Source organism: Molossus molossus, unplaced genomic scaffold, assembly GCF_014108415.1.
Source record: "Molossus molossus isolate mMolMol1 unplaced genomic scaffold, mMolMol1.p scaffold_m16_p_12, whole genome shotgun sequence".
NCBI lineage: Eukaryota > Metazoa > Chordata > Mammalia > Chiroptera > Molossidae > Molossus > Molossus molossus.
In genome coordinates this window covers 91,771,202-91,842,150 of record NW_023425347.1, presented here as the reverse complement: position 1 = coordinate 91,842,150, position 70,949 = coordinate 91,771,202, and the positions used below count along the sequence as shown (strand labels likewise).

The following is a 70,949-nucleotide window of genomic DNA, read 5'->3' as shown; positions in this document are numbered from 1 at the left end:
TTTCTCTCACAATGTCTAGTCCTGGCCTTTGCAGAGTCCCCCTGGGCACAAGACACTTGACTAGAAATAGTGGGGGGTCCTGGGCGCCTGGGCTTTGAATAGGTGGTGGGAAGGCTGTGTTTGAGTGGACTGACTGGTCCAACAGACCTGTGTTCACATCTTAGCTGTGTGTCCTTGAGCAACCGACTTCGCGTCTCTGATTCTTAGTTTCCTCATCTGCCTAATGGAGATCAAAAGAGGTCTGTGCCAGGAATCTCTGGGTCTTAAGAGTCAGACAGCTCAATTCAAGCTTGCACAGTTCACAGATAAAGGGTGTTTCCTGGCTCATGTCACTGAGAAGTCCAGAGGTAGTCTGGTTTTAGGTAAGCCTCGCTCATGTGGCTCTCGCGAGAGTTAGCATTTGTCGAATGCTTTCATGTGCTAGTCATTTAGTCCCCCCAATACACCTGGGAGATAGATATCACTGTGCTTTGTGATGAGAAAAATAGGTCAGAGAGGTTAAGTGGCATTACATGGCAAGTAAGTGGTAGCCAGGACACCACCCGAGGGTGTCTGGCTCCTGAGCCAGCACTCTGACCACTGCACCACACTGAATGACAGCCCTCCTTTGCCAGCCAAACAATTGTCCTCAGGCGCGAAGAGGGAATCCCGAACCCCCAGCCCTTCCCACTCCCAACACTGTGCCTCATCTTGAGTCTCAGGCCTCATCTCAGAAGGCCCTTTATCTCAGTGTTGCCAGTAACCACCAGGACTCCAGATCCCAGGTCACCCCTTACCTTGGGCTTGCTGATCTCCAGTCGGTTATCAGCAAACATCCCCATATCTTGACTTCTTCCCTGGAAGTTCCCTTCACCCAAGTGCTCTAGCAGGAACCCGTCCCTCGCCCTTGGGACACAGTTGCCCCCACTGCCTCTCAAGTGGTGGCCATGTTTCCTCCCATAGCCCTTGTACTGCCGGCCTGGAGGTGGGGCAGGTGTACTCCTTGCTGTACAAACCCTTCTCTCTTCCCTCATCCAAACCCCCTTAACTTTGAACCTCATGGCATCAGATTCTACATCCTACTGTCCCTGTTTTCCGCTGACTTCGGAATCATTCCTTCCCATTTCCAAGTGATCTGGACTCCTGGCTCATTGTTGCATTGTTTCCGGACTCCAGTTGGAATTTGTGATGACTGCAGTGTACATGTAGATGTTCCTTCCAAGCTTCACGCCTCAGTTCCTTGACCGTTCCTCTTCCATGATCTCGATCTGCACCCAACCTCAGCCTCTTACTCTCCTGACAACATTTTTTAAAAATATGTTTTTATTGATTTTAGAAAGAGAGGAAGGAGAAAGAGAGAGAGAGAGAGAGAGAGAGAGAGAGAGAGAGAGAAACATGGATGAGAGAGAAACATCATCAATAGGCTGCCTCCTACATGCCCCCTACTGGGGATCGAGCTTGCAACCCAGGATGTGCCCTGACCAGGAATCTAACTGGTGACCTCTTGGTGCATTGGACAACGCTAAACCAACTGAGCCACATCGGCTGAGCCTGATCATGTTTTGTTTTTATCAATAAGCCACAATTGCAATTTCATGCATTCAAGTCTCTACCTACTATCCCTGTCATTCTAGCTCACTTCCTCTAGTATCCAAATTCTGACCATCCCTGGACCTTGGAACCTCCAGTGCTCCTATCAGCATTTCATGGTCCCTCATCCCTTAATGTCCCCTACTACAGTTCCACGGTTAATTATTACAATCACTTGACTCCTTGATAAAATCCAATTACCTGCCTGTGCCAGTAAAGCTAAACAAGGCTGGAGAAAAACACACAACAATGTTGAGCATGATCTTTCATGTTGCCAGGCAAGGACCTGCTTTGTCCTTACTCTATTTATTCTCTCCTCTCCAAGATGGTTAGTTCATACGTTCTGCTCTCTCCTCCAACCCTCACCTCCTCCCCATACTTACTGTCAAATGTTGACCTTGCTGCCCATTTATTGGGATATTAAAACAATCAATGAAAATGTCCCTAATCTTCCCATCCCCATTTGCCCACCCACCAGCTTCGGCCTGCACCTTCTCTGCCTCCACTCCTGTTTCCATAGGAGAATTTCTGTGCTTCCAGAGAAAGCCCACCCTTCCACTTGTGAACCATCCCCTTGGGTCTGCTCAAGGACACTGCACAAGCAATCCTCTCCTCTCGCTCCTACAACAGCACTGTTTTGCTCTCTTCTGGGTCATTCCCAGTAGCATAAAACAATCTATGTTTTTTTCATTTTTTAAAAAAATCTCATTTGTTTGGTCTTTTTTGAACAAAATTCTTGAAAAAGTCATCTATAGTCTTTCCTCCCTTGTTCTTTTCCTCTTATTCTCTGTACAGTTGACATAAGTTTATAGTGAACACCTGTATATTCGTCACCTAGGTTCCGCCTTCAATATTCCACTATGCTTGTGCTGTCACATATCTAACCACCTATCCATTGCTCTATTCATCCATCAATCCACTAATGTTTCATGCGCTTCAAAGTTAATTGCAGCTATCAGTACAGTTCCCTCTAAATACTTTAGCATGCACATTATTACTTAATATATAATAATGGGTTACAATTTTTTCTTTTGTAGCAAAATTTACATACAATGAAATGCACATATTTTAGGCATATACTCCTCTTTAAACCTGTTTAAATCAGGCTCTCATTCCTACCCTTGCACCAATGACCTCCATGCTAAATCCAACGGGCAATCCTTAGTTTTCAATTTACTTATTTGACACAAGCAGCATGAGACCTGGGTGATCACGCCCTCCTTCATTTGACTGCTAGACATTATCATTTTCTCTTACCTCACCTCACCAGCCACTTCTCAGTCTTCTTTGTTGATCTTCCTCATCTCCCTGATCCAGTCTTGTTGGAGGGTCCCAGGGCTCATGCCTTGATCTTCTTCCCTTGTCCATCTACACTCGCTTCCTCGGGAGTCTCATCATCTCATGGTTTACATATCACCCAGATGCTCACAACTCCCTAATTTGTCTCCAGCCCTGAAGCTCACTTCTGAACTCCAAATGTGCATATCCAACTGCCTACCCCACTGGTTGGATGTCTGACTGACACCTCAAACTTGGCATGCCTAAACCCGAACTCCTGTTTCCCCCTACCCCCAAAATACCTAATCTACCTGCAGCCCTCCCCCCCTTTTTTTCCAGTGGATGAGGACTCCAACTGTCAAGTTGCTCAGATCAAAAACTTAGAATTGTCCTTGACTCTCTTTTCTTTCATACTTCATAACCAATTGGCCAGAATCCAATTGGCTCCATCTTCAAAATATATACCGAACCTAATCCCTTCTCTCCACTGCCACCTTATCTGAGCCATTATTGTCTCTTACCTGGGTTCTTGGCAATAGCCTCCTGATAGGCTCTCCTGCCCCCACTCTTATCCTACATATTTTCAATACACCAGCCACAATTACCTTTTTATTATTATCATTATTATATTATTATTATTTTTCTTTTTTTTATCCTCACCTGAGGACATTTTTTCATTTTTTGTTCAGACAGAGTGGGAGGGAGAGAGAGGTAGAGAGAGAGAGAGAAACATTGATGTGAAAGGGACACACCGAGTGGCTGCCACCCGCACGACCCAACCAGGGCTGGGGACAAACTGCAACTGAGGTACATGCCCTTAGCGGGAACCAAACTCGGGTCTCTCTGGACCGCAGGCCAATGCTCTAACCGCTGAGCCAAACCGGCCAGGACTATTATTATATTATTATTATTACTTTTAAAATAACCCGAGGATATTTTTCCATTTATCTTCAGATAGAGTGGGAGAGAGAGAGAGAGAAACATTGATGTGAGAGAGACACATCGATTGGTTGCCTCCTGCACAACCCTGACCAGGGCAAGGGACTGAACCACAACTAAGGTGCATGCCCTTGACTGGAATCAAACCCGCGATTCTTTGGTCCACGGGCTGATGCTCCAACCACTGAGCCAAACTGGCCAGGGCCAAAATTACCTTTTACAAATGGAAGTCATCTCATGTGATTTTTTTACTCAGAACTCTGAAGTGACTCTCAGCTCACTCTGGGAAAAAAAAGCAAAAGTCCTTATGAAGGCCCACAAGCCTCTCCATGAGCTGACCCTGATGCTTCTCTGAACATCTACTGCTCTCTTCCTTCTCACCAAACGTTGGCACATTGCCTTTCATTCAAATCCAGGGTCTTTGTTCTAGCCGTTCCCCCTGCCTGGACTTCTCTACTTCCACATACCTACTTGCCCTTTAAGTTTTTACTGAAATGTCATCTACTCAATGGAGCCTATCCTAACTATTCTATTTATTACAACAAACCTCTCCTCCCTCTTATCCTACCATGGGTATAAAAATAATTTTAAAAAATTAACAAAAAAACAAAAGATGATTCTTTGGAAAGATCAATAAAATTAACAAAACTTTAGCTAGACTAACCAAGAAAATAAGACAAAGATTTAAATGACAAAATTAATAAATGAGAAAAGTGACATTACTACTGACCTCACAGAAATAAAAAGGGTATAAAGTGATACTATGAACAACTGCATGCTAGCAAATTGGATGATCTGGATGAAACGAACAAATTCCTAGAAAGACACACATTACCCAAATTCATTTGAGAAGAAATAGAAAACCTGAATAAGCTTTTAACAAGTGTCAAGATTGAATTAATAATCCAAAACGTCTCACAGAGAAAAGTACAGAACCAGAAGGCGTCACTGTTGGATTCTATCAAATGTTTAAAGAAGAATGAACACCAACCCTTCACTATCTTTTCCAAAAAAATAGAAGGGGAGGAAATACTCTCCAACTCACTCATTCCTTGAGGACAGTATTGCCTGAATACCAAAACCAGACAAAAAACATCACAAGGGAAAAAAACGCAAAAAACTATAGACCAGTATTCTTTATAGATACAGAAGTAAAAGTTCTCAGTAACAACAACAACAACCAAAAAACCTGGCAGTGTATAAAAATAACTATACACCACAACTAGTTGGGATTTACCCCAGTAAAGTAAAATTGGTAATATATAAAAATCAATTAATGTAATATACTGTTTTAATATAATAAAGGACAAAAACCACATGATCATCTTAATTTTTGCAGAAAAGGCATTTGGCAAAATTCAACATACTTTCATGATAAAACCATTCAAGAAACTAGGAATAGAAGGGCACTTTCTTAGTCTGATTAATAACATCTATGAAAAACCCTATCAAAATCTAGCAGGCTTTTTTTTCCTTTGGCAGAAATTGACAATCTGATCTTAAAATTCATATGGTAATGCAATAGACCCAGAATAGCCAAAACAATTTTGAAAAATAGTAATGAAGTTATAGGACTCACTTACCGAGTTCTTAAAAAAAATTTTTTTTCTTTATCGATTTTAAAGAGAGAGGAAGGGAGAGAGAGATAGAAACATCATGAGAGAGAACATTGATTGGCTGCCTCCTGCATGCCCCACACTGGGAATTGGGCCCACAACCTGGGCATGTGCCCTGACTGGGAATTGTACCAGCGACCTCTCAGTACATGGGTCGACGCTCCACCACTGAGCCAGACTGGCTAGGCATCACTTCCCGATTTCAAACTTACCACAAAGCTACAGTAATTAAGAGTATGTTGTATTAGCACAAACACAGACATATAGATCAATTGGATAAAATTGAAAGTCCGGAAGTAAAGTAATACATTTATGGTCAACTAATTTTCAACAAGGATCTAAAACAATTCAACAGGGGAAAGAACAGTCTTTTCAACAAATGATGCTGGGTCAACTGGATGTCCACATTCAAAAGAATAAAGTTGAATATCATATATAAAAATGAACTCAAAACTGATTTTAAAAAAGTTGAATGTAAGAGCTAAAGCTATAATACTCTTAAAAGAACACATAGATGTAAGTCTTCATGACCTTGGATTAGCTATAGCTGATAAGCTCCTAGTATTTAGAACGTATAACAAACTCTAACCATGCAATAGTAAAATGACAAATAACTCAGTTAAAACATGGGCAAAGGATTTGAATAAACGTTTCTCCAAAGGAGATATATACATGATCAACAAGCACATGAAAAGATGCACAATATCAATCATCATTAGCAAAATATAAACCAACACCACAATGTGATATTATTTTGTACCCACTAGAATGACTATAATAAAAAAGACATAATAACTGGTATTGGGGAAGATGTGGAGAAATCTAAACCCTGGTACATTGCTGATGGAAAAGTAAAATTATGCAGACACATTGGAAGCCATTTTGGCATTCTATGTTCTTCTAAAAGTAGAAAATAGAATTGCCATACGACAGCAATTTTAGTTTTAAATGTATACTCAAGAGAATTGAAAACATGTTCACATAACACCTTGTAAATGAATGCTGATAACAGTATTATTCATAATAACCAAAGAAAGTGAAACAACCTAAATGTCTATTAACTGATGGACAGATAGACAAAGTGTGGTACATTCATACAATGGCGTATTATTCCGCTATAAAAGTGAATGAAATAACGACACATGCTGCGACATGGATAAACCTTAGAAACATTGTGTTACACGAAAGAAGTCAGACAGGAAAGGCCACGTGCTGTTTGATCCCATCTATATCATCTGAAATAAGCAAATATGTAGTCAGCAAGTAGATTAGTGGTTGGCAGAGGAAAGAGGAAGGAGGGATCTGGAGGGTGACTGCTACTGACTTTGGAGTTTCTTTCTGGAGTGATGAATGTATTCTGGAATTAGATAATGGTGAGGGTTGCACAACCTTGTGAATATCCTAACAAACAATGAATTGCATATTAAACTGGTGAATTTTACAGTATGCAAGTTATGGCTCTGTTAAAAAATAGTACCTACTTTTTTCATTGTTGGAGAAGGAAGATACAAGTACGGAAAGGGAGAAAACTAGAATAAATTCTGAGGTTTTGATTTGAAATTTGAAGCCAGGTATGAACTCATGGCTTTCAGTAGATAGATAGATAGATAGATAGATAGATAGATAGATAGATAGATAGATGATAGATAGCTTTAAGTGTGTGTGTGTGTGTGTGTGCGTGTGTGTACATTCCTTATCCTTGTCCACTCAAAGTACCTGGGAGAAGTAACATCCTCATGCAATGAACACAGCCAGCCAACCAGATCTTGTTTTCTAAATACCATTCTCCACTGTGGACTCCCTAAGGAGTCCAAGGAAGCAGGACACCTTGGGTGAATGGCTGATTCCGAGGTGGGAGTGGAGACAGTACAAGGTGAGTCTGGAACATCATGTTGTGCTAGGATGTAAGGAAGTGCTCAAAGAACACCGTCCAAATCAGGGATTATTTGGTATCAAAATAAGTAATGATAATAATTGATTCCAACTCATTAAATAAAATTGGAATCCATGAGTCCATATAGATGTAAATCAACAATAGAGTAAACAAAAAAAAATGTCATAAATAGGATATTTACATAGAGTACCTCCTCACTCAATACTTACTAATTACACCCTGGCCAGTTTGGCTCAGCGGTAGAGCGTCGGCCTAAGGTCCAGAGAGACCCAGGTTCGGTTCCTGCTAAGGGCACATACCTCGGTTGCAGTTTGTCCCTGGCCCTGGTTGGGTCGTGCGGGTGGCAGCCATTCGATGTGTCCCTTTCACGTCGATGTTTCTCTCTCTCTCTCTCCCCCTCCCCACTCTATCTGAACAAAAAATGGAAAAATGTCCTCAGGTGAGGATAAAAACAAAACAAACAAACAACGACTAATTACAAAAGAAAAAAGAATAACTTCTTAGTGGAAAAGCCTGGCAGACACCACCTTAATGAGAGATAAAAAACGAACATAGTCGGTAATGGGATAGATATAAACGAGGTTCTGCCTGATCGGATGCTGTGAGGATTCAGCCCTGCTTCTCTGACAGTCCTGCCAATGATGCAAAACCTAAATAGGATCCCGAGGAAACAGTTGAACCCATATCAAGGGACAGTCTGCAAAATAACTGGTCTGTAGTCCTCAGTAATGTCAAGGTCATGAACGTCAAGGGACAACTGAGGAACTGTTCCAGATTTCAGGGATCTAAGGAGGCTTGACAACCAAATACAACATGTGATTCTGAGCTGGATGTTTTTGATACCCGGGGCATTTTGGGACAACTGGGAAACTTGCGTGGGGTCTCGGAATCAGATGGTACTGATTGCCTGATTTAAGAAACATAGTTTGAATGTAGTTGTCTGGGGGGAATGTCTGTGTTTGTGGGAAACACACGCTATAGTATTGGGGGATGATGCATAAGATTGGCAACTCGTTCTCAAGTGACTCAGGGAAAAAGTTCTTTGTCAGTGGTGTGCAGGAGCCTCCCATGCCTATATCTTCCCAACTCTGTAGGCAGTAACATTATGTTGGCAGATGGAAATATGCTGTGGTGGGAGTATTTACACCATGGAAATTGGCAAATGTTAGGACTCGGGCCTCTTTTTTTTTTTTCTCCTCTGGAGAGCTGATTGTTAAATATTTACTAACGCCCCATTCTTTGTATCATATTTCCAACTTTTTTTTGAAATTTTTGATTGTTTCAAAAGTTATTAAATTTAAAAAGGAGAAAAATGTAATAACCATTACTGTTCCAAACTCTCCTTTGAACAAGGCTGCAGTAAAAATGTGAAGAGCATTGGTATGGTGTTTTATAGATAACAAAATTATACTCCTTTACTTTCATCTAATATTCTTTTTAAAAATGCTTTTATTGATTTAACATCAATTGGCTGCCTCCTGCACGCCCCCTACTGGGGATCGAGCCCACAGCCGAGGCATGCACCCTGACCAATCGAACAAGGATCTCTCAGTCCATGGACTACGCTCAATCTACTAAGCCACACCAGCCGGCTCATTTAATATTCCTGACAACCCTGTGAAGTAGAAATGATCATACCCACTGTAGAGACAAGTAAATTGAAGCTCACATAATTTATTATCTTAAATTTTAGGACAGTGGCTCTTTTTTTTTTTCTTTCTTTATTTTAGAGAGAGAAGAAGTAAAAGGGAGAGAGAGATAGAATCATTGATGAGAGAGAACATCAATTGGCTGCCTCCTGCATGCCCCGCCCCCCCACACTGGGAATCGGGCCCACAACCTGGGCATGTGCCCTGACCCGGAATCCAACCGGCGACCTCTTGGTCCATGGGTCTATGCTCAACCACTGAGCCACACTGGCCAGACGACAGTGGCTCTTTTTATCCATCTTTGTACCCTTGTTGCCGGACATCTTTGGCATATCATAGTTGCTTTATAAATGATGGCCGAATGTGTCCAAATAGAAAATGAAAGTCTTGAAAGAATATATGCACCCCTATGTTCATAGCAGTGTCATTTACTATAGCTAAGATCTGGAAACAGCCCAAATGTTCATCAGTAGATGAATGGATAAGAAAGCTGTGGTACAGTTGCTGGTGGGAATGCAGACAGGTGCAGCCACTATGGAAAACAATATGGAGTTTCCTCAAAAAATTAAAAATTGAACTGCCATTTGACCCAGTGATCCCACTTCTAGGAATATATCCTAAGAAGCTTGAAACACCAATCAGAAAGAACATATGCACCCCTATGTTCACAGCAGCACTATTTACAATTGCTAAGCTCTGGAAACAGCCCAAGTGTCCATCAATAGCTGAGTGGATAAAAAAGCTGTGGTACATATACAAAATGGAATACTATGCAACTGTAAGAGAGAAAGATCTCTTACCCTTTGAGATGACATGGAGAAACCGAGAGTATTACGCTGAGCAAAATAAGCCAATCAGAGAAAGACAAATATCACATGATCTCACTTATTTGTGGAATATAATGAACAAAATAAGTTGATGAACAAAATAGATCCAGAGACATGGAAGTAGGGGACAGTCTGACAAACCTCAGAGGGAGAGGGGGTGGGAGGGTGGGAAGGGATAAACCAAAGAACTTATATGCATATATGCAGAACCAATGGATGCAGACAATAATACTGTGAAGGTGGGGGGCAGATGGGAGTGGGGAGGAGAGTGTCAATGGGGGAAAAAGGAGAAACAAAAATGAACAAATTAATTTAAAAAAGAAAAAAATCTGTGGTACATTTACAAAATGGAATACTACACGGCTGTAAAAAAAAAAAAAGGAACTCTTACACTTTGAGACAACATGGAACCTGGAGAGTATTATGCTAAGTGAAATAAGCCAGTTAGAGAAAGACAAATATCACATGATCTCACTTATAAGTGGAATCTAAGGAAAAAATAAACTGACAAGCAAAATAGGTCCTGAGGTATGGATGCATGAAATAGAATTACAGATCTGTGTGTGTGTGTGTGTGTGTGTGTGGGGGGGGGTTGTTGGGAGGAGGGGACAGGAAGAGATTAACCAAAGAACAAATAGACATATATGCATAACCCATGGACACAGACAATAGAACGGGGAAGGCCCCGGGTGGGTGGGGATTGGGTGGAGGGGAGCAAAAATGGAGGAAATAGAGACATATGTAATTCTGTCAACAATAAAATAAAAATTAAAAAAAAAAAGTCAAGTTTCAAATCCAGAATGTATGACTTCAAGTCTCATGTATTTTCTCTATTAAATTAAACTTTTAAACATTAATTTTAATTACACAAGTATTGCATGTGTGTATCCATCCTAAAATTTAATGCACTACAGGTAAGTCTAACTTCTTTGTGACCGCTTTTATCACCACCTCCATGGCCCAAATTCCATCCCTTCTACAGTGGTAGCCTTTCTCATCACTTTGGGGTTCTCCTTCAGACCTGTTGCTATGCATTTGTGTTTTCCTCTGAATCACACTGGACAGCAAGTTCATGCCCACCTTTGACAATCCTGGAGCATTAATGTTTTTTTCTGGAAAAGAGCTCCACCTGTAACCAAAACCCAGGTTTGATTGCTTGCTGCAACAAAAGCCTAACTCGTGAGACAGGTGCTGGTGAGAAAGGAGAGAGATTTATTCAAGTGTGAGCCACATGACAAGATGGGGGACTCTTGTCCCAAAGCCTATCTCCCCTCTTCAGTGTAGGCAGAACTTTTTCAAGGGGAGGGGGTTGAAAATTCTCTACATGCAGGCCAGCACAGTTTATCCTGATAAAGACCTTGAAACTGGTTAAGCGATGATCTGGTGTGCATGCTCCTGGTTTTTGTTTGAAGGTCAGAAAATCTGCTGGACCTGGAGTTATATCTTCTGAAGTTAGTCCCTAGGATTCTTATATAAACATGCTGTTTATCTATAACCTACATAGTAGTCAGAGTCAGCATTTATAGAAACAGTGTCAAAAGAATGCTGGGGTGGGTTACAATACCCCACTGCTACACACCTGCTTTTCCCTCTTTTTTCTCTGTTGACCTCGATTTTCCTTCTCTTTTTTGTAAAAATAGTATAAAGTCATCTCACCAGCAATTGAGCCACCCTCCTCTGCACAGAGGCCTCAATAAAATTTATTTCCATCTCAGAGTGAAGCCCTGGTTTGTAGCCTTGCCCCAGCCTTGTCCCTACATCGCAGAAAAAATCACCAGGGTGGTTTGGCTCTTCCCTGACAGTGACCTTGTCCTCTAAACTAGACAGCTATTTCTCCACCTCCTCCCCTTTTCTCTGCCCCCTTCCCCTGCTTCTCCTTCCCATCTCCTTCTTCCCCCTGTTCATCCTGCCCTTCTCCCAAAACTTAACCCCTTTCTCCCCTCCCCTCCTCCCTGCCCTGAGCTCTCCACCCCTCTGCCTCTGCTCTCTCCTCTCCTCTCCTCCGACTCCTCCCTTTCCTCCTCCTCTCTCCTCCCCTCTCCTTCCCTACTCCCTCTACCTTGTCCCACCACCCACCTTTCCGATGCTCCTATGCCCTTCCCCTCCTGTCCCTACCCCTCCCTCTTTTCCTTGTCCCCCATGGCCCTTCCCTCTCCTGCCCCTCTCCTTGGCACCCACCCAAAAAGAAAAACCAAACCAAACCACTAAACAGCTATGACTTGAAAAAAAGAAGGAGAGACAGAATATTTTCCAAATGTAAGAGTGTGAGGGTGAGGTCATGCAGGGGTGAAGGGTGAGCTTGGGATATTTTTCTTCCTTTGTTCACCTTCTGTGGGGACTTTCTTTACTCAGCAGTGTCCATTTATCTTCAAGAAAACAACTCCTAAAACAACTAAGCCAGCAACTAGGGAGACCTTTCTCCAGTTGGTGTTGGGACTGAGGTCAGAGCACGTGGTTGGCGGTGTAAATTTGCTGGCAAAACATACGGATCTCTCATTAAAAAGAAGTGGAACTCAATCCAAGCAATTCATCTTAAATCTGACGTTGTTTAAGGAGTGTGAAGAATGTACTATTTGTGTATATGTGATCATTTATTGTGATAAATCTGTATTTTTGTTCTCACAATGGGTAGTTTATCTTCCTTCATCCCCAGGAGGTAGTCAGAAGCAGAAGTTTCCAGGCCCCCTTACAGCATATTTTCCCCCACACCCAAGACTTGAATTCCGCTAGATGACAGGAGTGGGATTATCTAAGAGAGGATGGGGATTCAAGGGTTGGGAGAGGCAACCCGTAGGAAGGGGACAGAGGAGAAATTTGAAACAGCTTCTCCAGAGAATAAGAACATAAGGAGAGAGAAATGTTATGAGTTTCAGAAAAGTTGAGCAAGCAGGACCCCTGATGGGAATAACTGTGGTCTGAGCGGAGGGAGCTCTGACCCAGGCGCAGAGACTCCTGGCCTGGGCAAGGACCTCCTGTGTTCATGCTTGGCTCGAAGGCAGCAAAGACGCCACCTTCAAGGTAGGCTGGGATGGTGGACCTAGCAAGTCCAGTGTGGGCTGACAATTGGTGGGTCTCTCCTAGAATGTTCTGGACTGTGCAAGTCCCAAGGACTTTTGCACAATCCTAGAGAGAGGAGGACCTTGGAAAGTGTGACTGAGATGGAATTTTCCTGCAGCCAGGCAGGTATACGATTTAGAGAATGAGCATTTTCTTACGCCAGATTGTTAGGGAGTTCAATGGACATGCGACTTTGACCCAATAACAATTTTATACTTCTTTTACTTTCAATTTTTATCTATATGGTTATATCCCATTAAACACTTTACAAGATTCCAATAAAGCGCTGTCATATACAAAAATCTCATTTTATCCTCATATTATACTTTGATGGTGAACAAGGCAGGTATTGTCTAAGTTGCTGAAGCCAGAGAGAAATCTGATCCATGAATGAGTCTTTCATGACTTTTTCCTGTGTCCTGGGTGGCCTAGATTGGGCTCCATGCTGTTCCACTTAACCTTGAGACTGACTACCTGCACTTCTAGTCTCCTGGCCTTAAAATCTACCAACATTTTGCTTCTCTAATTGTCCTTCCTTTGATCTGACTTGACCTATGCATATGAGGCCTGTTTCTGTCCTCCATCAAAACTTCGTACTTGGCTGTCACCCCCATCAATTCTGATCTTGTTAACATGGGGACACTTCTGTTTCTTTGCTTCAACCACTGGTTCAGATCTATAGACATAAAATGAGTACTTCCTATGCATCAGGTATCGTGTGAGGCATTTTCACGCGTTACTTCATTTACTCTTCATGTGGGAGGTATAACCGGGCGTGAGTTTCAAATGCACATCTAAGTTCAGAAACATTAAGGAGCATGCCCAAGGTCACCCAGCTAGGGAGTGGTACAACAAGGATTCACATCTTCCTTTTCTGGGTCTGAGTCTCTGACCTGTGTTTAACCCCACTCCCAAGCTCTCCATCCATTTCCAAATAGAAGGTAAGATAAATGTTAAAAGGAGATTGATGCTGTATTTCTCTGAACCCTGATTAAATGTTAGTACCTGCTCTGATTTAAAGTCACCCCAGGAGTAGGGACTCAGTTTTGACTATTACCTTAGACACACCACTAGAATGGCAGCCCTGGTTCTTATAGCTCGGCGTCCCAAAGTGGGTCCCATGGAGAAACTATTGGATGGGATGTTTTGCAAGCAAGGGATTCCACTGGCAAACAAGCTGGGGAAATGGGGCGTTAAGTAAAGCGAAGCAGGGTTTGATTCTGCTTGTGTTCTTACACAAACACGTGCATTCGAATTGCCAAGAGATGATGGGGTAGATATATATCACAGTGTTTCCCAAATGCATTTGATCATGGAACCTCTTCTTCCCTTGCCAGATAGAGTATCTTCCCGGACCGGGAGTCAGCAGAGCAGGGGTTCAGGAACTTGGATGCCGCTTCATCCAGCTGAATGAAGACATCTCAGCTTGTCCCCGTGTGGGCCTCCACAGCCACCCAAGTGATCCTGGTCTCTGAAAACAGCCAATGGGAAAACTGAGCGGATGTGGCTTCCCTCACAGGAAAAGTCCCTTTCTTCATATGTAAAGGTGATGGAGGTGACAGGCCACCACTGAACACTGCTGCTTTGGTCCTGAATGATGACCAGAGCAACCCCGCATCCTCCAGAAGGGGAACAGCACACAGAGAGGAACCAGCTTATCCTCGATGACCCAGACAAGACCACAGTCCCAATGCCCAACACCACGGGGTTCAACCTCAGTTAGTGCCAGACACTTTACATACTTGACCTTCTTTAACCTTTTTCTTAATCCTCACCCAAGGACATTTTTGCATTTACCTTCAGATAGAGAGGGAGGAAGAGAGAGAGGAAACATCGATGTGAGAGAGACACATTGATTGGTTGTCATCTGCATGATCCCAACCGGGGCCAGGGACGAACCACAACCGAGGTACGTGCCCTTAGTGGGAATCAAACCTGGGACTGACTCTCTGGTCCCCAGGCTGACGCTCTAACCGCTGAGCCAAACCGTCGAGGGCTTGTTTAACTTTTAAGAATGATATGTGTACAAAATTTATATGCTCTTCATAGTAACTGTCTATAAAGGTATGGTTGTCAGATAAAATTTAGGACAGACAGTTGAGTTTGAACTTCAAATAAACAACAATTAATACTTATGCTGAAAAACTATTTATTACTTACAGGTATTTTTATTTGCTAAGTCTTACAATCTTGCATGAGTCCAAAGCCCTTAGGGAACTTTTAGCCATAGAACACGGAAAAATTTTGATATTCGGTTCATATCCTAATTTGGCCACTTACAGACTCTATGGCCTTGGATAAGTTACTTGACCTGTCTGAGCTGCAAAGAGTTGTAGGAAGAATTAATTACAGAAAACACAGGTGAAAACTCCTAGTACAGTGCCCAGCATGTAGTTGGCACTCAAAAAATGACAGCTTTTATAATTATTATTTGCTTCAAATAACACTCTTTCTCAGGCCCTTGTCCTGGTCAAAATAGCACACATGTGGATCTTGGAAGAATACACTGGAAATGTGTACTTGACTTGGGCAAGCTAAGGACACACTTCACCCTATTCCCACGACAACCAGAAAAATTCAGGGCAATAAGCAGAACGTAGGCTGATACCTGCCCTTTACCGCCTCGAAGAAGAGAACTAGACGCAGGACCAAAGGCAGTTTCCTGAGATGCCAGCGATGTGCCCTCTTCAAGGGACAGTCCTGTCTTGAGAAAGGCTGTGAACAGTGACTTGCAGCTGCTGGACAGGACAGCGGTCATGGTCAGATTCCAGGTTTCTGTAACCGTGAGGAGTTTGCATTCTCGCTCAGTGACCACGTGGGTTCAGCTTCGACAGTCAAAGGCAGTTCCCTGCCAAACCAGCTTGCTAATCGAAGTTGCTCGCATTTATGGAGTGTGCACCAGGCAGTAAACCAGGCAGTTTGGCCTGTCAACTTGCAAGGTGGGCATTGGTATGTCTAGTTTGCTGATAATGAGACAAATGGAATAAGGTGAGCTACCTCGTCCAGGATCACACACTCAGGAAGTGGCAGAGTCAAGGATCTAACTCGGTTCTAGAGCCCTAAACTCTTTCCAGTTCGCCTCATTGCTACTGCGGCTGATTTTTCTCCCTGTGTTTTGCAGTTCAGTTTACAGGTACACTTTAAACTCCTCAGGGTTGGGAAGATTTTGGCTACTAAAGCAATTGTTCTTTGGATGTCTGTGTCTTGAGCCATCAGCAATACCATTTTCTGCCATTTATAAGTTTTAATTGTCTGAACAACTTGGAGATAAATATAATGAAAGAATCCTGCCCTGGCTGGTTAGGCTCAGCGGTTAGAGCGTCGGCCTGCAGTCCAGATTCCCGGGTTTGGTTCCCGCTAAGGGCATGTACCTCGGTCGCAGTTTGCCCTGGTCCCGGTGGGGGTCGTGTGGGTTGCAACCACTTGATGTGTCTCTCTCATCAATGTTTCTCTCTCTCTCTTCCCACCTCTCTCCCTCCCGCTCTATCTGAGGGTGAGGATAAAAAAAATTTTAAAAAAAGCCCTGGCCGGTTTGGCTCAGTGGTTAGAGTGTCGGCCTGCGGTCCCGAGAGACCCGGGTTCGGTTCCCGCTAAGGGCGCGTACCTCAGTTGCAGTTTGTCCCCGGCCCTGGTTGGGTTGTGTGGGTGGCAGCTACTCAATGTGTCCCTTTCACGTTGATGTTTCTCTCTCTCTCTCTCTCCCTCCCACTCTATCTGAACAAAATATCAAAAAATGTCCTCGGGTGAGGATAAAAAAAAAAGAATCCCAGGAACATGTCAATGCATGTACCTGAAAAGGTGGGCTTTTGGTGGCCACTGCGAAAGGGATTGGCTCATCGTTCAGGAATGGCCTTAGGACAATCTAGAAGCTTTCCCCATGCTCTTGTCCCTCCTCAACAAGTCTGAATGGGATGCCCTAGTCCTCTAAGCTGGCACCAGAGAGGCGACATCATCATGCAGTGTCCAGCTTTGATAGCTGCTTCTCCCGGACATGAGAACACTCGGCCTCAGCGCTGTCTGCCGTGGGTACCAGCGAAGGAGCCTGGGCACGGTTTCCTAGCACGGTGGGTCTCCGCTTCCACTCCCTGCATTAGTCCGCTCCACTCGACGCCCATTGCTGGAGCCCCAAGCCGCAGGTAACTAAGGCAGCCGGCAGCACGAAGGAGCCGAGGCCAGGGGAGAAAGGCAGAGAGCAAATCGGAATTTTTAAATTATTTCTCACCCGAGGATACTTTTCTATTTATCATCAGGTAGAGTGGGAGGGAGGGAGCGAGAGAGAGACAGAGAGAAACATCAATGTGATAGAGCCGCATTTACTGGTTGCCTCCCACATGACCCGACTAGGGCCTGGGACAAACCGCAACCAAGGTACGTGCCCTTGACTGGAATCGAACCCGAGACTCATTGGTCCACGGGCCGACGCTCTAACCACTGAGCCAAACAGACTAGGGCACAAATTGGAATATTTGATAACAAAGAATTGAAAACGAATACTAGACAAAAGCTACATGTATCAATGCGAATAAATATTTTAAAATATAATGTTTCATAAGCAATACAAGTCATGGAATGATATATTCAGTTTGGTGTCACCTGCGTGAAGTTAAGAATGCTAAATAATCCTGCACATTGTGTAGTGGCACAAACCTATAGATGATAAACACCAAATGTGTGAGGCTGGTTACTCAAGGAGAAAGGGAGGGGGTGGCCGTTGATGAAGGGTGTCCATGGGGCTTCAGTTGTATGTGTGACATTTTATTTCCCAAGGAAACTGCTACACATACTAGTGTACATTACATTCTCTCTATATTTGTAATCATTCACATTTTATTTTAAAAGGCAGGTTTGAAAGATAACACACATATACACCTATCTCAATTTTCTATTTAAAATTCATTTATGGCCAGCCAGTGTGGCTCAGTGGTTGAGCATCGACCCATGCACCAAGAGGTCACCAGTTTGATTCCCGGTCAGGGCACATGCCCAGGCTGTGTGCCCGATCCTCAGTGTGAGGCATGCAGGAGGCGGCCAATCAGTGTTCTCTCTCATTGATGTTTCTCTCTCTCTCTCTCCCTCTCCTTTCCTAGCTCTCTCAAAATCAATAAAAAAAAAAATTGAAATGTATTTATGTTCCTTGTAGCGAAAAGGTGTGGGGGGGGCATATTAGGTTAAATGACATGAAATTGTCACTTTTGCAGGTTAAACATAGTCCAATAGCAGCAATATTATAAGATTTGATCTACTACACCAAAATGACAACAGACACTGTCTCTGAGAGTGGGGTTATAGATACTTTTTTCCCTTTTTTATTCTTTAATGCCTTAAAAATTTTTTTTACCATGAACACACTATGTAGTGTTTGAGACAAAAGAGAGAAAGTTGTCTTTCTGCTGCCCCCTTGTGTGCCCTACAGCACAAGGCTCCCCTTCCTGTCACCTGCCACGTTGGTTAATCTGCGCCACAGGGCAGGGTCCTGGCACCGGTGCTGATGGTGCAGTACCAGGTACTTGGAGTGTCTAGTTCAGGAATAGGAGCCCCCGTGCCCACACCCCATGCCCCTTTCCCCCATCAAGGGCCATGGAGGAAATGGAGAAATTAGGGGAGAGTCACATGAAAACAAAAACTGATGTCTTTCATCCCCCTCCAGAGCAGTTCAAAATGTTCTCCTTAGTTGCCAGAAAAAGTAACATTGGAGGATATGAAACTATCTATTTTACATAGATAGTTAGTATATGTAATATATTTCAGTTTTATATCCTTTAAAGGCAAGTGGAGAGAATGGGCGTGGTGAGGCAGAAACAGACAAGTGGGGACAGAGGAGGAAGGAAGGAATATTCACTGGGTCAAGGACTTCGTTAGGGTCACGCTATCAACGCCTCAGAACAACTCCTAGTAGAAGCCATGGCTGCTTTCATTTTCCAGATGAGAAAACAGGGGCTCGGAAAGAGCATGGAAATATTCCTGGTCACGTGGGTTGTGAGCAACAGAAATGGGATCTGGATTCAGATCAATCTGACCATGCCGGAACTCTCTTCTTGTCGGTCCACCATGGGCGAAGTGGGTGAGACAAAAGGGGTGCTGGACGTCCAGGAGGGAAAGCAGGACAGAGGCACACAGTAGGTGCAGCCACCACCAACAGCATAAATGGAAAGAGTGACAAAGGGTGACAAAGCTCCGTGTTTGTGCGTGCATGTGCAAACACACAGGCACACCTAACAACAACACCAACAGACATGGAAACACAGAATGACGGAGAGAGAGAGACAGAGAGAATATTACTGTTGAATAACATTCTTCCCTGTGGCCTACTAGGAGACTGTCACAAAAGATAATCAAACCATGTTGCATTTTTACAACATTAGGTACACATGATGACGTTCAAGATTTGGCCTTGGTACTAGACGCTCCCGCCCTGATCTTGTCCTTCTCAGAGACTCTGCTGGTCAATCATCTGCACAGAACACCCACTTTGTCCAAAGGACCTTGCAGAGGGGGGCTGGGTGGTGGGGTGAGGTGGCGACCTTTGTCTTGAGTATTTGATGTCTTCGTATGTCCTCTGTGCCCGTCAAATAGAGTGACATCATTAATTCAAATTCCAGTACTATATGATCTGTGACAGTTTGGACACACCTGAGTTGATATTTAATTTTGTTTAGAAAGCCCGGTTGTCACAGGAAGAGCAAGCTGACAACAGAACAAGACTCCCCTAGGCAGATGCCGAGGACGTAGCTTCACGACTACGACCACTTACATTTTATCACAAAGCAATAATCAAGCAAAAGTGTTTATTTGGGACCAAAGAATTGCAATTTGGCTTACACAGATATGGGTAGCAACCCAAACAGTGCTCACGAGGGAGCAAAAATCAGGGTTTCTAGAAGGAAAAGGAAAAAACAAAAGTTCGCATACATTGTTTATAGAGAGTTTTGGTTGGTGTTGGCAGCAGAAAGCTAATCTTGGCTAAACGTAAGTGGTTTCTCAGGCTATCAATAAGCAAAAGTTCATTACTGTACCAAGTCAGGTGTTCTTTGTAGAGACGTTGGGATATCTGGGCTTTGGCCCAGTTTAAAAGTTCACGGTTTCACCCTGGCTGGTTTGGCTCAGTGGCTGGAGTGTCGGCCTGCGGACCAAAGAGTCGCAGGTTTGATTCCAGTCAAGGGAGTGTACTTTGGTTGCAGTCCAGTCCCTGGCCCTGGCTGGGGTCGTGTGGGACGCAGCCAGTTGATGTGTCTCTCTTACATCAATGTTTCTCTCTCTCTCTCTCTCTCTCCTCCTCCTCCTCCTCCTCCCACTCTATCTGAAGATTAAAAAAAAAGTTCATGGTTTCACCCAATGAGGACATGCATAAGGTCCACCTTCTGAATGGCCTTTCAACTTTATTTTAAAACCCTTTACTTAAGAGCCTCCATTTTATTTTACATTTGCCTCTTTCGGTCAAGATCTTTTTCTGAAAGCACCACTGATCAGCCATAGATTTGCTTAGTCGTATGTCGCTGGAATTGACCTGTCCAGAAATCATGACCCATGTCAGGGGGAACTTTGGATCTCCGTTGGTTATTTCAAGGAGTCATTGTCATTGGAGTTAATGGCCACACATGAGCAACAAAAAGGCAGTCAGGAAATGCCTCTTAGGCAGTTTTCTTGTCTGGGAACTTTATCGAGCCACCCAAAGGTCCAGGTAAATAAGTCTAGTTTGTCATTTTGACCCACTGAGTGGTCATGATCGTGGTGGCTGCAGTGTTTCTGGAGCAGATCTGAGTGAACAGTAGCAAAATTCCAATAACAATTAATGGTAACATTTGAAGTTCTGATCTTGACCAAGTGCCTGCCTTTACCTGGAGGAAGCCAACTAAAAATATCTACAGGGAACCAGAGGGTGTCATTAAAAGACATTGAACTGGAGATGTCCTGTGTGTGCTACATTTCTCCTTTTCTCAAGTTCAAATGCAATTTCATCAGAAGTATTGATCCAGGTATAGTAGGAAGGGGCATAAATGTTGCCTTATTCTTCAAGAAGACAATCAAGCGTTACTCGATGATCTAACACAACCCTTGCTAGGAAACCCAAGGATCTTTGTTGTTGAGCCAAGGCTTAAGCAGTGGAGTTTGCTAATGCAGTTACGGTTAGGGATACATTCTTTGTCAATAGCTCATTATGAATTGCACCAACCCAAGGAACAAATCTTTTGGCAATGGTAATGAATGGAGATGAAGTGTAAAGAGAGGGTTGTCAATCAAGTCTTGTTTAGACCTATGAGACCGTAGGTTTTTTTTTGTTTTAAACAAAGAATTGAAATGGAATGCTATAGTAACCCAAAAGACATTGTGCTGCCATCCACCAGTGTCTAGTCATCTATAAGCCAGTGGTTCCCCTTTGTAATCACCTTTGTAACCAGAAGGGGCATGTGGTACAAGGCCAAGAGTATGTCAGGATATAGACTTAGGAATACATTCTAGCCAAGGACCAGTGCGGTCATTGCAATTCCTTAAATGACCAGTTGATAACCATCTGGACCCTGTGTGACAAAAAGCTTGACAAACACAGTTGAGATGGTATCTCTTACAGTTTTGGGCCAGCCATTCATCTGGTGCTGGAGGCTAAAGAAAGAATGAGAGGCATACAGGTGGTTGGAATGTTCAATGAGTGGATCTTTTGAGAAAGGTTCTTTTCTGGGGGTGTGGGGGAGACCTAATCAAATAGCATTACTCTGTAGGCAGTTTTAAGGGCTAGACTTGAAATCTACTGTAGCATGGGGGCCAGGGAGAAATTGGTGATGGGTATAACTTGGGGAGAATCTTTAGATCTGGATGATCATGGTCTTTGGAGACACAACCAGCATTTGAAAAGATTTTCCCAGTTGCTGTATTTTGAAAATAGTTCACTAGAACACGATTTTTCCAATTGCCAACAGAAGTGCCCTCAGAGGAGAAAAAGATTCCAGCTAAAATGAAACAGATTTTAACCAAGCACTGTCTAGTCACCATTTTGGACATAATACAGGAAGTCACTAAGGGATATTCCCAAACCACTAGCTAATTAACGGAAACTTCCTTAGCAAGGCAATCAGCATAAAAAGAGCAATTAACCATAATATTCCAAAAACCTCATGGACATGAGGCATATCAATCTTGGTAATTAGGAAACTGTGAAGAGTGTTGAATTATTAGGTAGCTAAGAGGCTCAAAAAATATATCAGCGTGATAGAGCATGTCTGTCACGAGGAGGAACAGTAATAAGGTCAGAGTAGGGGAGATGGTCCTGAATCTTGGGAAAGCTGTCAACATCAGTCATCTGCTTGACTTCCTAGTTAGTTTTAATTTTAATTCTCCAGTCAGTTCCGAGGTCCAGTTGGGCACTGGAGCCTTCTTTAAATGAGAAACATGAATCCAAGAATCAAAACCTTTAAGTTTTTCGACACGAGGATTAGTTAAGAGTACCTGATGTGTCCAGCCGGTGTGGCTCAATGGTTGAGCATAGACCCATGCACCAAGAAGTCGCAGGTTCGATTCCTGGTCAGGATACATGCCCAGGTTGTGGGCCCAATCCCCAGTGGGGGGCATGTGGGAGGCAGCCAATTGATGTTCTCTCTCATTGATGTTTCTGTCTCTCTCTCCCTCTCCCTTCCTCTGTCTCTAAAATCAATAAAGGAAAAAAAAAAGAGTACCTTATGTGGTCCTTTCCATCGAGGTTGCAAGGACTCTTTTTGAAGATGTCTTTTCCAGTGGACAAAAATCAGCTGGTGTAGACTGGGATGTTTGCTGCCTTCATCTTCCAGAAGCACATTGTGGAAAGATTGTTCTATCAGCATATGGTTTTGATCTAAGGCCCTGATTATTCCTTTACAATACTGAAGCATGTCTCCTTTAATTAGTTGAATACAAAAAACAGGGAGGGCCAAATGCATGGGTCAGCTGGCTAAGTAGTGACAGTTTGTGCTTCCCAAAGGGAACAGCTCTCAGGTTCAAAAGGACCCGAGGAAGTGCTTTGGGCCAAGCAAATTTTAAGGTCTCCACAAATCCTGCCAACTGAGTTTTAATAATGCCATTTGTTCTGTGGGTCCAGAGGACTGAGCGTGATAAGCACAGTGAACATGCTGTAGAATAGGCCAAACCTCACAGACTTGTTTCATGACATGGCCAGTAAAATACAGGGGTGGGCAAAAGGAGGTTAATAATAATAATATACAAAACAATAATAAATAAATAAATAATACAAGAATAAACTCTGTGTTCCATGTACTCACAACTGTAAACCTACTTTTGCCCACCCCTGTACATTCCTTGCTCTCTGTGTAGTTCTGAGGGTAGGCCCCGGTGGGTATAATCTTTCCTAATAATATGTTCCCAACTGCCAAAACGATGGCTTGTGGGCAAGGGACTGCTTCAGTCCAATGAGAAAACATGCAAACCATAACAAGAACAAATTTACAACCTTGGGAAGGAGGCAGTGGATAAAATCTATTTGGCATGCATTGAAAGGTCCTTGAGGCAAGTCAGAATGATCAGGGGCTACAAGGATAGTCTGTTTTGGATTGTACTTAGGACATCCAGTACAAGTCAGTTGGGCCTCTTTGGTGGCCCTTGAGCTATCTCCCCATCAGTATTGGTCCATGAAACTTTTAGGTTTACCAGATGCCCGGTGGGTCATCTGATGAGTCATTTCTATCATGGGTTGTTTCATGGACTCTGGCAGGATAGGTTTCTTCTTTGGGTCATACCATAATTGATCAGTAAACTGAAACTACAACCACTGTCAGCTCAGTAAAGTTTTTTCTTATAGGGTACCCTTGATTGAGCATCCTTAATAATGAATTTTAGATTTTCCTTTGGGAAGTAAGTAATGTTGTCTACAAGGGCCTTGGTTTTGATAGATTTTAAGGCAGTAGTCCTGGCTGCTTGATCAGCCAAATTGTTGTCCTTAGCTTCTTCTGAGTCTAATTTTGAATGTCCAGGAACTTTGATAGTGGCCAAGGAATACAGAAGTTGGATTGAAACTAGTAATTTACTAACAAAGAATCCATTCTTAATTTAAGATCCTCCAGAGGTTAGAAATCTTCTCTGTTTCCAGATCATACCAAAATCATAAATGGCACCAAAGGTGTAAGGACTTTCTGGGTAAATGTTTGCAGTGTTACCGTTTGCTAAAGTGTGAGTTCGCCAATGTATCAAGTTTAGCCCATTGAGCTGAAGTGGCTGTTTGGCCCAAAGCTGCTTTGACCACCTTCACCTTAAATAGAAACCATCTGCCCCTGGCCGGTTTGGCTCAGCTGTTAGAGCGTCAGCCCACAGACCTAAGGGTCTTGGGTTCGATTCCCGGTCAAGGGCATGTACCTGTGTTGCAGGTTTGATCCCCAGTATGGGTGGGGGTTGTGCGGGAGGCAACCAATCGATGTGTTTCTCTCACATCGATGTTTCTTCTCTCTCTCTCCCCCTTCCAGTGTATCTAAAGAATCCTCTGGTGAGGATTAACAACAACAGCAACAACAAATAGAAACCATCCGTGAACCAGAGTTAGCTCTAGGTGTCAGTAGTTGGTCAAAGTCAAAGTCAGTCATGAGCAGTTTCCTCCAAAGGCAGAGGAAGGCGAGTTGCAGGGTTGAGCTTATTGCTGTGAGAGTGTGACTCGGGGAAAAGTTAGTAACAGGATTTCATAAGAGGTAAGACAGCTTGCAGAAAGATGTTGAGTGTGATGGGAATTTAATAAAGCTTCTACTGCCTGAGGAACAGAAATAGTGAGCGAAGAGCCCATGACGATTTTTTCTGTTGATGTGGCAGGAGCTGCTGTGGCTGAAATGACTCTCATGCAGGACTTCCTTTGGCTACTGAGTCTAATGAGGGCTGTAACAGCCACTTCTCAGGAAAACAACATGCTTATTCCACATTCAAGCAAGCTGATAAAGCAGATCCCCAAAAGAACTCTATAGGGCTTCAATGTGAAGGGAAGAATAGATTTTGTTAGTCCACTAAAATAACTTTATTGATTATATACATAATACACAATTACCTTGCCCTTATTAAAAAGAAATACATATAAAGATCAGGTCTCATTCACTCTTCCCTCCCTCCTCACTCTTATGAGTTTGGGCTTCATCTTTCCAGACCTTTTTCTACATATTTAAGTGCACATATATACCTGTAGAAAACATATAGTTCCGCTGTTTTGTTTCATGTTGTTGTTCCCTTTTATGTAAAGGCTATCTGGAATGGCTCGCTCTGCCATGCACTTTACCATTCAACCAAATGTCTAGGGGAGCTATCCAAGAGTTCATGTAGACCTACCTCATTTCCCCTCCACCTCATCCTTTTAAACCATTGTAGACTAGCCCGGCCGGTGTGGCTCAGTGGTTGAGCGTTGACCCATGCACCAAGAGGTCGCCGGTTTGATTCCTGGTCATGGCACATGCCCAGGTCGTGGGCTCAATCCCCAGTGAGGGGCATGCAGGAGGTGGCCAATCGATGTTCTCTCTCATCGATGTTTCTATCTCTCTCTCCCTCTCCCTTCTCTCTCTCTAAAGTCAATAAAGAAAAAGAAATCAATTAAAAAAAACTGTTGTAGACTATTTAGTAAATGGCTGATAATTTAAGAAGCCATTTTCTTATTGATGGATATTTACATTGTTTTTAATTCTTTACTTTTACGCACCATTATGCCTTTAACATCCTGGGACACATCTCTGAGTGTGTGCAAGATTTTAGCATAGATAATGAGCTGTGGTATTTCTGGGTCATCGGGCTTCTAGAATGTTACCCGAGACTGCCCAAATTGCTCTCCAAAGTGGCCAGACTAGTTTACCTCCCCAAAGCAGTTTGTGAGAGTCCTCATCTCCCCACACCCTTTACGGGGTATTCTTGCAATTAAAGTTGCATTTTTTCACTAAAATTCTTCTAGTCACAATTTTTTACTGCTTTGTACTAAATGTTATCCAATGAGGTTTGATGGTTCTTTCAATGAACTCTGGTGAAGTTGGTAGAGCATCCAGTTAATCCACAAGGACTCCCTGGCTTTGGCCTTGAGATATCACTTGTAAACAGTATTGATTTGCACTCAAAGGGAGACATTGTCTAACACACACCTCTGCTGAGAGAAGACCAACTAGCTCATTCAACATTCTAGGTATGGGCAACAGGCCACGGGGTTGTGCAGAAAAGATGTTTACAAGAAGGGCAAGTGTTTGCAAGTCTGTCCACATTCCACATGGTCTGCATTTCCATGTTCTGTGGTGCCAAACCCTTCTTCCCTGGTTTCTGAAGTTTGCATGGTCAGTGTCTACCCCTGAGCTCCTGAACCTTCCACAATCAGAGGAATGATTCAAAGAACTTCACTAGGCTGTTATGATTGGGGGCCTGGGGCTTTGCATGTTTAATCTTTGTAACTCTCCTGCCCATTCTTATGTTATCGTAGTCATTTTGCAGAATAGAAAACCGAGGTTTAGAAGTTAAGTAACTCACCTAAAGTGAAATCAGGATGGAAACCTAGGCCAATCAGGCTCTAAATCTTTATGATCTGCTTTAACACAGAGAAAGTTAAATAGACAATCAGACAATAGTGATATGGGACAATAGAGGTGGCAGAAAGACTGTATCAGTGTGGGAAGCATACAAGAGTTAATAACGAAACAAATTCATGTGTTATGTAGAGTTCTTTGAAGTTTATAACAAATTACATGTGTAGTATAATATAGTGATCAAGAACATACACCCAAGAGCCAGATGATCTGGCTTCAAATCCTGGTCCTGCCACTTGCTAGCCATGTGACTTTGGGGAAGTTACTAAACCCCTCTGTGCCTCAGTTTTCTCATCTATAAAGTAGGAATTAAAAATAATTCATTGGGTTGTTGCGAGTGTTTGTGAAGCAATTAGAATAGTGCCTGGTACATAGTCAACACATTAAAAATTTGTCATTATTATGTTTACTATTATATTTGGTCTTCATTGTTTTAGTCCCATTTTAAAGGTGAGGAACAGGAACCTAGGGAGGTTAAGCAACTCACCCAAGATCATGAAGTCAGTCAGTGGTAGACCTGGACCAGAAGCTGGGTCTCTGCCATCCTGTGCAGGGGTTTTCCACTACCTCCCATCTGTGCTAAATACAAGCAGAGGGGTCATTCAGGCCTTGGAATGTCTGTGCAAGAAAAGGTAGAGCCAGGCACAATTCATGCTCCTCTTTCTTCCTGAGAATCAAAGAAGGATCTGTTAAGAAACAATTTCAGGAACTTCAGCGCAGCATGTAAGACATTCCTCAACTATTCAGTTCAATTTTGTTTCATGAATTTTTACTAACATGTGAATCTATCTTTCTAATCTACTTCTCTTCCTCTTCACCCCAGATCCAGCTATCACCATCACTATCACCATCACCTGTCTTTGGACATCTAGAGGGGCCTCCTACCTGGTATCCCACCTTTAACCCATTCTCCCCACTACAGCCAAAGACATATTTCTAAACATAAACCTGATCATGTCAGTTCCCTGATTAAAACCATTCAATGGCTCCCCATGGCTCTAAGGACTTCGCATAAAACCCTTTCATATGCTCTACGAGAAGGTCCAGAGCTGAGCCTTCCTTCTCCTTCCTGCCTCATGGCTTAAGCCCTGTGCTCCCGTTAGATTGTACTTCCTTCATTTCCTCTGAACTGAGCTCTGGTGATGGATACACAATCCCTTTTGCATTGAACTTTCTCATTCTGGCCAAGTCCTACCCATTCTTCAAGCTTCTGCTTAGAACTCAGCTCTTCTGGGAAGCCTTTTTGCATTTTCCACTCCACTCCTTACAACACCCTGACCTCCTCCCTGATAGCACGTGTCAAGGCCCATTATTGCAATTACCGTATCCTTGCCTATGTGTCCCACTAGAATCTGGGCTTCCTGAGGCCAACTGCCACGTCTCTTTGGTCCAGTCGTACACCTGGCACCTAGTACAGGGCCTGAAATGAATTATTTACACATCAAAGATAAATACAGATGCCAATGGGAACCGAGGAAGTGGAGGCTCTCACCAAAGAGGAACTTAAAAATGGAGTGAGAAAATAAGATTATTAAGGGCAGACACATCAGGACATTTCCAGGGATGGTGACAGAGATTTCGTAGATGGCCAAGAGGAGGAGACAGTGGCAGCAGGGTGGGAAGAGACAGTTAAGAAAGAGGAGCCGGGATGAGGAAGAAGAGGGCATAACTGATGGAGTTAGCGTCCAGAGTAGGTGGGTGTGGAATAGGGTGACCAACTATCCTGGTATGCTGGGCACTGTCCTGGTTTTAAAACGGAAACTCCTGTGTCCTAGGAAGACCCTTCCTTAGTCCAGGCAAACATTGGTTGGAGATCACCAGAGGCCCAACAGCTCTGGACAAGGGCTACCTCTCCCTTAGTTAAGAGGGAAGGTAGAGAGGCAGAGAAGGACAGGCTAAATCAACAAAGTGCATGGCCTTTGGAACCAGGGGAAAGCTCTGCATTTGAGCTGTGTGATCTCAAATGATCACACGGAGAGAGGTTAACTGACTCTGTGGATTCAATTCCCTGCAACTTGGGACAATTAAACAAGAATGAGCCATGTGAAAACGCCTGTCCCAACTGTAGGCTCACAGCTAGAGTTAACATTTTTAGTTTCCAGTCTTGCCTCACTTTCGCAGCTGCTCTCATCTCTCACTCTTCCTTCCTCCTCTGTTTCTCTGGACTTTTTCCTGTTTGTTCCCTGGACTCACCGGCTCCTCACTCGGAAGACCTCCCACCGCTAGGGGGAAGAGCGGAACAAACAAAGATGGGTGGCTCTCTAGCCCCCAGGCGAGCTCTCTATGGCGCCTGACCGGCGAGCTGCGCGGAGGGGGCGGGGTTCTGCCACGTGACCGGGCGGTCGCCAGGCCCCCGTCGTCCGCGCTGCTTCCTGTCCTGTGCACCTGAGCCTCTCGCCCTGCGGTGCTGCGGCGTTCGCTCCTGCCGCTGCGGGCCGCGGGGCCAAGGCCATGTCCCGCAAGCAGGCGGCGAAGAGCCGGCCGGGCAGCGGCAGCCGGAAAGCCGAGGCCGAGCGCAAGCGGGACGAGCGGGCGGCGCGCCGGGCCCTGGCCAAGGAGCGGCGGAACCAGCCGGAGTCCGGCGGCGGCGAGGAGGAGTTCGTGAGCTTCGCCAACCAGCTGCAGGCCCTGGGGCTGAAGCTGCGGGAGGTGCCGGGGGACGGGTGAGGCGGGCCCGGGAGCGCGGGAGGCGGCGCCGGGGGACGCGCCGGGCTTGGCGACCGCCGTCCGCTGTCGTCCGGCCACTCGTTCGGGCGGCCGCGAGCCCCAGCCGCCCCCCGGTGCAGGGGCCCCCCTGGAGACGCTCGGGTCATCTCAGACTCCCCGAACCGTGGCAGAGGCAGAGAGAGAATCCCGGAGCGGGTCTCCTTCAGATCGGTGTCCCGGAAGGCCGCTTGGAAAGGTGACATTAGAGCTGAGACCTGCAGGGATGCGAGGGATCCAGCCCCGTGGAGAGCGGGACAGCGGCCGAGCAGGCATGGCCGTCACCCAGGCAGAGCTGTAGGCCTCCCTGGATAACAACACTTCGCCTCCTTTGAGTCCTTACTTTTGGGTACCCGCCTCCCCCCTTCCTCCTTTGGGAAATTAGGTCTCTGAGGGCCTGTTGTTGACTGAAGGCAACTTCTCTCCTTGCTCCCTTGGGCCTCAGTTTCTTTGTAAGCAAGGGCGCCTACCCAAGCTTCCTTGGGGTTTGGACTGGAATCTAGGTCCAGCCTCTTCAGGGAACACGGGATGAATAAATGGGTGGGAGGGAGAGGAGGGGGAAGATGGCCTCAGGAAAGGGGATGTGGAAACAGGCGCATAGATGGAAGAAGGATTCAGGTAGGGGAGAAGGGAGGAGGACAGTTAGAATGCATGCTGTTCATTAACTGGCCCGGATGAATTTTTCCTGTCTTTCCTACACCTGCTCAGTGCTGTAGGCTAATTGGATTCAGTGTGATTACATTTTATTCAGCACCACCTAGCACAGTGCCTAGTACATAGAGCATTCAGTGCATTTTTGTTGAATGAATGAATGATAGAAATAGAGAGGGAGGGACAGTTAGACTCTTAGTAGGGCCTCTCAAAGGGGCATTTCCTTAGTGGAGTCACTACTGTTACAGACTTGTTTTGCTGCCCTGGCCAGTTTGACTCAGTGGTTGGAGCATCAGCCTGTGGACAGAAAAGTCTTGGGTTTGATTCTCAGTTAAGGGCATGTACCTGGGTTGCAGGTTTGATCCCCAGCCCTGATAGCAGTTGTGCAGGAGGCAACCAATCGATGTCTCTCTCTCTCTCTCTCTTTCCAATCTATCTGAAAAAGCAGTAGAAAAATATCTTCCAGTGAGGATTAAAAAAAAAAAAAAAAAAAGACTTGCTTTGCTGGGTCTTGCTTTTCAACTAGTACCTTGATTTTGTCAAATATAAAGTTTATTAACAATTCAGGGCTTTATTTTAATCAAACATCATAAGCATAAGACACTGCTGTATAAACCAAACTACCAATAGAATACAGTGGGATTGGCATGGGGCTCTTCCTTGCAAATGATTGGATTGCTTGTGTCTGCTATACTGGGCATGCTATTCTCAATGTAGGGTGTCCAGGAAACTGAAGTACTCAACAGAGGGTTGCTTATGAGCAGAAATCACACTACAGAAAGTTGTAAAATCTTGAGGGAGTTTTCCTAATGATATGGGAAACTTTGGGGTGCTATCTCTCTACCCCCCCCCCCAAAGAGCATACTTCTTTAATTCAGCAGACATTGTTGAAGCAAGGAGCTGGGAATACATTGAAGACTAGGATACTATGGAGTTTGTAGCCTTACGGAGTTTGTAGCCTAGTAAGAGAGAAACAAAACAGCAGGTCTCAAACATTTTGGTCTTAGGGCCCCTTTTAGACTCTTAAAAAGTTCTGAGGGACTCCAAAAAGCTTTTGTTTATATGGGTTGTAGCTACAAGTATTTACTATATTTGAAAGTAGAAGAGAAAAAATTAAAACAAGAATATACAAACATATTCCATTAGTTATCAGATAGCCTCTGGAAAACTCCACTGTACACTTGTGAGAGAGAGAGAGAGTGAAAAAGATACATGACATCTTAGTTTTGAACTCATGGATACCCTGAAAGAGTCTCAGAGATACTTTCCCCTATACCACCAAACTGGACCACACTTTGAGAATGGATTATATAAATAATTAAAATAAGGTTTGATATATTCTTTTTTAAAAATGTTTTCATTGACTTTTTTTTTCTTAGGGAGAGAGAGATAGAAGCATTGATGTGAAAGAGAAACATCAATTGGCTACCTTCCTGCATGCTCCCTACTGGGGATTGAGCCCGAAGCCTGGGCATGTGCCCTGATCAGGAGTTAAACCAGGACCTCTTAGTCCATGGGACAACACTCAGTCCACTGGGCCACACTGGCTGGGCTGATGTACTCTTTATTTTTATTTTTTTTATCCTCACCCGAGGACATTTTTTGATATTTTGTTCAGAGAGAGTGGGAGGGAGAGAGAGAGAGAGAGAGAAACATAGAAGTGAAAGAGACACATCGAGTGGTTGCCACCCACACGGCCCAACCAGGGCCGGGGACAAACTGCAACCGAGGCACGTGCCCTTAGCGGGAACCGAACCTGGGTCTTTCTGGACCACAGGCCGACGCTCTAACCACTGAGCAAAACCAGCCAGGGCAGTACTCTTTATAGTGGTTGATTATAGTGGTGCTATTGAGAAGGAAGTGGCTAACACTCCCTGAAGTGGTCAGGGAGGCCTTCTCATTCATTAAGCAAGTTCTCATAGAAATCTACTCTGCTAGATGCGTCAGAGGAGGCCATATGCAACCGGGTCATGAAGGACCAAAAGGAATAGGCCAAGGGAACACTCTAGGCTGAGGAGTAATATATGTAAATATGTGTGTGCACTGGAGCACATTATTTTATTTATTTATTTATTTTTTTTATCCTCACCCGAGGATATTTTTCCATTTTTTTGTACAGATAGAGTGGGAGGGAGAGAGAGGAAGGGAGAGAGAGAGAGAAACATCGACGTGAAGGGACACATCGAGTGGCTGCCACCCGCACGACCAACCAGGGCCGGGGACAAACTGCAACCGAGGTACGTGCCCTTAGCGGGAACCGAACCCGGGTCTCTCCGGACCGCAGGCCGACGCTCTAACCGCTGAGCCAAACTGGCCAGGGCTGGAGCACATTATTTTGAAGAGACCTACAAGTTGTTTAGGATGCTAAGAATGTAGGATACAAGGGTCGAAGTGAGGGGCAGTGAGGCTGCAGAGGCCAGAGGTCAGCTTGAGTGGAATGCTCATGTTTCTCCTTCCAGGGTCTTTGTTCTTTGGACATAGTTGGGTGAAACGATAATTCCTCTTGTGTGGGTTCCATGAAGGTAACGAATTCTTCCCATGGGTACCATGAGATGGACTGTGGGTCAGCCCTCCTCAGTGGTGTGGTGCTTTTGGATGTGTGATAACCGGCTTTATCACTGCGATAGATGGTATTTCCAGTGTATGTGATGGGCTGGCAGGTATCAGCATATTCTTTTACTAACATTTATTGAGTACTCTTTGGTGAAATATAAAGTTATGGTAATATAAAAAACACGGTTGACAGTTTTCACTTTTCTCTCTTTCCATTCTGGTCCAATTACAGTATTGAGTAGCCTGAGAGAACGTCTTATGATGTAGGCATATTTATTGTTGGTGGTATGGTACTTGTAGCACTCTGGAACGTCCGGGTGCTTGGGGATGAATTAGCTGGTATCCTCTGATGTTTCCATGAGTTGAGTCAGTTTAGCATAGATTAATCAGGGAGCTATATATATGCATCATGGGCCACTTTCATATTTGTTATGTTGTCTGGAAGGTGGACCCACATAAATTGGATTCAGTTTCAAGACAAGAAACAAATATTTTAACCTTGATGTCCTTAAAAACATCATTGGCTCTAGGGTGAATAGCATATCTAATTGGATTAAGCAGTACAAACAACATTAGCATCTCTCTGAACTATATCCAGTTGTATCTTACTAAATATAGCCTTAAATTACATAACTAATTAGTAGTGTTCTAAAATTAAAACATTCAAGAATCACTCATTTTAACCATTTATCTCTGTCCCCAAACAAGTTTTATTTTCTTTCTTTTTTTTTTTCCTTAGAGAGAGAGGAAGTGAGAGGGAGAGAGAGAGAGAAACATCGATGAGAGAGAACCTCCATTGGCCACCTCCTTTATGCCCCCTACTGAGGATCGGGCCCACAACCTGGGCGTGTGTTCTGATTGGGAATCAAACCCGCGACCTCCTGGTGCATGGGTCGATGCTCAACCACTGAGCCACACCAGCCGGACAAACAAGTTTTATTTTCTATTTTGTTTTTATAATCGTAGGATCTGGTGATGGAAAGGTATTTACACATCATCTTGCCTTTCTGTTAGTTACCTGCATCACCTGCACAGCAGCCTCAGCTTTTGTTTCCAGCATCGTGGTTTTCAGCCCTGGTGGCACAATAGAATCAGCTGGGAACGTTGGGAAAAATACAGGGCCTAGCCTTCCCCCTCGATCAGCTACGCCAGGATCTCAGGCAGTGGAGCCTGGTTACTGATCATTTTTCAAAAGGTCCACAGGTGATGCTCATGTGCAGCCATAAATGAAAGCCACTGATTTATTAGTGTCTAGATTCTAGACTAGTGTTTCTCAAACTTGAACATGCAGCAGTCCCTGGAGGGCTTAGTTAAAAGACTTGGAGTGACTAGGTTTCTGGGCCTAACCCCGTGTCTGTTTCCGTGGGCCTGGGGCGGCTCCAGAATCTTCATTTTGAGCAGGTTCTCAGGTGATGCTGACGTGACCAGTCAGGGACCACACTTTGAGAATCAGTGATCTACAGCAGCACTGTCCAACAGAAGTAAAATGGAAGCCGTGTATGGAATTTAAAAATCTTCCTGTAGCCACATCAAAAAAACGAAATTAGCCCTGGCCGGTTTGGCTCAGTGGTTAGAGCGTCAGCCTGTGGTCCAGAGAGACCCGGGTTTGGTTCCCGCTAAGGGCGCGTGCCTCGGTTGCAGTTTGTCCCCGGCCCTGGTTGGGTCATGCGGGTGGCAGCCACTCGATGTGTTCCTTTTACATCGATGTTTCTCTCTCTCTCTCTGTTTCTCTCTCTCCCTCCCACTCTACCTGAACAAAAAATGGAAAAATGTCCTCTGGTGAGGATAAAAACAAAAACAAAAACAGGACAATCCCTGCAACAAAGACTCGTCCCCAAATGTCAGTCTTGTGGGGTTTGAGAAGTCCTGCTGTAGTGTGAGGGGCGAGCGTGTGGACTCAGGAAACGGTGGACTCCTAGAGGCCCTTCGGGCAGTGATCACTTCGTTCCCGTGAGTGTCGCAGTGCTGTCCCTGGCTCCCTCGGGGAACTCAGGTTGGCCATGGTGGTGGTTCACATTTCCTGTGTCACTTACCTTGCAGCGGTCAGAAAAGGATGTCATTTGTCTATCTTGATTTTTCCTTTTTACTATTTTTAGTGAGCTCAGGAAAGTTTGTAAATATAGAAAAGTATGTTAAAATAATACATAATTTAACATTTACTTCTAATTCCACTGCCTAGGAGTAACTACAGCTGACATTTTGGAGCCTGGGTTTGAATCCTGGGTCCACCACCTAGCAGTTATGTGACCTTGAGTAGTTACCTGAGGGGGATAGTAATAGTACTAGCTTAGAGTTGTGAGGACTAGGCACCTTTATTATGTGTAAAGTGTTTACCATGTGCCTGGCACATTGTGAGAGATGTTTAAGTGGAGGTTTTGGTGTTCTTTCTTTGCCTGCATTTTTGTGTAGTGTGCACATGAACATGTGTGAGCTCATGCACTGAAATTTTAGATCTACTTTTACTTCTGTGGAGAACATTGCCCCATGTTACTAAAAGTACTTAGCATGTTACGCTCTGTAGAACACCATGAATTTTGATATATTAAATGTAAAATAACGAAATAGATAATTTTGGGCTAAATAACACCTATTAAGTTAGATTAAAGAGCAGACCTAAAGGTTTAAGAAAAGTTTGAGAGAAAAGCTTAACATTGAGAATGCTTTATTCATGAGCTTACCTTTTAATTTTTTCCCCTGTGGTTGAAAAAAGACTACCATTGTTAGATTTTAGCAACAGACACCTCAGCCTAGAATAGACCTGCTGTATTCCAGTTGCTTCTAGAATCTTGCTTCAGATTGATGCAAAGTGTCTTGGTTTCTAGTTTATAGAATCTCTCACATCCCTCCCTCCTTTGCAAAAGAAAATAGACTAAATCATTATACACTTGAAGAGATTCCTGACTCTCTCCAACTTTCTACTGAAAATTCATTTTTCTGAATTGCAAAACAAAAAACCTCTTTCTCTTATGCATTTACGTCTGAAGTCCTGGAAGTGATAACATTTATGTTTTAGAATTAGAGTAGCATAGGTTTTCATTTGAAAGAGTAAACAATTTGGTGTGAAACTGGGCAACTGTTTGGCTTCAGAATGTTTTTGTTTCCTCAGTTTTAAGGATACCAGATTGTGTTTGTCTTGTTCCAGCCTCTGTGTGTCTGGGCTCTGTGTTTGTGATATCGTTTGCAATTTTAGAAGCCTTTGAGGCGTTTGAAAGTAAAGAGAACTCTTAAAGTTTATTACCAGCATTTGGATTTTAGAAACAAAACAAAATAAACATCGTGTTTAGAGTTTTCATTGGGCAGGACTAACAACAGCGTCGTGACTCCCTGGGTGAGAGGTGAGAGGTGAGAGGTGAGGAGCCCAGGAGGAGGGAGCATGTCCCTGCAGAGAGCAGCTACGCGATGCCCAGCTGCCTCTCACAGCTTTCTACGTGGTTCTAGGACTTCAGCAGGAGGCCGGCTTCAGTTGTTTGTATTGGGGCTTGACAAATTATGATCTTTGGGGTACTCTGTTAGGTGAATGACTATTAGCTGGGCAGCTGTACTACCTTGTTTCAGAAAAGAGGCAGTAGATCGGATTTATTATTTTGGAAGAGCATCTGGGAATCAGAGCCCTTGAGAAAAGGCCTGTAGTGTCTGGACCTTGTCCCCAGGCGGTTAGTGTATTTTGTCCTCGCTTTTGAAGCAGCTGCGGCCCAGGGATGTTGAATGACTTTCCTGTATCGGCCAGCTGGTAAGTGGGTACTACTCCTTGTTTGTTGCCCCTTAGAAGGCAGTGTAGCTGGACATCTGCCCTAGTTCTCTCCCCTCAGTATCTGGGAGGAATCTTGGAAATTGGAAAGTCAGAATAGGCTTTCTCTTGTCTCTGTGTGGAAGATTGCCATGGATGGCCTAGCATGGAGCATCATTGTTTGAGATGAACTAAATTCATTTTTGAAAGGTTTTAACCAACACTTTTTGTTTTGATAGCAATTGCCTGTTCAGAGCTCTTGGTGATCAGTTGGAGGGACACTCACGAAATCATCTCCAGCATCGACAAGAGACAGTGGACTACATGATAAAGCAGCGGGAAGATTTTGAACCCTTTGTAGAAGATGACATTCCCTTTGAGAAACATGGTAGGTTCACCGCGGGACAGTGGATTCTCCAGGAGGAGTACACTGGGTAATGAAACCCATCAGCATCCCCCACCCTCCTAGCCAGGGTTTGGTTACATAAACTATGGCATGTATTCAACAAATGCTTATTTGTCTGCTCTGTAATAGGCAGCATGCTAGGCAGTTGGGATTCAGTAGGTGTAGATGTGTGTGCCCTTAATAAAAATGATAATGTTCATTGACTTGAAAAGCTGTTTATGACTTCTTATTCAATGCGGGGAGGGGAGGAAGCAGGCTATAAAATAGTGTGTATGGATTGGTCCTATTTTTGAAAGGTATACACACACAGAAGCACACTAGAAAAATTCCAGAAAGATATTAACATTTTATGGTTGTTTATTCCTGGCTCCACTTATTTTTCAGAAACCACTTACTCCCTTTAAACTTTTGTAAAGGGAAGATAATAATAGCACTTGTTACAGGCTTTTTTGGTGAAGATTAAATTGAATGTTATGATTAAAATAAGTTCTTAACTGTTAGCCATCCAAGGATGATGGGTCTACGGGCATTTTAAATTATCTTCTGTGGATTTTTCTGATTCTAAATGATCATGTATTACTGTACTTTTATAATCAGAAAAATCAATAAAATCATTTTAATTTCTCACCAAAAACCTAACTTGCTTCCTTCAAGGCAAATTAGTGACTAAAAAAACTTTTTTTCTTTTTATTGATTTTAGAGAGAGGAAAGGAGAGGGAGAAAGAGATAGAAACATTGATGAGAGAGAACATCAACTGGCCGCCTCCTGCATGCCCCCCACTAGGGATTTGGCTTGCAACCTGGGCATGTGCCCTGACTGGAAATTGAACCAGCGACCTCTTGGTGCATAGGTTGATGCTCAACCACTGAGCCACACCGGCCGGGCTATTTAGTGATTTTAATTAGGCACAAATCTAGTAAGAAAATACATATGAGATTTTATTTTTATTTATTTATTTTTTTCTTTATTGATTTTAGGGAGAGAGAGGAAAGGAGAGGGAGAGAGAGAGAGAAACATCCATGAGAGGGAACATCGACTGGCTGCCTCCTGCATGTCCCCCACTGGGGATTTGGCCCATCTGGGCATGTAGTCTAACTGGGAATCGAATTGGTGACCTCTTGGTGCATAGGTCGACACTCAGTCACTGAGCCACACCAGCTGGGTGTACATATGAACTTTTAGACTTTAAGTTGACAGTTATTTACTGAGGATGTACTATGCTAGGTGCTGATATATTCATGTTTTACAATAACATTTTTATCACAGAGCTCACAGTCTTATCTGTCTCTTATCAGGAAAGAGACGGAATATTTCCGGTGTTTTAGAGTGCTAGCTCTGGAACCATGTCGAGAAAGAATGGGAAGAGAGGCTGAGAAGGGAGTGGTTTAGGAGGCTCTCCACATTGGCCAGATGAAAGAGTAAGAGGGTCTCCACGAAGGCAGCTGCTGGGGATGATGAGTGGGGTCATGACCAAGACCCAGCTGGTGGTGTAATTGACAGGCCTCATTGGAGGTGGGGAGGAGGGGCAGGGGAAAGCAAAGGTGATTCTGCAGATTCTGTTTGGAGAATGGCTAGGTAGCTGTCCTGGTGGCAGTAGAGAGGGCTGCAGGAGGAAGGGATGGGGAGGGGAGCGATCAGTGACTCATGACTCATGACTCATGGGGGAAGAACTCATTCATTAGGCACCGCAGCAAAAGACACAGCAACGAAGCTCCCAGTGAGTAGTTGATACCAGTCACCGAGTTGATGGTCCCTCTCCCTGATCACTTTTTGTCTAGCACATAGTTGCAGTTTACCAGATGGTCAGCAGTTTACAAATTAAAACAGGTGTAGGGGGCAAGTTTTGTGGTTTAGCTATATAAAATGAATTGTGTCATTGATCCAGTAAAAATATATATATGTATTTCTTTTTTATCCTCACCTGAGGACATTTTTCCATTTTTTGTTCAGATAGAGTGGGAGGGAAGGAGAGAGAGAGAAACATCGACATGAAAGGGACACATCGAGTGACTGCCACCTGCATGACCCAACCAGGGCCGGGGACAAACTACAACCAAGATACATGCCCTTAGCAGGAACTGAACCCGGGTCTTTCTGGACTGCAGGCCGACGCTCTAACTGCTGAGCCAAACTGGCCAGGGCCAATGAAAATATTTTAGATGAAGTGAGTTTTTAGTTTGTGACCTGAAATTTCACTTTGAACATCTTGAGTGAAGGTCATGTGGTGGATTGGGGGGTATGACAGGGCAAGGAACTTGGGTGCAGTGTGATAGTCAGTTTAGATGTACAATGGGAAAGTGTTTTCTTGAAATGTCACTGTGCATTCCTGATCGCTGGTTGGTGCTTCATAAAGAATTTGAGCTTCAAAGTGAGGAGCGGCTCTGACTGCCACAGCAGAAGTAGAAAGAAACGGACCAGTCTGCACATTCTGTGTGTGTGTCCGTTGAAGACTAGACTTACTACTTTATCACTGGTATCAGAGCTGTGTGTTTTTTTGTGTTATTTTTTTAAAATTTAATCCTCACCTGAGGATATTTTTCCACTGATTTTCAGATGGGGGGGGGGGTGGGTGAGAGAGAAACATCTATGTGAGAGACACATTGATTGGTTGCCTCCCGCATGACCTTGACCAGGGCTGGGGATCGAACCACAGCTGAGGTTTGACCTCCTTTACCGGAATTGATTCTGAGACTCTCTGGTCCTCGGGCTGACGCTTTAGCTACTGAACCAAACCGGCCAGGGCAGCTATGTGTTTTTAATGTCTGTCTACCCTGTTATACTGAGATTCTTGAGGACAGGGACTGTGTCTTTCCCCACACGTGGCAATGCCTGGCACATGGTAGGCGCTCCTAAGATATTTGTTGAATGAAGCAATGAATGGCTTACTTTTCAGGACCTGGCTACCCTTGCATCTGCCTGTTTCTTTTAGGGTTATTCTTTTCCTTTGGACTATGGCTTCGGAGAATCAGCAGCGTATTTTCTCCAGCTGCACAGATACCCAGCTCACAGTCCTTAGTGCCTCCTCTCCACCCCTCCTCATGCCCCGTCATTCATTAAGTCTTGTCACATCTCCCTCAGCATTTTTTCTGTCATTGCTACCACCTTGTAAAATCAGGCCTAGATTTCTTCAGTACTCTCATCTGGTCTCGTTGCCACTTGACCCATTCAGTTTGTGTTTTGTAGCCAGATAGTGACTTAAATACACCTGACCTTCCCTCTATCTACATACAGCCCTTGGCTGCTCCCCACTGACCTCAGGATAAAGTCCAAACTCGAGTTCTGTGCGATCTGCGATTTTCTCATTTCTCTGTCCTCATCTCCCACCCTGCTGTCTTAGCATTCCAAGTTCCTGCAACACAGACTCATCTCTCTCCCTCCTCTCGCATCTTTGCCTCGAACATCAGTTCTCTTCGGTCTGTTTCCTGCTTGTCATTTTGGAATTAGCTTAGTTGTCTAAGCCGAGAAGCTGATCTGATACACCTTGCCTCCCCGTCCTCACTCCAAACTGGCCCGTGTTCCCGACCTGGAGTTAGCCAAGCTGCAGGGTTTTAGAGCACAGTCTTCCACAGACTTCCCTCACTTCTGACCCCAGCTGCAAGTTGGGGGTTTCCTGGAACCGTGCTCGGTTTTCATGATTTGCTACAAGGACTCAACAGAGCTCCCCGAAGGATGTTATACTCACAGGTACAGTTTGTTACATGGTGAGGTTATAGGTCAGAATTAGCCAAAGGGCAGAGTGGGAAGGTTCCAGATATGAAACTTCTGTTGTCCTCAGGATGCATTAGCCTCCTGCTGTCTGTGTGATTCATAGTATTGTCAGCCAAGACGCTCACCTGAATTATGGTGTCCAGAGTTTTTATTGGAGTTTCCTTGTGTGGACATTATTGATTGATCACCTAGCTCCCCAGTTCCCAGGTCTGGCTGACATCACATGGCCAGAGTGTCATCTCATTAGCTTAAACTATCAGGTGTGGCTGAGGAGCCCACTGTGAATAACAGTGACATTCCTGTCACTTGGGAAGTTCGAAGAGTTTTAGAGCTGGTCTCCTAGGAGCCAGGGACAAAGGTCAGACCTTTCTTGGGGCAAGGACAAATTCTTTACCATCCAGCCCTTTCCTGTTGCACTCATGCATCAGTACAGTCCTCCCTCGCCACTTCGCGCTTCGACTTCCGCGGCTTCACTTTATCATGGTGTTTTCAAATATATTCTTTAAAAAGTTGATGGAGACAGTGAAAATGACACGGCGTGCGCTTGGTTGCTGAGTCAGTTATACACCCCTGTGTTACAATTACAATTACTGTACGTATGGACTGTAGGCCTGTGTATTCGAGGACCCCAGGAATCCTTCAACGCCAGGTGCAGCCGCTAGAGTCTAGAACGGATTAAACACGATAAAATGAGGGACGACTGTGCCTATTTTCCTGTTTGCATGCCCCCCCACCATTGTTTGTTAACTTCTCAAGAGCAAACTAACAGGCTGTATAATAGAATAGCCAAAAGCCAGGATCTTGGAGTCAGGCTGCCTGGGATGTAATGTCCGCTCTGCTGTGTACTGGCTCATGACCTTGTTCATAGTTGAAATTACTCTGTGCCTCGGTTTCCTCATCTGTAAGATGGTGTGCACGATAATACTCTCAGAGGGCTGCTTTGAGGATTAAAAGTGATCATCCATGAGGAGCAGAGCAGTGCTTGACATGTATATGCATTCATCAGTGCAAACTATTACAGTCACTGTTTGTTGTTACATTTCCTGTGTCTTACAGAGTTAGGCTTACAGGAAACATGGAGTAAATGTTTATTAAAGGAACACGTAAATGAATCCTTTCTTTGTGAATGGTTGGTACCCTTTTGAGTAGCAGTCTACATACTATTCAAGCATCTGAATTCCTAGACTCTGACAATGCTGATGGACTTTTTAGATGTATGTCCTTGTTTCTCATTGTTTGGAACTAAGTAAGTACTAAAGCATGTTTGCATCTGGGTTTTTCCATTATTAAGACTTCATTTTTCTCTCCTTCCTATTTCCATGCAGTGGCCAGTTTGGCAAAGCCTGGTACATTTGCTGGCAATGATGCAATTGTAGCCTTTGCAAGAAATCATCAATTGAATGTGGTGATTCATCAACTTAATGCCCCTTTGTGGCAGGTAGGTCGCCTATTCAAGAGTTTATCTGAAGCTCTTCTTTATGAATCAGCTTTGGGGGTGTCCTGAAATGGGGCATGACCTGTACTATTGAACTCTATAGGGTAACTTGGACTGTGAGCCTCACCAAGGACTGGAAGCCTGTGGTAGCTCGGGATCACCCTGCGCCAAGTTCACATGGAGTCTGGAGTGTAATTCAGACACCTTTACATTCCAGACACATTATTCAGCAGTCAGTTAATTGGGTAGTTTGGGGGCAGAGAGCCTGATGTGGAAATACTGTCGATAATTCTGTAAAGTGGCTGAGCGAAATTTAAAGGATTAGTGCGTACAAACTTAGTTGTGAAGTATGCCTAGTCCCACATGTATATATGTGTATTTTTTTTTCTTTTTCTTTATTGATTTTAGAGAGAGCAGAAGGGAGAGGAAGAGAGAGATAGAAATATCGATTAGAGAGAGACATCGATTGGCTGCCTCCTTCATGCCCCCCACTAGGGATTGGGCCCACAACCTGGGCATGTGCCCTGACCGGGAATCGAACCGGCGACCTTTTGGTGCATGGGTTGACACTCAACCATTGAACCACAATGGCTGGGCAATATTTGTGTTTTTTAGGTGGAGGGAAACAGATCAAATTTACTATAATAACCATTGCTAGAAAGGATGTTCTGAACAACAGAAGTTACTTCATGGCCTTGGCTGTCAGGTTCCATTTCTCTGGTCTGCTCAGTGGTTTTTCTACAGCAGACAAGTTTTACAACAAATGATACATTTGTGCGGTAGGCTGGCAGGGCACATTGCTGAGCCATGAGCCGTCCTTTCTTCCCCTGTTGCGAAGTAGCTGTCCATTCAACTCTCTGTACCTTTGGTACCCCAAATTAACCTAGTCTCCCAGTCCAGGAAACCAGACATTCCTGGGCAAGGTCAGAGGCTGGGGTGAAAGTACATGCAGGCCATGGTGCCCTTGCTCTTCCTCCTGCATCCGGGGGCTTCCTGTGCTTTGGAGCTCTCCCCCTTCAGAGTGGGGTGATTTCTTTTTTTAATCCTCACTCGAGGATATTTTTACATTTATCTTCAGACAGAGTGGGAGAGAGAGAGAAAGAGAGAAACATCGATGTGAGAGACACACATCGATTGGTTGCCACCTGTACAACCCCAATCGGGGCCGGGGACGAACTGCAACTGAGGTACATGCCCTTAGTGGGAACCGAACCTGGGTCTCTCTGGTCCACAGGCCGACGTTCTAACCGCTGAGCCAAACCGGCCAGGGCGGACTGGGGTGAGTTCTGTCAGTCCTCCCCCTCCATTGCTCCTCTGGTTCTAGCTTCTTTTTGTTTTTATTTAGAAAGGTAAAACATACTAAATGTAGAAAAATTTGAAAATTCAGAAAAACCAATAAAGGCAAATAAAAATCACTCAGAGTTACATTCCTCAGAGATTACTGTTATCATTTTAGTGTGTATCCCTGTCATTCACACATACTCTTAGCTATAAAATTATTCATATGTAACTGGAAAGACATGTATCACAGTGTTTTTATACTCCCTTTACACACATAAAGACAGGTCCATATGTGTGTACACACACACTTGTGTACCCCTATATATTATTATTATGAAGGCAACAGTGGCCTTTTTCCTCACTTTAAAAAAAGAATCACCTGAGGATATTCTTTTTCCATTGCTTTTTAGAGAGTGGAAGGGAGTAAGGGGGAGAGAAATTGAAAGAGAGGGACAGACAGACATCGATGGTGAGAGACACATCAATTGGTTGCCTCCTGCACATGCCCCACCAGGACCGGTGATTGAACCTGCAACCCAGGTACGTGCCCTTGACTGGGAATCCAGCCCGAGACCCTTTGGTGTCTGGACCAACGCTCCAGCCGCTGAGCCACGCCAGCCAGGGCTCTGCTCACTGCTTTCATAGGCTGCCAGCGTATGTTTTCTTTGTAAGTGGTTCAGTCATAACCTTGCTCATTAAAAATAAAGTCGAGTTTATAGAGATATAATTTGCATATAGCATAATTAACCCTTCTCAGATGTACATTTTTTTGACAAATACAGTCATTTCATGTAACCACCACCACTATCAACACAGGATGTTTCCATTACCCCCAAAGTTTCCTCATGACCTTTGCAGTGACTAGTCCCCTCCCCATATCCCCAACCCTAGTAACCAGTAATCTGATTTGTCTCTCACGGTTCTGCCTTTCCAGAGTGTCATCTAAATGGTAGTATATAGCCCTTGTGTCTGGCATAATGTCCTTTTAACAGAATTACAGCCAAATAAATTGAACTGTGCATGGGTTGGTGCGGGATTTTCCAGGGAGGGAAACGTGTATCCTTGGGGCAGAGTTGTCGGGTGTACTGACACCAGGAGAGCTGTCATATCTTCGTGAGGTGCCCTCCTTCTAAGGATGGTCTCTAGCCGGGAAGACTGTTACCTTCTTCATTATCCCCATTTTTTGTCATGAAATGATCACTGTTCAGCAGAAGTCCTCAAAATCACTTGATTTTACAGCACGATGACCCTGTTCTTGCAGGAAGTGCTCAGTGCCAGCTCAGTAACCACCGCCTGTTTTTCTTCCTTTGATAGCTTTATTTACTTTCTCAATTATCTGAGTAGCTGTGAAAGATAATTCTGCCCAGTTAGGATTCTTTCAAATACATTTCTATAGCGTTCTCTTTCATGGATTGCTACACCTTGAAAATATATGTTTTTAAAATAAATGTATTTGCTGTATAATGGAACTATGCACTGGCTCTCCCCCACCTCCCCACGCAGTGAAGCATCTTATGACATTTAAGAGTTGAAACTGCTTTGATTGCTACTGTCGTAGGTGAGAACTCCTGCAGTGATAATGGGTAGGCTCACACAACAATGGAGTACTGAAACCTACATCTTTTTCCTGGTTCAAATGGAATATGCTTCTGTGAACAATGTAGACATGACTGACATAGAAGGTGAAAGTCCTCTGTAATCTCTCCTCATGAAAATTACAGTGAAAATTTGTAGTTATTTTTTCCTATTCATAATGTGTATATAGTGTTATTTAAATACGTTGGTTCTTTAGGGATTAGGCCATTCAGAGATTCTAATGACCTAGTTTCCTTTCCTCTGGGAGATAAATGATGCTGTCTCTATTTTGTGTGTCAGAACCAGACCGTCTGTACTTAGAGATCTGGATAGATTACCCAGAGAAAACTCCCATGGTTCTGCCTTCTGGCCCTGTGGTTCTTGTTTGCTCCATGGTTTTTGCTGTGCTTTTAGACCACAGATAGTGGTAAAATGAACAGTAGTGCCTTAGTACCTGTGACTTTCAGTAAAAACAAGAAGGAAGTGCTAAACGTCTAGAGTTTTAATGAAGAGATGGTTAGTGGGCTTTCCGAGCCAAGATTCAGAATTGCTTTAGAGTTTCTGTGAGGTGGAGTGTTTTGGGGGTGTGCTCAGGCTAGCCCTCAGGCCTTCTGCGGGACATGACCGGGGGAACACCGTGCTTGCCAGGCGATGCAGGGGCGCCATTCACAGAGTCTCTCGTGAGTCGTGCCGCCAGGATCGATCACTGCCGTGGTACCGCTTCACTTGAAATAATTTTGTTCTGAAATTGTTGTAAGTGGGAGATTTGAGTTTGTTCACGTTTCTCAGTATGTGGTTGATGGAAAATGCTATTTTTGTTGTTATAACAGGGGCATATTTTCTGTAAAGTAATGAAGCGAAAGTGGAAGGCCCCTCATTTTCGTGGCCTTCTTCCTAGGTCCTGGGAAGGGCTCCGGCACTTTTATATTTGTAATCTTATATTTTTTTCTCAATGAGGCCCCCAAACTGTTTGCACTTCAAGCCCAACAAACCTGCCTGTGCTGGCAGGCCTTGCCCTTGGAGGGGCCCTGGTGCCCTGCCACAGCTCGCCCGGCTCCGATGTGCTCCACGTGGTGGGCGTCCGGATAGTTCCACACTAGCACACCGCAGCGTGCACGGGTGGGAGGGAGAAGTCGGGCAGTGCCCTGGACGTGCCCAGCCATGGTCCCAGGTCCTTCCACACGGAGCCCGTTACTGGGCAGTCTGGGCAGCATTTCTCTGCAGGAGTCGACACCGTCCAAATCTTCACTGGTGTCTCCCTTCTTCTGCCTCCAGATCCGTGGTACGGATAAAAGCAGTGTGAGGGAGCTGCACATCGCGTACCGATACGGTGAGCACTACGACAGCGTGCGGAGGATCAATGACAACTCGGAAGCTCCCGCCCATCTCCAGACTGATGTGAGTGAGGCCTCTGTTGTCCTCTGTGTTCTCGGCTCTGAAGGAACCAGTCGGGAGCTGGGTGCCTGGGGCTAAAAACCAGCGATGTCTTTGTGGAAACTTGCCTATAAGAATCCGTGGGCTTGATGTTTTCTTTTACAGCTCAGGTGAGACTGACATGAAGTTGCTTGTCATTCTTTTGCTTTCCCCAATAGCTCTGACTACGTGGATAGAATTTACATAAAAATTTTAACTTACTTTTTTTTTTTAATCTTCAGCCAAGGATATTTTTCCATTTATTTTCAGATAGAGTGGGAAAGGGGGTGTGGGGGTGGGGAAGAGAGAGAGAGAAACATCAACATGAGAGAGACACATCGACTGGCTGCCTCCTGCAGGGTCCCGACCTGGGCTGGGGATGAACCAAAACCGAGGTATGTGCCCTTGACCGGAACTGAACCCGCGACTCTGGTCCATAGGCCGACACTCTTCCGCTGAGCCAAACTGGCGAGAGCTTCAGTTACTTCTATGTTTTAAAATTAATCCATGCTTCTGGACCTGGAGATTACTATGCTAAGTGAAAAAAGCCAGTCAGAGAAAGACAAATATCACATTGATCTCACTTATATGTGGAATCTAATGAACAGAATAAACTGGTGACCAAAATAGGTCCAGAGGCATGGACTCATGAAACCGACTGACAGAGCCCAGGGGGGAGGAGTTCAGGGGGATGGAAGAGATTGACCAGAGAACATATATGCATAGCCCATGGACACAGGCAGTAGTGCAGTAAAGGCCTGGGGTAGGTAATATTTGCCCACAGGTCAGAATTTAAAATGTATAACAGACCCTGGCCGGTGTGGCTCAGATGGTTGGAGTGCCATCCCATACACCGAAAGTTGTAGGTTTGATTCCCAGTCAGGGCACATGCAGGAGGCAACCGATGGATGTTTCACTCTCACATCGATGTTTCTCTCTCTCTCTAAAAAATCAATAAAGAAAAAAATGTAACAGGATATATAGTAAATGTCAGTCTCCTACCCTTGACCCCTCCCTGGATGCACCCAGTATTACCAGTGCATGTAAAACCTAGAGATACTTTATGTGTCAGGCAAATGTGAGTGCATGTGCATGCATTCCACTTTTTATTTTATTATTATTATTTTTTAAAATATTTTTTAATTGATTTTTTATCGCGCGAGGAAGGGAGAGAGAGAGACAGAAATATTGATGTGAGAGAAAAACATCGATCGGCCGCCTCCTGCACACCCCTTACTGGGGATCGAGCCCACAACCTGGGCATGTGCCCTGATTGGCAATTGAACCGGGCCCTCTCAGTGCTTGGGACCATGCTCAATCCACTGAGCCACACCTGCCAGGTATATTCCACTTTTTAATAGTGGCATTGTGTTCTGTTGTATGGATGCCTTCCGTGTTTGACCAGTCCCCTACCGATGGACTCTTGGGAGGTTTTCAAACTCTGCTTTATAAACAATGTACATCTTTTCACACACGTGTGAGTGTTCTGTGGGATAAATTCCTAGAAGGTCCTTACTGCATCAGAGAATATGTGCGTCTGTCATTGTCACAGGTATTGCCAAGTTGCTCTCTATCGAGATTTTACCAGTTTATACTCCCACATGTGTCCGTCTCTTGTACCTCTGACAGCACAGCCAGTTATCAAATTTCTAATCTTGGTCAATGTTAGGGAAAAAATTGTTTTTTTAAACACTTTAAAATTTGTATTTCTCTTACTAGCGAGTATACACGTCTTTTCCTGTGCTTAAGACCTATTTGTATTTCCTTTTTCATGAACTATACTCATTTTCTTTGCCCATTTTTTAAATTTTTTTATTAAGTTTTCTTAATGACTTTTTGGAGATCTTTTTTTATATTATGGAAATTAGCCTCTGTCTGTGGTATGAGGTGCAAATATATTTTCACAGTCTTCACTTATGCTTTTATTTATTTTTTCTATAGTCTTTGCTATGAAGGAATTTTAGCTTTTTATGTGGTTAAACTTACTTATCAAGTTTTCTACATGTCTTCTGGGTTTTGGGTCATAATTAGGAATGTCTTTCCCAATCAGGTTAAAAAGAATTCTCCCATAGTTTAGTACTTTTATGATTTAAAAAAAAAAAAAAAAATCAAATCTTGTCTTTATTTGGTATTTATGTGATGGTATAGATAACAACTTTATATTTTATCTTGTGGTTACCTTGTTGTACCCAAATTATTTATTAATTATACATCTTTTCTTCACTAATTTAAATGCCACTTTTTTTTTTTTTTTTTTTAAATCCTCACCCGAGGACATTTTTCCATTTTTTGTTCAGATAGAGTGGGAGGGAGAGAGAGAAACATCGATGTAAAAGGGACACATCGAGTGGCTGCCACCTGCAGGACCCAACCAGGGCCGGGGACAAACTGCAACCGAGGTACATGCCCTTAGCGGGAACCGAACCCGGGTCTCCCAGGACCGCAGGCCGACGCTCTAACTGCTGAGCCAAACCGGCCAGGGCAATGCCACTTTTTTAATATACAACATATCTAGTTGGGTCTATTTCTAGACATTTGGTTCTTTTCCTCTGGCTTCTCTGTTCATGTGTTAAAGTGTTCATTGTTTTAATTAGTAAGAGTATATTTAAAAATCTGGTAGAATTTTTCACTCATTACTTTTACTTTTTTTGTAGTTTTCTGTATTCTTGCTTTTTTTCTTATCTAATTAAAAGGAAGTCCAATTCATATTTACTTTTATTGCGGTCTCATTAAATTAATAGATTACTTAAGGAAGAATTGACATCTTTGTGGTGTTGAATTTTCCTAGCCAAGAACCTGGTAAACTTGATTTAATTGACTTTTTGGTCATCTGTGGAATCATTTTCTTTGTATTGATTTTGCCCATTTTTTTGCTGAATTTATTCTTAGGTGTTTTGTCTTTTCTGTTCCTATTGTAAGGAAAGGATCTTTTTGCCCTTTATATTTCCTAGCTGATTATCATCGGCACATATGAGGGTTGTTAATGAAATGTTAATTATATACATACTCAGTTATGCTACAGGATTCTCCTTTATTTTTAAATTGATGTACATGCACATAACATACAGTTAACCATTTTGAAGTAGACAGTTCCGTGGCACCCAGAATGCCCACAGAGCTGCTCAACCGCTGTGTCCAGTTCCAGACATTTTCATCGCCTAGAAGAAAACCCACGCCCATTAAGCAGTTACTCCCTGAGTGCCTTGTCCCCAGCTACCACTGGTCCACTTTCTGTCTCTATGGATTATCTGTTCTGGATATTTCATGCAAATGGAATCATACAGTGTATGGTCATACTGTTGTCAAGGTTCATCCATATTGTAGCATATACCACCACCTTGTTCCTTTTTTCTGAGGCTGAATAATATTTCACTGTATGGACATACCACATTTGTTTGTCCCTTTATCTGCTAAGGTGTGTTTGGGTGTATCCACCTTCTAGCTATTGTGAATAGCACTGCTGTGAATATTTGTGTATAAGATTGTTTCAGTACCTGTTTTCAGTCTTTTGGATTTATACTAGAAGTGGAATTGCTGAGTCATGATAATTCTGTTGAAGTACATGCCACACTGTTTTCCACAGTAGCTGCACATTTTACATTTCTATCAGCAATGTAATGTGAGTGTTCCACTTTCTCTACCTGTACAACAGTGCTTGTTATATTTCTGTTTTTAAAAGTATAGCCATCCTGCTAGGTGTGAAGTGGTATCTTGTGGTTTTGATTTGCTTTTCCCTAGTGACTAATGATGTTGAGCATCTTTTCATGAGCTTCTTGGCCATTTGTATCTTTGGAGAAATCTTAAGTTCTTTGTTCATGTTTTAATTGGGTTACTTGTGCTTTCATCGTTGTTAAGTTGTAAGAGTTATTTACATATTCTGGATATTAGTTTCTTATAAAATATATGATTTGCCATAATTCTTTATGTTTGTAGTTTTTTTGTTTTTTGTTTTGTTAGGAATAGAATTATCATCTGCCAATAGTGATAGCTTTTCTTCTTCCTTTTTAATTTGATTCTTCTAATTTTTGTTTGGCTAGTTGACTGTTGCCTCCTAAACGTTAAATGATAATGGTGGTAGGGAAAGTCCTTGTTGTGTTCCTTACTGTAGTGGGAATGAAGCATCATGTTATGGATTTACCGTGGTTATTGACCACACCCACATTGTGAATTCGTTAGCTTGTTTCCAGTTACTCATCACTGTTAGTAGCAGTGTGATGAGCAGTTTATGTAAATCCTTTCTAATACTTGGCATTATTTTCTTTGGATACATTTCAAAGACTCCTGATACACATTGCCAAATTGTTAGAATATAATTTTATAATGAGTTGCTTTTTATTAACCCTCTATAAAGCACGTTGCTGGATTTCACTTATACTTTTTCATGCAGAAAATAGAATTGTCCTTGCCCATTTCCCATCTCCTTGTGCTAATAGCAAGCAGAAGGGGAAGGGATTGAGCACCTGCAGAGGGATGATATTAGCTTTTCTGATTTAGGCATAGGTTGTAAAGGCCCTGTGGATACTAAACGAACTACTGTTTGTGGTTTTAGAACTTGTATTGACAGAGTCCCTTGAGTGTGGTGGTACACATGTGAGGTTAGATGAGTCATGTCACTGTGGCCGTCCAGCCGGGACAGGAACTTCAGCACATCAGGGCTTGCTGACAATCACATCGGACCTAGGGGGCCAGATGAGAGGTGTATGGGTGTTTCTTCAAGACCTGCTGTCCTGCTGCGGAGCTCATCAGGGGCTAGTGCAGAGGATCGCTTCTGTCATTAGACTCACACCTGGAAGTCAGCTGAGCCCAATGCGTGCTGAGTCAGCAGCCAGGGCCAGCAGGGAGATACCCGGAAACCATAGGAGTGCTAATGCCACTCCTGCTGACACTTCATCCCCTGTCCTGGGCCGTTCTCTTTCATACTTCTATTGTGGGCTGGAGTCTCGATATCAGCGTGAAATTTAGCCTGGTCTTAGCTCTTAAGGTTGTTTCTAGAATCTTTTCCCTGTATATTTGAATGTTTTTGAGATGAGAGTGTCTTCCTATGTTGAAGATTCTGAACATAGTATGCAAGAGTTCCATGATAATTACTGACAGTATTTCTTTTAGTTTCAGATGCTTCATCAGGATGAATCAAATAAAAGAGAAAAGGTCAAGACAAAGGGGGTCGACGTTGAAGACGAGCTGCGAGACGAGGTGGAGGATGCTGTGCAGAAAGTGTGCAGTGCGACGGGCTGCTCAGTTAGTATCTGTCCGCAGGGGCCCTGGTCAGACAAGCGCTGCACCCCAGCAGGCCAGCCCCCGCGGGGCCGCAGTGGGCCACCGTATTTGTAGTTTGATGAGCTGGTGTGATACAACTTAATGGGAGCTGTTTATTCATTTCTCTCTTCTTTGCTAGACTTGACCCAGTACTACTCAGAATCCTACGGAAGTATGTGGATTTTCCCCCTCTGATTAGTGTTTGTACAAGTAAAAGCATTTTGTAAGGGGAATTCATTTATATTAACTGGTTATTCAGATGACCAACCTTATTGAAAATCGACATTTTTCTAAATGGAAAAAAGGCCTTGAAACCTTGTCTCAATTCTCACTAGGACACCATCTTGTTGATCACACTGTTGAAGTAGAGAGAGGTAGGAAAGTATTCCCAGAGTCTTGAAGTGTTCCTTTGTTTCTTGAATAGGATTTTAATTTGATAGTCCAGAACCTGGAAGCTGAAAACTATAATATTGAATCTGCAGTAATTGCCATGCTTCAGATGAACCAGGAGAAAAGAAATAGTAAGTCCACGCTCGATATTTATAAGCTTTCAAATGTTTGTATTGGTGATTTTTTTTTTATCCTCACCCGAGGACATTTTTCGATTTTTTGTTCAGATAGAGCGGGAGGGGGAGAGAGAGAGAGAAACATTGACATGAAAGGGACACGTCGAGTGGTGCCACCCACACGACCCAACCAGGGCCGGGGACAAACTGCAACCAAGGTACGTGCCCTTAGCGGGATCCGAACCCGGGTCTCTCTGGACCGCAGGCCGACACTCTAGTCGCTGAGCCAAACCAGCCAGAGCTGTATTGGAGATTTTTGATTGTATTGGTGATTTTTCAAATACTTATTTTTAATCAAGTCACAGGTATTAATTATACTGTCCTTTCACTCATTCATTCAGCAGTTGTTTCCTGAGCACTTGCTATGCAGGCTGTGCCAGGTTCTAGTCCTGCATCCGGGAGAGTAGTCGGGGGGTGGGGTGGATGAGGGTGGTGGAGACAGGTAAGGAAAGTGGCACAATAGTACCTAATGGAGCTGCGGGTACCAGGTGCAGGGGGATGCGTGAGATCCCTAACCCAGTTTTGGCAGGATGGAGAGTGTCAGAGAAGACTTTATCCTTTTAGAAATACGATTCCTTCATAAAATCAGAATGACAATCAAAATGGAATGAAGAGAAAAAGACCTTATTTTTCTGATGGAAATATTTAGATTGCCAGCATCTGTCAACTGGTGATAATTCAGAATTATTTTTACTTGAACTGAGTTTAATTTTATGACACAGAGGAAGGAAAAAAGATGGGATGTCTTAACTGTTTTCTCAAGTCATTTATTGAAAATGATTTCAATACTTACTGCCAGATATTATGTGCCAGACACTGTTCTGGCATCAGTATTCTATGTGATGGGGTACTTGATATCCACTTTTGTGCTTGCTGTGCCTTCTTAGAAAGCAGTGAAGAACTCGGTCTTTGTGACTTTAAACCGGCACTGTCCAGTGTCTGTGTGTCCACTGTTGTGTGCTTGACATGTGGCCAAGAGAGACCAAGGAACTCAGTTTTAAATTGTATTTAACTTAATTTTATTTTAATTGATTTTAGAAAGGAAGGGAGAGGGAGAGAGAGATAGAAACATGGATGAGAGAGAACATCTATTGGCAGCCTCCTGTATGCCCTCCACTCTGGGGATCAGGCCCACAACCTGGGCATGTGCCCTGACCGGGAATCGAACCGGCAACCTCTTGGTGCATGGGTCAACGCTCAACCACTGAGCCGCACCAGCTGGACAAATTGTATTTAACTGTAATTTAAAAAGCCACATGTAGCTAGTGGCACAGCTTTAGAGACTGTTTCTTTTCTGGTATTTGGCTGCAAATGAAAGATTTCCCCCTAAATACTTGCGTTAAAAATGGTTTGTCTAATGAAGCAGAGCATTCTGCTGGTGGGAAGCCGACGACAAGGCTGGTCAGCAGGTGACCGTTAAATCTGTGTTCCAGATTTTACCAGTATTCTCCCTGTGCCCCTGCTGTACTGACTTGATATTAGGAAACTTGCTGTCCGAATGACAGTGAACTAGGGAGCCAGGTAATTTTGGAGTCATTTAACAAGAATTGAATTGGGTAACTGTCTAGGTTCTTGTTGTAATGGACTGTCTTTCTCTGGCAGACGCCGAGGAGAACCCCGAGCCCAGGGGCCGAGCGCTGCAGCGGAGTGGCCCTTCATGGGAGGAGGGGGGCACTGGCACCAGAGTCTTTGGAAATCAGAGCGTAACTGAAGGCAGGACGGAACCCAGCAGGGCGCAGGCCAGCCCTAGCGAAGAAAACAAGGCAAATAGAAATCAGCTCCCAAAGGTATGGAAGGTGGGTTGCAAGGGCAGAGGGTGGGCTGCTGGAATTCGGTGGCAGAGGTGGGAACTTGGAGCTCGTTTCAGTGTGTAATTGTCTTTTGATTTATAAAGTAGTCTTTGTAGAAAGTACGGGAGTGTGTACAGGTGTAGCAGGAAGCAGAATGAAGGCCTTGCTTGTCCCGCTTGGTGCACGCAGTGAGGGCTGGAAGCCAGTGCACACTGGAACTGGACTGTGTGTGCACATACATCCCCCCTTCCCACCTAACGTTACTGTGTGTATACTCTGTCCATGGGAATTCACATTATAAAATTCCATTTTTTATAAAGACCATCATCTGCAGTGAATACCTGCATGATTTATTTGTATGAATCTGTGTATTTTGCATTACTTTCTTGGCTAGAGTCCCAGAAGAGGACTCGACAGGTTCAAGGGCATGGATATTTGAAAAATTTTAAGGCTTTTTGGTAAATTGTCAAGTGCTTCCCAGAAAGGTTGTACATCTCCCTCACTGACCCCATGCCCACAAGTAATAGATGACACCATTTTAAAGACTTCCCCAACAAACTAGGAGCTCAGAATACAGCATGAGGTACAAAGCCACAGCACGAAGCTTCTGAGGAGTTTGTTAGGGTTGTCCGGGCATCACACTATGAGAGAAAGGTGTCCCATGGCGTGTTGGAGGGTTATGTCTTGCTGGCCTAGGGTTCATGTTTCTCAGGTCACTGTGAGTTGGTTTATGAGGAGAATGGGATTGATTTTGTTTGCTAGCTCAGCAAGGAGATATCACTGGGAATGGAAACTTGAGCAGTAATGGAAACCAATCCATGCAGGTCTGGTAGGGGTCTTCTCTGCTCTGCTCTTGTTGGGAGGTGGCCTGTGCTCTGTGCCTCGTCCGCCCGCGTCCCCTTCCGCAGGCGGCGGCCCGGGGCAGGAGCCGGCCACTCAGCGCATCTTCCCTTCAGGTGACCCACAAGCAGCGGAGAGAGCAGCAGCGCCTGGAGAAGAAGAAGCGACAGGAGGAGCGGCACCGTCTGAAAGCCCTGGAGAGCAGGAGTCGCCACAGGGACAACAGGAGCGACGCCGAGGAGAACGGGCAGGTCACCTTGGTGAAGACCTTTGCTGCTCTCAACATCTGACTGCCTGCCGGGCGCTGTGCACCAGGCTTCCCGTGGGGCCGCCCCTAGGGCCCGCCCGCAGGGCCCACGCGGGAGCTCCCGCTCTGAGCTGCTGTCCAGGCCGCCCCTTTGTTGTTCTGAGTTTTTTTGTTAGTGATGTGTGTTATTTTATGAACATCCAGGGAAGCCGGTCGTGTTCTGTGATCAAAGGTTGAGTTTCAGGGTGGACGGTAGATCAGGAAATACCTTCTAGGTGTGGTTTGGTTTGTTCTGCAAATCAGAGCTCTGATCCTGGCGTCTTTCCTTAACCTTTGGGGTGAGTTTTGCTGTAATTGTTCACGATGTCGTTTAGATTAATCACTAGAAGTTCAGAATGAGAAGTTTCTTTTGTTTCTCTTTCATTTTCAGATATAGTTAATATCCAGGATAGTTTGTAAATGATCAACTCAGGAACATGTTTAGATTTCATTTTCTTTTAATCCAAGTTCATCAGAAAATACTTCAGGAAGTGTTCTCCTGGCCCTGGCCAGTTTGGCTCAGCGGTTAGAGCATCGGCCTGCGGTCCAGAGGACGGGTTCTCAAGTACCGTGACATGGGTGTGGCCCGCAGCAGGGTGGGAGGGGCTCCGGGTCTCTCCTTCCTGAGTCTGGAGTCATTGCAGGCGGGTGCGGGTGTGGGTGCGGGTGCGGGTGCAGGTGCAGGTGCTGGGTGCAGGTGCAGGTGCAGGTGCTGGCCGTTCACTCCCCCTCGGGCCCTAGGAGACGCGCCTGCTTGTTGATAGGCCTGGCTCTGCTGAAAGCCGATCGTGGTGTTGAGATTTTGGTACTTGTTTTTTGATGATGGGAAGATGGCGTGTTACTGCATATGGTACAGTTCTGGGGTTCTGACAGCATGGAGAGTTGTAAAGGGAGAAACTGAGGGATTCCTGAGTGTTTGCCTAGGAAGAGTGTGAAGAGCTGTTTGGTTTTGTAGGGGGAATGTCTGGAAGAATATCTAAAGTTCTTCATCTTCTCATTGTAAATAACTGTTTTCTTCCCTACTTTTCTAGACTTAGATGCCTTAGAGAAACAAAAAATAACTTGGCCTGTTGCTGAATTTTCTTAGTATTGTGAAAATGAAATCCTACAAAATGCTGCATTTATTTCTCTTTAGTTTACATAAACCCCGTTTGGGATTCAGAGGTTGGAAAAACTGCAGCGTCCCCCGTACGCTGTCAGGGACGTAGCTGGGCCGCAGGGCAGAGGGCGTGCATCGCTGGGGACTTCGGGTGGTGCGCGATGCTGAAATGGAAAGATTGGCCAGTGAGATGTGTCCTTCCTCAAACTGACCGAGGGGCACATGGGCTTTCAAACGGTGATGTCGCAAGTGGCCAGTCTTGGACAGTCTTTGCCTTTGGGGGACCTAATATTTAGACAAGTAAGAGATGCTGAATCAGAAGGTGAATTGTTACCACCCCTCCACCTCAGATTTAGAAGTTCTGAGGGAAAAACTATGAAGTATTGACATGTGTTGACCTATTATTGTCTGGGCTGGCCCTGGATTCATTGATTGGCTCAATGGGCGGTTTGCTTTCTCTGGTTTAATGATGTGTTTTAATTTTTTGTTCTTTTTCCTTTGGGGACTTTCTGTGGTTGGAGCATCAGTGGTCTCTTCAGGAACTGCTCCTGGGACATTGTGGCTTGAGGTCTTCCCGGTACAATGCACTGTACTGTTGAGCAGCTGAGAAGCGGCCCAGCCTGCCGCGCGCCCCGTGCGGAGTCCTGGCTTTGAGGCACTGGAGCTTGGTCCAGGCGAGGGAGGGCCCTGCCTCACTGTCCCCACTGTGAGGTCGCGGCTTTCAGCTCTGGCAGATTGCTGAGACTAGCCGAGCTTTTCTGAGGGAGCCTTCTTGTCGGGTGTGTACTGTGAGCGTGCAGGAGAGCGGACCCCCCCGAGGATCACGGTGCGTGCCGGAACTTCAGCAGTCAGGAGTCAGGAATGGCTCGGGACCCATGGTGCGAAGGCGGTGGCTTGCTTTATTGATCAATTACTGAAGGTGGCCTTGGCCCTACTAGGTTTTAGAAGTTTCAGAAGCTGCTAAAAAGTTAATAAAGAGTATTGGGCATATTTATTTATAAATTATGTAATTCCGATAACAGGCTTCAGCATTTCTGGAGTAAAATAACAATGGTTCTAAAAACTAATCAAATGGCTTCAATAATTTCCTCTTATTACTATTTCATAGCTTTCCAGGTACACAGTCGTCCCTTTTACTCCGTTCCAGACTCTAGCGGCTGCACCTGGCGTTGGAGGATTCCTGGGGTGCTCGAGTACATAGGCCTACAGTCCATACGTGCAGTAACTTCAATTTTAGTTGTAATACAGGGGTGTATAATTGACTCAGACATCCGAGCACGCGCTCTATCATTTTTACTGTCTCGATCAAGTTTTTAATGAGCATATTTGAAGAAACCGCGATAGAGTGAAGCCGCGAAAGTCGAAGCGCAACGTGGCGGGGACAACTAATTGGTCTGTGTTTAGCATGTTACTTATTAGGAATGGGGTACATGCCTCCAACTTTGGTGATGCCTTCTAGCGAAGGGTTTGGATTTAGACCTCACTGCCTCCCTCGTCTTGCGGAAGTGCGAGGTGGACGGAATCCATATACTTAAGTGGCCTTCGTAGTTGCTTGAAAATGCTTGTATTGGCAGCAGGATGGAGGCTGTGCCCAGGCCTGAGTGGCGCGCTCGGTAGTGGTTGCCCTGCACGGTTACTCGTGTGGCCCAGATCAGGAAGTCTGTCTTCTAGCCTCTGTCACGTCTTGGCTCCTAGAGATTTGTTCCATGGGTTGTCTCAGGAGCTGCTCGTGAGCCCAGGAGAAAGGGGTGGGCAGTGATCGGAGCTGCTCCCTAGTCTTATAAACTGTATGTGAAGGTTTTATGAATTTAAAAAAAAGATTTTTTAGCCCTGGGTGGGTCAGTTGGTTGGAGTGTCGTCCCATAAACCAAAAAGGATGCGGGTTCGATCCCTGGTCAGGGCACATACGGGAGGCAGCCGATCGATGTTTCTCTCTCTCTCTCTCTCTCTCTCTCTCTCTCTCTCTCTCTCTCATCAATGAAAATATCCTCGGATGGGGATTTAAAAAAAAAAGATTTTTTAAAAGTTCAAAATAACAAAATTTTAGTGGCAACAGCTTTGTCGTAGAGAGGTAGATGCATTCAGACCACGTAGACCCCCGACTGCTCGGTACGAGTCGCCGCCAGGAGCTGTTAGGACGCGTGCGTGTTTGATGTCGGTGGTGTGAACGTGTCTCCAGCACCGGCTGAGGAACCGGCAGAAAGAAGAATCTTCGGTGGCGGCTGAGGTTGTCTCCAGGTTCTCTTAGAAGTTCTGGAAACACCTCCAAGCCCATTGGTTGCTGGGACTTGTGAAGTGGGCCTTCCCCTGCGGGACAGGAGGCGCCGGGCTGTGAGGGAGCCTCCCTGGGGAGCCTTGCAGTGTGAAACGATACGGTTGGGGGTTCAGGTCGGGGAGAGCTGCTCACCCGTTGAGTAGGTGGATATCAGATGGACTGGCATTGAACTGTGCTCCTAGTGAGTGCCTGTCATCAGTGTGCAATTTCTCTCCTTCTGAGGAACTCGAGCCCCTGCCTGGGTTGACCGGGTTGACAGAGGATGCGCTCAGTTCACCTCGGACACATCTGACTGCCCATTCAGTCGGTTCAGGGAGACCTGGAGTCCCAGTCAGCTAAGTCGCCCTGACCAGAGGGTCTTTGTGGGCAATGAGCACAGAGCTTCTTGATTTGCGTCACATCTGTGGCTCCCGCCCTGGGCCGAGCATGGCTCCACCCTCTTGCCTGGAGGCACAGCAGGCCCGCAGGTGCAGTCGATGCGCCTCCGGGTCGGCCTTTCTCACGGTCCACGCTCCTCCAGCTCGGCTCAGGGCAGGTGGACGTTCGGCCTCCGGCGCTGCTCTGACGGGATTGTCACGCCGTGCTTACAGGGGGGGTTTGCCCGACTCGGGGCGAGTCCTGCGTTTCCACGGGTGTTGAATTTAGGAGCTAGATCTAGATGGCATCTTTAAATGAGAGCGGGCCTCCTGCCGTCTCCTCTTAGGGGGACAGATAGCTGGTTTGACGTGTACCCCGCCTGGCGCCGGGGGAGGGTGGCCTTGGACTGCCTGGCCCTGCTCCGCTCCAGCGTACATTCCCTGGAAAACCCTCGGCCTCGTTTCCTAGAGTCTCTCTCGCCTAGTTGAGACTACTTTGTAGCTCAATTCAAATGGTTAGCATCCTCCAGCGTTCTTGAGAACAGGTGGACCAGGGAAGAGCCCACTTCTGTAAAAGCAGGACTCTGCACAGTGACTTTATTTTAAGCAGGGCACACCCAGGGTGCAGCTCTTGGTCGCTCACTGTGCTGGTGACTGTGGAAGGTGACAATCACTGGACAGATCTCTGGTCTGCCCCGAGCCTTTTGGTCAGCTTCCAGCAGGTCGCTGCCACCAGCGTCCCTGGCAAACGTTTGAGGGTCACAGACCTCAGCCTGCAGTTCGATCCCCTGACAGGTCCCTCGACCCAAACTTGGGGAAAGCTGGTGCGGGGCCCCTCAATCTTCCCACACTCCTGTTCATCTCCCCTGGTGGGGAGGGCCCTCGGCCTCCCCGGCTGCCTGCCAGCATCTCCCACCAGCACGGAGCTCAGCGGGGAGAGAAGAGCCGGGTGCCAGCCTCCGTCCCTGTTGCTGACTCGGACGCGGGTGGCGCCAGCCCTGGCGGAGGAGGGTGTGTGTCCGTGGAGAACGTGGCTCGGCCCAGGCTCAGGAACCTCCTCTCTCTCTACTTGCACTATGTTCTGGCGTCAGCCGGAGAGAAGTGTGAGCCCTCCGTGGGGTCCTGCCCGCAGCCGGAGCAAGCCTTACCCACGGCGCGGGGGACGTGGCCTGTCCGCCCAGTGCGTTCCTCTAGCTGGTTCCTCTCCACACGTTGTGTTAACTCCAGCCCTTTTATTGTTTATTTACCAAAGTACTGTACTTGGCTATTTGCAGTGTTTTCAAAACCAAATGTTTCTTTGTGTTTTTAATCTTTAATACTTGGTGCAATAGAAGCTGCAAAGATGTGCCACTTTATCTATGAAAATGGATTGTATACCAATAAATTCTAGTTTAAAGGAGGCTGCTGCGTGTTCTTGGGGGCGGGAGTCAGAGCAGTCCGAGAAGTGCCCCTTGGGGAGCTTCGTGCGGAAGGGGTGTGTCCCTCCGCTGAGGTCTGCACTGCGCAGGCGTCTGGGCCCTCACTGAGCTGAAACAGCAGCATGGTGCTGTTGGGGGGGGGGGTACCCCAGGGCTGCATGCTGGGATCCCTGAAGGCTTGGAGCGTGGAGATAAGGGGCAGCTGTCTGTGCCACCTGGGGGTTTCTCTCGAACCCTGAGAGTTGGTTTGACCCCTTTCCAGGAGGAGGCCAGGCACACAGCACTGACTCACTAGAAGAGGGTCTCAGAAGGGGTGGGGGAGGGGTGGCCACGGAAAACCAGAGGGAGGGGAGTCCCTCAGTGCCTCCCACAGGGGCCCAGCCCATACCTGGGGTCCTCCCGTTTCAGCAGGCCCGCCTTGGCCTTGCCCCTCCAGACCCCGCTGGCTGGCTCCGATTCGTCCTCCGCCGTAGCCTTGCGTGGGCTCTGCCACCGGGCAGCACAAAGCGTCTGGTGCGGAGGAGGGTCTTCCTCAGTCCCTGTCCTTGTTTGCTTTTGCCTCATCCTGTGACCCAGAGACCTGGGTGCAGAAACTGCATCTGGCTCCTGGGCCCAGGCAGATTCTGGCCCTGTCCACCCAGCTGAGATTCCTGCCGAAAGGTCCCGCCTAGAACTACTTTTCTGGGCTCCTTAATCTCAGGCCTCAGCGGGCGGGGCACCCTGACAGGTTGGGACCTGTAAGGTTCTCTGAGACTGGGTGTCCGACAGGATGCTTCATAATTGGAGAACACAAGGTGGTCATGTGTGTTCTCTAGGCTGCAGGCAGCATTGACTCGGGAGAGAATTGCCGAAGCCAGAGGTTGGGTTGCCCGAAGGGGGCAGTGTCTCGGTGACTGCTCTTGATTGCCTAGAAGGCCGGGCGGGAATCCAGGCTCAGAGTTACCCGTTGACCAGACACACCCCAAAGCCCCCCCCCCCCCCCACGCACCTGCACGTGTGCCTCGAGTGCAGTCATTTGTCACACACTGTGGTTGCGACGGATTGACACAGTCCTGCTTTCATCGACGCTGGCTCGGCAGAAGGAACATCTCCCACCTCGGGGGCCTTGTCCGGACCTCTGGTGGCAGGACACCGGTGTCTCAGACATTCCTTTTTTATTCAGCTCATTCACCCATCCAGACATCCAAGAATCCATCCACATCCACTGACCCTGTGAGCGCCTGGGTCCTCCCTCTGGGCAGTGAATCAGAGGCGACCCTGTCCTCAGCCGCCAGCCCCGGAGTGCAGGGGAGAGAACACAGGCCGCTGATGGAGGTGCTGATGTGAGCTCAGGGGGACTCCAGGAAGGCAGGTGGGGAAGATGACATTGGACCGGGCGTGGGAGGGGAGACGGGGTCTGGAAATGGGGAGCGAAGGCATTTTGGACTGAAGGACCAGCATAAACAAAACCCTAGAGTGGGCTGTCCCCGTGTGTAGGGCAAAATTGATGAAGGACATGCAGTTTGTTTGGAGAGACTGGTTACGAACACTGGCCGTGTGCCTTTTGCTACTGTGACATGCTTGTCTTGCTGAGTGAATTCCGAAGGCCGGTCTGTCCCCACGGTGCTGGGAGCTGGCACGTGTGCCTGTGACCTTGGCGCGCACCCCAGGAGCGGACCTCCGGAGAGACGCCGGGAGCTCGCTCCAGCAGGGTTGGCCTCTGCCCCTCTGGGACTTCGCTTCAGGGCACTGAAGGTGGATGGGTTTTCAAACGTGTCCACTTGAGATGAATGAGCACTCAGTGCAGTGAGCCAAGGGGCTATTCAAATAAATGAGTGTGATATTCATCCTATGCATGATGCCACTTCCTAAAATAACCCCAGTGACATGCCCGTGGGTTCCACAGGACAGATATTTATTTAGCATCTACTGTGTGATGGATACAATGGGGAGAAAAAGCGTCAAGTGACCTAGTCCTGATGCTCCGGGCACTTTGAAAACGTCTCATTTAAACCTTAAAACCACCCTGTAGGCTAATGGTTCATCCCCATTTTACACACGAGGGAGTGACTAGTCCAAGGTCGTAGATTTGAACCCTGGGCAACCTGCCTCCACCGTGTAGGAACACAACACAGGAACCCAAATAACCGGGGTAAGCGGCACCAGGAAAGGTATGAGCACATTGCTCGGTGTTCAGAGGAGGGGAAACCTGCCCCAGGGGAAACTGTTATGGAAAAGGTGGCCTTTGAGGTGTGCCTTACCCCATGGGGATGTGGACATGCCGACGAGAGCCTGTGGACATGGAAGCTTCTAGGTTGAAGGAAGCCATTGCTCAGAGGCGTGACGGCAGGAAGGCAGGGGGCACGCTCTGGGAATGGTGAGGAGCATAGAGAAATAACGGCTGGACGACAAGGCTGGAAAAGCAGGTGGCACTGAGCATGCACGCCAGGGATTGGCGGACAGTGGGCAGCCACCGATGGTCAGGGGGCAGGGGAGTGACGGGATGGAGACTGGGTGGAGGATGGAGGGCTGAAGAGCCTTTGGTTCCGAAACTCCAACCTGAGCTGGGCCAGCACTTACTAGTGTGGAATAACAGGTGGCTGCCTGCTGGCTGGACACGTCCCCCTTCGGCCAGGAGCTAGGAGCACGGTTGGTAGAAAAGAATGAACCTGACTATAGCATTCGGTTTGCAGCAGGGACACTGCAAAGCGCCCCAAAGAAGCAGACGAATGTCCATGAAATCATAGTCAAACTGACATCAACGCGGGAATGCCAAGCAAGTCATTGAACTGAACACTTCGTTAATAGCTTTTTTTAGGGGCTAAGTGGGAACAAAAGCAAAACCAATCCAAATCCTGTTATCAAGATGGGAGAGGCAAGCTATGGAACATTCGGGCAGCAAAGGTCCTTCTCCAGCATCGATGTAGCCTCCCTCCCTCCCTCCCTCCCTCCCTCCCTCCTTTCTTTCTGTCTTCCTTTCAATGAACTAAAAAAATACTTAGAACAGTGCCTGGTAAATGCCAAATGCTTAATAGATAGCAGCTAATATTGTTGTTATGACTATCATTCATTCATACGACATGAATGCTTATTATGTGCTGGGCACATTTTGTGTACTTTCACACATGCTAACATATTTAAGCGTTGCCACAGTCAGCCTGCTGGGGAAATGTCATTGTTCTGTTCTGCAGAAGCGGAGGCTATTTGCATATGTCAGTGCTTTTTAGATTTCGGTGTGTACACCAGTCACCAGGGGAGGAGGGTCTTGTTACCCTATAGATTCTGACTCAGTGGGTCGGGTCAGATCTGAGATTTGTAACAAGCCTGCCGCTGTCGTAGGCCACACTGCGCAGTGGGCCTCAAAAACAGGTGCATTGCCGACAAGGGGCACAAGTCTGTCCCTGGACCCTCTGACCTCAAGTCCAGGGTTCTCTTTTATTTTTTCAGTCCTTCCCACAAATCTGCAACAGGAAATCAAGTGTGTAGTATGGACACATACATACACACGGAACTTAACACAGACCCATTGATTCATTCACCAAACATTTATTGATCCCTGGGAAAGCAAAGGATACCACCTGGTCTGTGGCCAGAAGGTCACAACAGGGGTACTGAAGTCGTGTTAAGTTCCAGTTTCACTTTGTCAGATGGTTACACAGCTGCTAGACCACCAGGTCCTTGTCCCATTGCTACCTGAAATCTATCCCACCTGGAACATAACCTCTCCATCTCTCCCAAGTCAGTTTCTTCTTCCCAAGTTTCTCATTTATGCAGCTGTACCAGCAGTCTAAGATGGTTGTAAAAACTTACTTGGTTGTTTTTTAGCATATTTATTATTGAAAATTCAAGGGGACCGATTTCACTAGCCCAGAAACATACTTTGCCCTCACACCCATGAAAGGAAATACAAGTTCAAAGCAACATCGGTTTCCTTCTAGGAGCCTGAATAAAATGACCACAAGAGGGCGCCTCAGGACCACTTTTCCAACAAATGTGCCTATTTTTGCTTTAAAACCTGACCTGGTGGTTCTTGACCGAGCAAAGCTCACACAGCTGCCTCCATCCTTTGGCTGGCATAGAACTTCTTCACCTTTTGACATATATGACAACCATCCTTTTGATTTCTTTATTGCATGTCCACTGTGACCTTTGCCCTATGCAATGCCTTTTTGCGCCCTCAATCTCATTGAATAGGTTCACCCCAATCCTGGAAGATTTATCAGTGTATTATAGACAGTGGAGATCTCATATCTAGGTCTGGGAGTAGAATCTGCCGCTCCATGTCGCTCCATGTCGCTTCCAGGACAGGCTGCCTGCCACCTCCTGGGAATCCTTTGATGCATTAAATACCCCACCATGCAAGAGCCAGCCCCACAATGTGGAAATTTCTCCTCCCCTCCCTGAATCAGGAGGCTGCCCTGCCCCCGGAGCTCTGGTCTGTCCAGCATGGAGGGTTGGTGTCAGTGGCTTGTACCGACTGGTGAAGAACTGAAGATGCACTGGCCTCAGCTAGTGAGCACCCCTCAGCTAGAACTTGCCCTCTCTGGGCCCTGGGCGCCTGCCTGTCAAAAGGAATTTGGCTAAGATGGTCCCAGAGCTACTTTTTACTGAGTCTGTGATGGGAGGGATTCGGTGCCTGATGGCACAATGGGGACAATATTTTTAGGTTGGTATTTTTCATGCTCCTCACATCCCACCACATGGCCAGAAATATTCCTTCCGGAGATTGCCATTATTGTCTTGGGCAAGATTGTAGAGTATTAGAAAAAGAAGCACAGAAACTATCATGGAAAGTGAAAAGGACAGAATGGTGGAATGGCACGCAGGGGCCACCCGGGTCGGATTCCTCCCAGCTGCTGCTCGGGGCTCAGCTCGTTGCTAGCGTACAGGAGGGCTCCCGAAAGGAATGAATGAGTGAATGAAAGCCGCAGGTTAACCGAGTCCTACAGGGATGGGATCTGAGGGCCAGAGAACGTTAGGAGGGCGGGAAGCATTATTCACTTCTTCAGAGCAGGTGGCTGAGATTCCGGGGGTGGGTTACAGTCTTCTGGGTGTTGAAGGGGGCGGTGGCCTGGGAGGCCAGCCATGATCCAGGCCACAATCTGGGCATCCTCAGGGAGGGGTGGGTTGCAGGAAAGGAATTTTCCAGAAGGAGGGTCTTTGGTGCCAATGTTCCCCAGGCCTCGGGCTACAGCAGAGGAGCTGGGGCACGGCTCAGCAGGGCGGGGTGGGTCCCGTGCACAGCTTGTTGGGGTAATGGGCGTATTTGCGGTCATAGGTGCCCAGGTTTTGGCGGAAGCAGAGAGCAGCCGTCCTGTCACACTCGCAGGTCTGTCGCTGGCAGGCAGTTCTGCCGGCTGATGGGACAAGGTGAGTCAGGGGCCAGAGGCTCCGGCCTGCTGCACTCGCAGGTGTGGGACCGCTCCAGGGTCCATACTCAGCCCCTGCTGCTGGGAGCTCCTCACGGGGGTGTCTCGGGGGTGGGTGAGAGGCAGGGTGGGACACAGGGTGCTGGAAGGCTGCAAGCTGTCCCCCGCCCCATCCGCTCCTCTGCCCTTAACTCCCCCCACCGCGGGGGCAGCTGGTTCACTAACTCTCACCTGCCCCAGCCTGGGGGGGTTTCTAGGCAGCTCCAGCCTCTCTGAGCATTGCTGAGGGTGGATTGCAGCCAGCAAGCAGAGAGGAAAATTACTGAATGACCGCAGCCCGACCCCAGGGGGCCTGTGCCCGCCCAGAGCAGGCTGCCCAGACTGGAGCTGCTGGGACTGGAGCTGAGGCCCCTATGCTGGTCTCCATCAGTGGACGGAGCCCATTTTTCTGGCATTTACCGTAACCATCCCCCCTCCTCGTGTGTGCCCACACCCAGCCAGGGGAGCAGAACTGGCACCGGGCACTAGGGGCCCGAAGATGCCTCTTCTCTCGCCGCCTCTGGCTGCGCGAGTGGCTCTGGCTCTTTTCTGTCCCCAGGAATACATCCCACAGCTCAGAAATGCCCAGGCTCATGTCCCTTGTCCAAGGTCAGGCTCCGTCTCCCACCGGGGTTCTGCCCGTGCTGCTATTTCAGCAAAACTGAGCCGACAGGGGCTTAGCTGTCCCGGCAGAGCTTTGGGTGGTTCTCGCTGGGAGCTGGACTAACGCTGGGCAAGTGAGCGTGATCAAGTCCATTTTATAGAGGAGGGGCAGAGGCTTTCGAGGGGTTCCATCACTTCCCCGAAGTCACACAGCAGGTAGAAGGTCAAGCCCCGGGCCTGTTGTCCATACCCGCCTGACACCTCCCAGTGCTGTCCTGACAGGTGGCCATCTCGGCCCTGCATGAAGCCCCAGTGATGGGGAGCTCACTCCCTGACAAAGCGGCCTTGTGGAGTAGATGGCTGCAGGGGCAGGACACTGAGCCAGAGCTGCTGCCACTCGTCTGGTCCTGGCCCCGCCCCCCCAGCACCAGCGGAGGGATCTGAGCTCTGACTTCTCCCACCTCCCTGTGCCTCTCCTCCCTGCTGGGCCCGCTCCCCGCCCCTCCCCGCCCCCAGCACCAGCGGAGGGATCTGAGCTCTGACTTCTCTGACCTCCCTGTGCCTCTCCTCCCTGCTGGGCCGCTCTCCCTCCAGGCTGCCCTGGCTTTGCAGCAGGAAGAGGGCTTGGTTATCTGACCTGGGCTCCCCAGGGGACTCTCCTTCCTCTCTGTCACCTGGTTCAGGCCGTTTCCCGGGATGGGGACCAGAGGAAGTCTAGTTGGTCCAAGTGGGCATTCGACCTGGCAAGGCTGAGCAAATGGGCCCAGCCTGGCAGCCCCACTGGGGGTCAGCCTTCGGGAATGGGGTTGTCCCAGATCAAAGTTTCCGCTCTCCCTGTCTGAGACGATGTCCTCGAGGCTCTGTCCTGGGACTTTACCCACAGCCGCCGCCCAGGCCTGGGGAGGGTGCATCAGTACAGCTCCTGGGGGCCCGGCTCAGCTCCGCCCCTTTGCTCTGCTCCCCAGAGGCTGGTGCTGGGAGGCTTCCGGATGGGGGGCTGTGCCCGGGCCAGGGCAGGAGCAGACGGGTCACAGGGCTCTCTAGGTTGGGTGCCAGGTGAGCATCTGGGTGATGAACACGCCTCACCCCGGCTCTGTGATGATGGAAGACCCGACCCGTCCAGCCCAGGGTCTGGCTCAGGAGCCACCATCAGGAGGGGTTCCTGTCTGGCCCCAGCCCTCCCCAGTGTTTGGACCACCTGGGGCTGTTCACTCACCGCAGAGGATGTTGCACCTGCTGACAGTGAAAATGTATCTTTCCAGCTTGGGCTCGCAGCCCAGCTTCTCCAGACGCCCGTAGCAGCAGTCATGGGCGTGGCAGCACCTGCAAGGGTCATGCTCTGCTCCGGGCCCCGGGACAGGTCGGCCCCACTTTCTGGAAGGCCTCAGCTCCTCCCTCCTCCCAGGATGCTCCCCGTGGGCTGCCCGCTCACCAGTCCGTCTCGTCCACCGGCCAGTGGGAGCCGCCGATGCCGCAGTAGCAGCCGTAGTCGTTGTACTGCAGCGCCGACTTCCCGGTCACCTTCTCAATCATCACCCCGAACTGGACCAGGTTCCCCCCAGCCAGGGCCACTGCGGGAGGTGGGCAGGTGCCATCAGGTCCCTGAGGGGCCCCTGAGCTCCCCTCCATTCTAGTCCAGACATCTCTCTGACTGTCCAGTTAGCCTTGCAGAGTCAGTGGTGCTCGCTCCATGACAGCCATTGCACCGGATCCCCGTGGCCTCTCCCCGCTCACAGCACTGCAGCCGCCCCTCCCACCCTCCTCCATCTCCCAGGGTGACCCCCGCTGTCCCCAAACGTCTCCCAACGGCCTGGATCATCTCCCCAGGTGGCAGACCCCTGCCCCCCGGCTAGGCTTCGTAACCACCTGGACTTCCCCCAATTCCTCCAGATCCTTCCAAAAATGGAAGCTAGGGTGGGGGACGGAGAATGGGTGGCAGGAGCCCCGTGTGTGCTGCCTGGGGTCCCTGCAGCCCTTTCTCATGTCCCCCAGGCCACCTTGGCTGCACCTCCCCCTCCAATGGTCAGTGCTGGCTCACGCGGGACTGGCCTCAGGGTGACCCACCACACCCTCCCCAGGGCCAGGCTCAGGGCCTCCAGGGAGTGTGGGGTTCCCAGCTGGGTCAGGAGAAAGGTGACGGTCACAAAGGTCACTTACCCAGAAGGCACAGGAAGGTCAGAAGAGGAGGAGGCTTCATCCTGGGGAGGAGAGGGAGCAGGGCCGAGCTGGGCTGCGGCAGAGGCAGTGAGCAGGGACACTTCTGATCTCTGGGCACCTTCTCGGCTCATTACATACTGGGCCTGTCCACTCCCCCTCATTAACCCCTGGGAGCCCAGTGATGCAGTGTATTTCCAGGTCCGGCACTGGCCAAGTGCCCGGGGGAGGGGCCACCCTGGCTCTCTGTGCTCGTGCCTTTCCCATCCATCAAAGCGCCCCTTCCCCAAATCATCTGCTCGCTCTGCTGATGGAGCTCTGAGCAGGGCTGTGCCAGGTGCTTTTCGTTCTTGGTATTTTTTTCTCACCCCCATTTTGCTGATGCAGCAACTGAGGCCCAGAGAGGCTGAGAGACGTAAGTTCACATGGCCTGGGGACGCCAAGTCTGCCCCGCTCCCCTGCGGCCGCGACTCCAGCATGCCCTCTGCTCCCGCCCCTTGCCTCGCCCCCGCCTCCGTGGTACCCAGAGGGTAACCGAGAGCAGCTGGGCCACCGGCCGGGCACCAGGGGCCCGGGAGGCCGTTTGTTCAGAAACCTACAGGCCGAAGGCGGGCTGCTCAGCCAGCGGAGTTTAGGGATTTTCCTTTACTGTTCCTTCCAGGGAAGCTCCTAATCGGTGGACGAGCAGAGAGGTGCTCCGCGGTGGGAACTCTGTCTCCCAGATTCTCGCCAGTGGGGTAGTGTGGTGCCGGGGAAATGGCCTGAGTCAGCGGGAAAGCCCACATTCCAGCTTCCTGATGTCACCTTCCAGGCCGGCTGGAGAAGACAGCAGCCCCGGCCTGGCTGGGCCCCAGGGAGAGCTGCTGTTCCCACGGTCGGAGGGCTGGAGGAGACCAGAGCTCTGGCCTGGCCAGAAATGTCAAAGTCCCACTGGCCATGGACGCCCAGCAACTCATCTGCTGAACGGGAGACGAGACACCCCTGTCCGGCTGCGTCCTGCTCCGGCCCCTGCCCTCCCTTTCCTGGTCTGAGGCTGGGATAACTTGACCAACCACTTCCATTAACGTCCAGGGCTTGGGAGCTGCTTGATCTGTGGCCCCAGAGTCCTCATTCCACCTCTCGTCACGTGGCCGAGGGTAGGTCCTTGCCCTGGCTCGGAGCTGGGTCTTCCCATGCGGAGGAGGGGCATCCCAGCTGGCCTCCTGCAGCGGAGCTCGATGCAGCCCAGCGGGGAGCCCCCACGAGTGGGATCTTGAGGACCCTCAAACAGCCCCAGGAGGAGGGTGCTGCCATCGTCCCCACTTTACAGAGAGGCAAGCTGAGGCACATGCCCAAATCCAAGGTGAGCCAGGATTTGGGCCAGGAAGTTCAGAGAGCTCAACTGGGCGCCGACAGTGGGCACAGTGCCCCAGCGCCCGTGATACCTATGGTGTCTCAAAACCTTTTAATGTCTTTAAAGTCAGAAGAATTCCTATAATCCAGTTGAGATTATTTGTCTCCATGCCAATGAGGTCATTACATTTGCTTTTGACTTTTTATTTGTTAATGCAGGAAAAGGCCCATGACAGCGGAGGTGCCCAGGGCCCACGACGGAAGTCACGACGGCCCCAAGCTTCCCTGAGGGCCCAGGAGCGACCCCTCTCAGAGCTGACTTGGCCCCCAGGCCGGTCTGGCTCAGCGGGTAGAGCGTCGGCCCGCGGACCAGAGAGTCACGGGTTCGATTTCGGTCAAGGGCACGTACCTCGGTTGCGGTTCGTCCCCGGCCTTGGTCAGGGTCATTCGGGAGACAGCCAGTTGGTGTGTCCCTCTCACGTCGCTGTCTCTCTCTTCCTCGCTCTCCCTCCCTCCCACTCTGAAGATAAATGGGAAAATATCCTCGGGTGAGGATGGGAAAAAAAACAGAGCTGAGTTGGGGCCTGGCCTGGGCCTCTTTCCAGAGGAGAGACCGAGTTTCACACTGCAGACAGGAAGGAGTCCCATCCCGACTCCCTGTCCCCACCCGTCAGGGACAGAGTCCCTGGGGCTGTCACCTTGGAGAGGGACCGGAGAGCTGGCGGCGGGGATCCCTGGCAGTGACTTGAATGGCAGGTTTTTGACACAAGGGTGAAGGCCTGTGAACTGTGCCACACACTAGGCTCTGCCCTCCCATCTCTTCCTCCTCCTGCGCACCTTCCTGCTGGGCTCCCTCGCCCACTGGCAGCAGAGGAGAGGGCCTGAGAGGGGAGCCCCTGGCCAGGAGCCCCCAGCGCCGTGAGTCATGGTCTCCAGGGAGAGGGCCCCTCCAGGCTCACCAGTGCCTTTTGATTTTAATGAGGGCACCCCTGGCTCCTGGACCGGATCACAGGAGCCCAAACGGTGACTCACTGAGGAGCTGCCATCTAAACAACTGAAAATTAGCTTTGATTCCTGGTCAGGGTTGGCCCACAGCCCTTCCTGCATTAGCACCAGGGTGTTCCCCCACGAGGGCGGAGCTTCTGAGACGTGCGTCTTGTGGGACATTTTGAATCCTGGCCTGGCCAGGATGGGGCCCCTGCCAGCCTCTGCCAGTGTGCACCTGGGACAGAAACCCAGGACTGTGGGGCCAGAGCCAGGCAGGCAAATCCAGGTGGGCTTCCAGGCGGATGTGCCCCCAGCTGACATTTGAAGTGGGGCGTTGGGAGGACTTGGACTTGGCAGTGTCGGGCTCTGGGGAGATGTGGCTGGTTTGGTGGTTTTCTCGCCAGTGGCCTGATGTGGTTGCACTGTCTCTGCATCAGCTAGATCAGGGCTGGAGTGTTAGCCCCGCCCCTTAGGGGCTGTGTGACCTTGGCCAGTCCCGCCACCTCTCCTAGCCCAGCTTCCTTGTCCATGCTCCATGGATAATTAGATTTACTGTTCAGAGATTTGGAGGGTGGAAAGGAAATGAACCGTGTAAATCCCTGTGCAAGAGGCCACGCCCGTAGAAGGAACCCAGGACTGTCGGGTCCCTCCCCCCTCCCTACCAGGTCACAGAGGAGCTCAAAGCACCCCCACCCCCAGCTGGCATGCAGCATCCAGGGCCCCCCGCATTTCAGGGAGATTACTGTCCCTACTTGACGGGTCTTCACTTCCACGGGGGAGCGTGGTTGGGGTAGTGGTGAGTGCAGGGAGCAG

The 70,949-nt window shown here is 46.9% G+C and overlaps 2 protein-coding genes across 3 annotated transcripts; one reads left to right on the top strand and one right to left on the bottom strand.

Moving 5' to 3' along the window:
• Window positions 1-28,785: 28,785 nt before the first annotated feature.
• On the top strand, window positions 28,786-55,120 carry OTUD3 (OTU deubiquitinase 3). The gene is made up of 8 exons (XM_036256318.1): window positions 28,786-28,997; window positions 36,208-36,356; window positions 41,409-41,521; window positions 45,650-45,772; window positions 50,894-51,025; window positions 51,468-51,564; window positions 53,212-53,396; window positions 54,356-55,120. Exons 1-8 carry the CDS (start codon window positions 28,786-28,788, stop codon window positions 54,527-54,529), a joined length of 1,185 nt encoding a protein of 394 aa, XP_036112211.1. The 3' UTR covers window positions 54,530-55,120.
• An 8,125-nt stretch (window positions 55,121-63,245) lies between these two features.
• Window positions 63,246-68,524, bottom strand: LOC118626499 (group IIE secretory phospholipase A2). 2 transcript variants are annotated; one of them, XM_036256272.1, is made up of 5 exons: window positions 68,417-68,524; window positions 67,821-67,861; window positions 67,096-67,234; window positions 66,880-66,986; window positions 63,246-65,009 (listed from the first exon to the last, which is right to left on the bottom strand). In XM_036256272.1, the coding sequence occupies exons 2-5, from the start codon at window positions 67,858-67,860 to the stop codon at window positions 64,867-64,869; spliced, it is 429 nt and encodes a 142-aa protein (XP_036112165.1). In that variant the 5' UTR covers window position 67,861; window positions 68,417-68,524; the 3' UTR covers window positions 63,246-64,866. The 2 variants fall into 2 exon arrangements, with proteins under 2 accessions (XP_036112165.1, XP_036112166.1); XM_036256273.1 differs by lacking the exon at window positions 68,417-68,524 and adding an exon at window positions 68,186-68,232.
• Window positions 68,525-70,949: the final 2,425 nt, after the last annotated feature.

Coding starts and splice junctions, on each gene's coding strand:
- OTUD3 (XM_036256318.1), top strand. CDS start 28,786: ATGTCCCGCAAGCAGGCGGCGAAGAGCCGGCCGGGCAGCGGCAGCCGG. Junction 28,998..36,207: donor CGGGAGGTGCCGGGGGACGG/GTGAGGCGGGCC, acceptor TTGTTTTGATAG/CAATTGCCTGTTCAGAGCTC. Junction 53,397..54,355: donor ATAGAAATCAGCTCCCAAAG/GTATGGAAGGTG, acceptor TCTTCCCTTCAG/GTGACCCACAAGCAGCGGAG.
- LOC118626499 (XM_036256272.1), bottom strand. CDS start 67,860: ATGAAGCCTCCTCCTCTTCTGACCTTCCTGTGCCTTCTGG. Junction 67,235..67,820: donor GACCTTCCTGTGCCTTCTGG/GTAAGTGACCTT, acceptor CACCTCCCGCAG/TGGCCCTGGCTGGGGGGAAC. Junction 66,987..67,095: donor CCGGTGGACGAGACGGACTG/GTGAGCGGGCAG, acceptor TGACCCTTGCAG/GTGCTGCCACGCCCATGACT.